The 71,048-nt window shown below is 42.7% G+C and overlaps 4 protein-coding genes and 1 pseudogene across 6 annotated transcripts; 2 read left to right on the forward strand and 3 right to left on the reverse strand.

Annotated features, from left to right (window-relative positions):
- Positions 1-1,661: 1,661 nt before the first annotated feature.
- LOC308622561 (large ribosomal subunit protein eL43-like) lies at positions 1,662-2,117 on the reverse strand (annotated as a pseudogene). The gene has a single exon. The product of its transcript is annotated as a large ribosomal subunit protein eL43-like (transcript).
- Positions 2,118-3,912: 1,795 nt separating this feature from the next.
- Positions 3,913-26,777, forward strand: GIMAP7 (GTPase, IMAP family member 7). 2 transcript variants are annotated; one of them, XM_081244065.1, is made up of 4 exons: positions 3,913-3,975; positions 10,498-11,372; positions 25,570-25,667; positions 26,749-26,777. In XM_081244065.1, the coding sequence occupies exons 2-3, from the start codon at positions 10,539-10,541 to the stop codon at positions 25,636-25,638; spliced, it is 903 nt and encodes a 300-aa protein (XP_081100191.1). In that variant the 5' UTR covers positions 3,913-3,975; positions 10,498-10,538; the 3' UTR covers positions 25,639-25,667; positions 26,749-26,777. The 2 variants fall into 2 exon arrangements, with proteins under 2 accessions (XP_081100191.1, XP_081100192.1); XM_081244066.1 differs by having other exon boundaries at positions 3,956-4,011.
- On the forward strand, positions 25,597-30,983 carry GIMAP4 (GTPase, IMAP family member 4). Its single transcript, XM_081244063.1, has 3 exons — positions 25,597-25,667; positions 26,749-26,802; positions 29,242-30,983. Exons 2-3 carry the CDS (start codon positions 26,763-26,765, stop codon positions 30,165-30,167), a joined length of 966 nt encoding a protein of 321 aa, XP_081100189.1. The 5' UTR covers positions 25,597-25,667; positions 26,749-26,762; the 3' UTR covers positions 30,168-30,983.
- An 11,178-nt stretch (positions 30,984-42,161) lies between these two features.
- Positions 42,162-49,018, reverse strand: GIMAP6 (GTPase, IMAP family member 6). The gene is made up of 3 exons (XM_081244062.1): positions 48,817-49,018; positions 46,854-46,926; positions 42,162-44,490 (listed from the first exon to the last, which is right to left on the reverse strand). Exons 1-3 carry the CDS (start codon positions 48,976-48,978, stop codon positions 43,697-43,699), a joined length of 1,029 nt encoding a protein of 342 aa, XP_081100188.1. The 5' UTR covers positions 48,979-49,018; the 3' UTR covers positions 42,162-43,696.
- Positions 49,019-67,726: 18,708 nt separating this feature from the next.
- LOC308622337 (glutaredoxin-related protein 5, mitochondrial-like) lies at positions 67,727-68,372 on the reverse strand (the record flags this gene model as incomplete). Its single annotated transcript, XM_081243685.1, has 1 exon — positions 67,727-68,372. The coding sequence occupies exon 1, from the start codon at positions 68,234-68,236 to the stop codon at positions 67,727-67,729; it is 510 nt and encodes a 169-aa protein (XP_081099811.1). The 5' UTR covers positions 68,237-68,372.
- Positions 68,373-71,048: the final 2,676 nt, after the last annotated feature.

The following is a 71,048-nucleotide window of genomic DNA, read 5'->3' on the forward strand; positions in this document are numbered from 1 at the left end:
ATTCCATTTCTATGGGATTAGGGACAAAGATTCATCTCCTATAACTTCATGCTGACATAGGGTGCCATCTTCTCAGAGTGGAAGATATTGACACGATGGGTCTGTAGCACCTCTTTGCTGACCATTTTAGTTGCCTGTTTACATATATGAGCAGAAAAGCTACAATTCTTTGGCTGCCCACAAAGACATAGATTATTCTGAGCAATAATGTTAATCCCATTCTCTTGAGGCCAGTTCCTGGAATTGTGCTGGCCCTCGATTCAGTACTGCTCAAGATGGAGCAGCTTATGTCATGGCTACAGTCTGGTTGGGGAGGGGGTCACTTCAGGGTTCTGCATTCTGCTCCGTTCCACTTGGTCCTAAGGATCAGTATCTTGCTGACCTTGAATATCTTGTGCTTTTATATATGGCTTTATTGTTAAGCAAGCCTGCTTTGTTTCATGATGTTCCAATAGCTTTCCTGAGTGATCGTTAACTTAGAGTGGTCTTGCAAAGTTCCCTAAAGTTCCCTCTCTATCTATCATCCCCCAGTGGGTTTTCTAAAACTACCTGTGTAACTATCCTACTCTATCCCTACCACTGGTATTTAAAAATGGGTAAGTAGGGGCTTCCCTGGTGGCGCAGTGGTTGAGAGTCCGCCTGCTGATGCAAGGGACATGGGTTCGTGCCCCGGTCCGGGAAGATCCCACATGCCGCAGAGTGGCTGGGCCCGTGAGCCATGGCCGCTGGGCCTGCGCATCTGGAGCCTGTGCTCCGCAACGGGAGAGGCCACGGCAGTGAGAGGCCCGCGTACCGCCAAAAAAAAAAAAAAGGGTAAGTAAAATGAATGTTAATAAGATTAAAGGAAAAGGTTTTGATAGAACATGACCTAAGGTTGGATGGTCCAAAAGGACCCCCCAACTTGTCCCCAACATTAAAAGGCCCCAATCAAGTCCACTCTATTTATCCCAGTTTAAAATAAATAAATATGTATATCTATAATAATCTATGTATATGAAGGGCAGAAGGAAAATTACACTGAGATACCTGAACAACGATTACCTGGGGCAGCAGCAGTTAGGCCAGTTAGTCAAGGTTAAAGATTGACAGCAGGGCCTGGGTCCCTCGGCTCAACTCCTCTCTGGGGACCCAGAGTCTTTTTTTTTTTTTTTTAAATTAATTTTTGGTTGTATTGGTTCTTCATTGCTGTGCACGGGCTTTCTCTAGTTGTGGTGAATGGGGGCTACTCTTCGTTGTGGTGCTCAGGCTTCTCATTGCGGTGGCTTCTTTTGTTGCAGAGTGTGGGCTCTAGGCACACGCGGTGCAGTAGTTATGGCGCACGGGCTTAGTTGCTCCGTGGCATGTGGGATCTCCCCGGACCGGGGCTCAAACCTGTGTCCCCTGAGTTGGCAGGCAGATTCTTAACCACTGCACCACCAGGGAAGTCCCTGGGAACCCAGAGTCTTTTATACCAAATAGATTAAATGGTTGGGGATAAAAAGAAAAAAAAAACTTCTAGGAGCCCTTGTAAGAACAAGCCTTGTTTTGTTTTGTTTTTTTCTGTACGCGGGCCTCTCACTGTCACGGCCTCTCCCGTTGCGGAGCACAGGCTCCGGACGCGCAGGCTCAGCGGCCATGGCTCACGGACCTAGCTGCTCCGCGGCATGTGGGATCTTCCCGGACCGGGGCACGAACCCGTGTCCCCTGCATCGGCAGGCGGACTTTCAACCACTGCGCCACCAGGGAAGCCCAAAGCCTTGTTTTTTGTTTTTGTTGTTGTTGTTACATAAATTAACCCATTTATTGTAGGCTAGCAATGTTTCAAATGGTGGCGCTTCTACTGGTCCTTCAATTCCTTCCGTCTTCTGCTGGCTGACCTTACTGTGACGGCAGAAGTGGTGTCGTAGGTCCAGGCACCACCAGCTACCGTTTTCATGCAGGAACCACAGTGCGAAATGCCCACAGCTCATCTCTTCATCTGGGTTTTGCCACAGAAGGAGCAAGTGCACTTGGCGTGCTGGCTGATTTCAATTGTCCTCACCATTTTCCGGAGGGAGGCACCATAATGGGTCCCGTATTTACCCACCATTCTGGCCTTCTTGGTGCATTTAGCCATGTTGCCACCATCTAGGTCTGAACCCAGACAGGAGAAGACCTGTTGATTGGTTCCTAATGGAAACTAAAGGTAAAGGTATAAAATCATAACATTGAGATGAAAGTTAATAAATATTGGTATATGTAAATAGGCTTTATATAAGATGGTTACATCTCTTTTGCTTAATTATATTGTAGGATAGACGTGTTTCACTGGGGATTACTTACCCTGTGTGGCATTATAAGACAGGACTTATAGACCTGCCCCTCAGGAAATATTTATTAAACAAACTAAAGGAAACTGATAGTGTCACCTGTACAATATAAAGGAAAACGAAGAACTAATATTCAGGGGCTAATAACAGTGACAATAGAGATTTGCTCTTGGTCTAACCTGTGCACTTAAAAGAGGGTCTTTACTGAGTACCTACCGTAGGCAAGCTTTTGAAGGCATGATAAATTAAACCCTAAAGTTCTAAAACACAGAACTCTTAAATTTCAGTTTTGTTGAAAATCTTCTCACTGATATAGAAAAGCAAATTAAAGAAAATACACTTAGGCAAATGCATTTTTAATAGCATTTACGTGACAGACGATTTCTATCACTGAAGCAAACTTGGGTCCACTCACCCGCAAGCAGCGAAGCCGATCTACTGACACTGGATTGTGGTGGAGAAAAGCACCATGTCGATTGTAAAGATGCCAGTACCAGGCTCCTCTCTTATGTCTTGGGAGTGGTCCTTCAGAGCTAGCTGAGAGGCTGCCTCCCGGGCCTCAAGTCCTCAGAGAGTCTGCTGAATAAAACAGAATTCTCAACTTTTCGGTTGTGCACTTTTTTCAGTTGACAGTGTTGTGTAAATTGTTGACAAAAGCTAGAGTCTCCAGAGAATTTCAAAGCTAAACTCCTGAGAAAGCTACAACTTCTCTCATCACTGAGACTTCCATGGTCCCTCTGGGCCAGATATGTGGGTAGGGAATGTGGAAGAGCACATTCTAGTAAACTGGCACCGCTCAGACCACGTACTGCGGGAGGGGAGTCTTTGGGTCGTTAGGAGGAACAGAAAGCAGGCAGGGGAAACGGTAGAGGAAAAGAGAAAGGTGATAGACTATATTCCTAGAGCTGCTTTAACAGATTATTACAAACTATGAAGCTTCAAAGCAGAGACATTTATTGCTGCATAGTTCTGGGAGTTCACACTGAAAATGTTGGCAAAGTCATGCTCTCTGAAGGCTCCAGGGGAGGATCCTCCCTTGTGTTTTCCCAGCTGCTGGTGGTTGCTGGCAATCCTCGGCATTCCTTGGCTTGTAGCTGCATCACTGCAGTCTCTTTCCTCTTGCATTTTACTATAAGCAGCAAGGAGAAACCAGGCTGCACCTTCCACACTGTACTTAGAAATCTCTTCAGCTAAATATTCAAGTTCATCACTTACAAGTTCTACTCTCCACCCAGCAATAGACTGGCGCTATCCCGAGGACACACCAAGCCACGTGTCTGACTTCTTTCTTCCCCAGAGAGCCCTGCAGTCTCCCACTGCACCCAAGAATGATGATCAGACACTGTGACTGGCTTTGTGGGCAAGATTTAGGTCATTTACTAAGGGCCTTTTGGATCCACCACAATAACCCCAGACGACAAGTATAACTTTGGAAATGTCGGTGTGATATAGCAGTCAGACGGAGAAAAAGCTTTCAACTTGTCAAAGCTGAAGCACCCACCAAGTTATGGGGCAATATTTCTGTCTCTTTAAAGGCAAACAGTTCCTTCACCGGCTCCACCCAATCTGCTTCCTGGCTCAGAGGTTTCAGAGGATGCAGACATTTCCCCCTCATAGTTAAAACAAAAGCACCAGCTCAAGCAGCTTCTTTGGAGAAGACGTGACAACTCATCAACTCCTTCAAAAGGTGAGCCTGGCTGAGAAGAGGCCCCAGAGGATAGAGGTGCGAGGGGCAGTAGGATACAGGGAGTCTGCGTGGGGGTGGGCTCTGGCCTGAGAAGGGACCAGGTGGTGTGCAAGCAACGCAGTAAGGAGGATGCTGCCAGAGTGCTGGTGGTGGAGGGGAGAGAGGGGAGGAAAGATGTTTATGAGCGTAATGTCCATACATCTCATATTTAACATGACAAACTTTTGCTGAATACTGCACCGTCTGTCTAGTTGCTGTTGTGATAGACACTGAGTACCACTTGATAACCCAGAGTTTTTCCTTAATAGGAAATGAGTGTCCCCAAGGCAGGTCTTTAGAGCTGGAGGGCAATTCAGAGGCCACCCAGCCTAAACCCCTGTTTCTTTTTTTTACATTTAATTTTTATTTTATATTGGAGTAGAATCGATTTACAGTGTTGTGTAACTTTCAGGTATACAGCTCAGTGATTCCGTTATACATATACGTATATCCATGCTTTTTCAGATTCGTTTCCCATAGAGGTTATTACAGAATATTGAGTAGAGTTCCCTGTGCTATACAGTAGGTCCTTGTTGATTTTACTGAAAAAGAATCAGAACCCCTGAGAGCATGGTGACTCTCCAGGGATTAGCCAGGTCGCGAATGACACAGGAAATCTAGAATTCACTTTGAATGCTTTCCGACACTTCACAGAGAGAAGCTGTGTCGCTAATAGGGTAACATATGAGTTGAGGAGCGGGTGCTAAGCAGAGAGGATTAGCTATGCTAAAAAAAACATGTATGTGAGACCCCCTCCCTGCCTTCCCTAATTATAGGCTTGCTAACCAGTTCACCATTCGGGAAAGAGTGTGGACTGTCTTCCCCTGATCTGCCTCTGACCTGATGTAGACTACAGAATGACGGGTCCGAGAAGGAACAGGAAGAGGCTATAGTGTGCAGTGCTTAAGAGTGAGCATGGTAGTCAGACAGACTTTGAATTGGACCCCTCTGTGCTCAACCTATTAGCACAATGACCTTGGGCAAATGTCTCAGAATTCTTGAGCCACATCAGTCTCCTCATTTAAAAAACTCAGGTAATAAAGTTAGCTTCCTTGCAGGTTATTTTTGCGAGTAAGTGAGACACAGTTGACCCTTGAACAACACAGATTTGAATTGTGTGGGTCCACTTATATGTGGATTTTTTTCAATAAATACACATTCAGCTCTCCATATCCCTGGTTTTACATTGGCAGATTCAACAAAACAGGATGGAAATTTCCATCCAAGTTAGGTGGAATCTGCCAATGTGAAAACCCTGATATGGAGGGCCAACTGTACTAGCCATTTTACATGAGATATTTGAGCATCTGCAGATTTTGGAACATGTCGGGGTCTTGGAATCAATCCTCCCTCCATATTGATATGGAGGGATGACTGTAATATACAAAACATACTTATTAGGGTGCTCGGTATACAGTATACATTCAGTAGTGGTTACACTACACCCAGGTTATTATTTTTATTGTGGAATTTGTTTTAACTTATTGAAAGATAGAGGGAATAATATAAGGAACTTCCGTGTACCTATACCAAGCCTCAACGATTATCCGTTTATGCCAGTCCTGTTTCATTTATATACTCACCACTCCCCAGCCACCCCAGATTACTTGGAAGCAAATGTCAGACCTTGTGTCACTTTATCAGTAAATATTTGAGTATGTATGTCTGAAAGATAAAGACCATTTAAAAAAATTACCAGAATCAGACTTCAAAAAGCAACGAGAATTTCTAGAAAATTACCGGTTATATTCACATTGCCCTGATTGTCTCATAATTTTAAAAATTGTTTGAAGTTGTTCCCAAATGAGGTCCATAAATTGCAATTCACTGATATCTCTTAAATTTAACTTAACACGTAGGTTTCTACCTTCCTTGTTTCTTGTTGTAAAATTTCTTTAAGAAAGGGGAAGTCTTTTGTCCAACAGAATTGGAAGTGTACACTTTGCTGATTACATCCCCAGAATGTCACTTGTCATGCTCTTCTAGTTCCAGTGTTTTGTGTGCATTCTCTTTAGGGAGAAGCTTGGTCAGATGAAAGTTTGGCTGGTGTTTTGGTGGGAGTACTTCACAGGTGCCGTTGTTAACGTCAATCAGAAGGCACATAATGTTTGGTTGTCTCAGATATTAATGATTACCTTGAGTATATGTTTCCTTAAGGGTCACAAATTATGATATTCTAATTCTATCATTCTTTCTTCATTTAATGGATGGAATAAACCTATAAAAAGAAACTTCCCCTCCACAATTCTTTCATTTCCATGAGGCACAGTTATATAAGAAAGACAAGATAAATGCTTTGTTCTTTCCCTTTGTCAAAACTCAGAATGACATACTCCTCGCATACTCCAAAGGGAACAACTGACTTCTAAGAAGATGGCATTGCTATGAACACATAGATTTTAACTTATTTGATATATTTCAATCCCTTGAAATTATTATTCTTATTGATGCTCAAACGGTCTCATCTTTGTCCCGTTGGGGATCGTCTTCAAGTTGGCTCTCAAGTCCTTTGGATGCGATCCTAGTAATTTTTTTCATAGCATCCTTGCTGTCTAGTATGACAAGATGGTCTATGCTCAACTCGTACATTGCCTGGCCCAGACCTGGAATCCATACTTTCTCCTAAAAGCCCTAAAGTTTTGGTAGGAAATGGCATTTGAAGATTATAATCTGGCACTAAGGGTGCCCATTGTTCCTGGGCTCATCATAGTTTTTATGCCTTTTCAATGGATTTCAAAACTATACAAACACACGCACATACACACAACTAAAATAGGATTCCCCAAAACAATTTTTTGCAGGTTTTTTTTGGGGGGGTTGCTTAACTATATCCTCCTGGGGATGGACAAAGAAACTACTGCATTGTCAAGTCTCTAGGACCAATTTTTTTGTGGTTCATCCACCACAAAAAATACAATCTGGCTAGTTTGTTTCATTTGCTTTGGATTTTTACTAGTATTTTGAAATATAATTTTTGCTGTATAATACATGCTTTCGAGATCAAATCTATGAAATCTAAGTATATCCGAAGTAGTCTAGTTCCCAGCCTCTATCCCCAGCTTCCCTCCACCCTGTTTCTTCCATCCCCATATAAGTAACTTTTTTGTCTGCTTACTTTTCAGATTATCCTGCCATTGCTTTTACATATGATTGAAAAAATATATATATTACATTTTATATATGTAGGCCCCGGTTCTCCTTGTTAGAGAAATGATAGTAAACTGTACATTATTTTTACCACTTGGCTTTTTTTGCTTAATGATATATCCTGGAGATGTCTCCATACCTGGGCATAAAGATATATCTCATTCCGTTTTACAGTTGGCTAGTACTGCACTGTGTGAATATACCTTAGTTTATTCAACCAGGCCCGTACTGATGGGCATTTGATAGGTTTTTGGTCTTTTGCTATTTCAAATAGTGGTGCAGTAAACAGCCTTCTGCATAATTATTTTCTGTATTTTTGTCAGTGTACCTTTGGGATAAATCCCAAAATTGAGGTTGATAATCAAAGGGTAAATGCACATGTACTTTTGCAAGATATTGCTAACTTCTCCTCTAGATGCTTTTAGACTGCTTCTCCATTCCCACTAGCCATGTGGGAGAGCACCTGTTTCCCCTATACCTTTTACCAATATATTATGCCAGCAAACTTTTGGATTTTTCCCAAACCTGTAGGTGAGAAATAGTATCTTAGTGTAATATTAAATAATTAATTTAATTTTCTATGTTTTGATATATTTTTCTCTATTACAAGTAAATTTAGTCTCTTTTTATATATTCAAAGGATATTTACATTTTTTTCTTTGAACTGTTTATTTGTATCTCTTTCTCCATTTTTTATCGAGTTGCTGGTCTTTTGTTTCTCTACTTTTAGATATTGTTTTTTTTCTTAAATTTTATAATTCAGGTATAGTTGATTTACAATACTGTGTTAGTTTTAGGTGTACAGCAAAGTAACTCAGTTATATATACATTTTTTCTGATTCTTTTGCATTATAGGTTATTACAAGATATTGAATATAGTTCCCTGTGCTATACAGTAAATCCTTGTTGCTTTTGTATTTTATATATAGTGGTGTGTCTCCATAAATCCCATACTCCTAATTTATCCCTCTTCCGCCACTTTCCCCTTTGGTAATCAGAAGTTTGTTTTCTATGTCTGTGAGTCTGTTTCTGTTTTGTAAATAAGTTTATTTGTATTTTTTTTAGATTCCACATGTAAGTGATATCATATAATATTTGTCTTTCTTTGTCTGACTTACTTCTCTCAGTATGATAATCTCTAGGCCCACCCATGTAGCTGCAAATGGCATTATTTCATTTTATTTATGGCTGAGTAATATTCCATTGTATATATGTATCACATCTTCTTTATCCATTCATCTGTCAGTGGACTTTTAGGTTGTTTCTATGTCTTGGCTATTGTAAATGGTGCTGCTAAGAACATAGGGGTGCGTGTATCTTTTCAAATTAGAGTTTTGTCCAGATATATGCCCAGGAGTGGGATTGCTAGATCATATGGTAACAATATTTTCAGTTTTTTGTGGATCTTCCATACTGTTCTCCGTACCAGCTGCACCAAATTACATTCCTACCAGCAGTGTAGGAACGTTCCCTTCTCTCCACATTTTCTCCAGCATTTATTATTTGTAGACTTTTTGATCACGGCCATTCTGACTGCTGTGAGGTGATACATCATTGTAGTTTTGATTTGCATTTCTTCAATAATTAGTGATGCTGAGCATCTTTTCATGTGGTTGTTGGCCATCTGTATAGATATTCTTGGTGTAAAAGGAAAATTGCCCCTTGCCCCTCTTTTATATAAGTTGGAAAAAAGAATTTTCTCCTAGTTTGACATTTGTGTTTTAATTTGTGTATGGAGGATTATTTACTTGTCTGTTTGCCTCACATTATCTCTTTGATTTTTATGTAATCAAATTTAGGAGTCTTTTTCCTCACTCTATTTCAAATCTTAGAAATATTTTCCCACCCCCAGGTTACAAAGATTTATCCATGTTTCTTCTATTATCATATGGATTTTTTTTTACATTTAAATTTCTAATCTATTTGGAATTTGAATGGCCTCAGGAAGTGGATGCAGTTTTATCTTTTTCTGAATTGTTATCTCAGTGTTGCTTATTAGTCCATCTTTTTTCCCATTGATGTGAGATGCTGCCTTATTGAACATAAATGTAATATAATATAACTGAATTGAATATAAATGAATATAGTGTGATCAGTTTGGTCTACTCCTGAATTTTCTGTTTTTGTTTCACTGTTCTCTCTACTCATGCACCAACATCATACTGCTTTAATTATAGAAACTATAATGTTCTACTATCTGGTAGAGCTAGTCTGCCCTCATTTTTCTTTTCTTGATTGCCAAGGCTAATTTTCTTTTGTCTTCATCCAAATGAACTTTATAATCAACTATTTTAGTTGCATGAAAAAAAAAGCGATGAAAAAAATTTTTATATTTATGTAAAATCATGTTAAAGAAGTATCTATTCAAAAAAAAAAGAAGTATCTATTCATTTAAATTTTATGATTTAAACATGAATCAATGTTGGGCTTCCCTGATGACTCAGTGGTTAAGAATCTGCCTACCAATGCAGGGAACACGGGTTCGAGCCCCGGTCTGGGAAGATCCTACATGCCGCGGAGCGGCTGGGCTCATGCACCACAACTACTGAGCCTGCGCTCTAGAGCCCGTGAGCCACAACTACTGAAGCCCGCTTGCCTAGGGCCCATGCTCTGCAACAAGAGAAGCAACTGCAATGAGAAGCCTGCACACCGCAACGAAGAATAGCCCCTGGTCACTGCAACTAGAGAACGCCCGTGTGCAGCAACAAAGACCCAATGCAGCCAAAAATAAATAAATACATAAATAAATTTATTTTTTTAAAAAGAACATGAATCAGTGTTGAATTTGGCCAAATGTCTTTTTTGCACCTAGTTCCTTTTCTTCTTAACCTATTAATGGGATGTGTTGCAACAAACAATTTCCTCATGTTGAACCACCCTAGTATTTCTGAAACAGTAATACTTAATCAAGGTGTATTGCTTTTTAGTGTCTAATAATTTATTTAGGATTTTTGAATCAATACTCACACATGAGACGTGTATCACTTTATTTGTTGGTGAAATCGTGGTTAGCTTTTGGGATCAACATTACACTTGCTTCATAGAAAGAGCTGAACGTTTTCCTTCCTTTTCATGTGATCAGGAATTGTTTAAGTAGCACTGAGATTATCAGATCTTTAAAGGTTTCAATTAATTCCATGTGAAACCATCTGGACGTGACTCTTTTGTGGGGATACTCTTTAAGTACTTTGTTATTTCTTCCACAGCAATTGAGCTGTTTATGCGTAATAGAATATTACACATTTTCAGGGAGGAAAAGAAAGAAAAAAAAGAGAGTTGGGAATGGTTCCCACTTGCCCAAATTGACCCTTTTTCCCTCTCCTTCCTTTTCTTAAGATCTTGTGGGTACCTAAGCCCCAAGGCCTCTTGATATAAACATGGCTGATGCCCAGGACAAAGCTCTGAGGATCGTGCTGGTCGGGAAGACTGGAAGTGGGAAAAGTGCCACAGGAAACACCATCCTCGGGAGAAACGCATTCGCCTCTATGTCTTCTGCCCAGGCTGTTACCAAAATCTGTCAGAAAGAATCCCGGAAATGGGAGGGGAGAGACCTTCTCGTTGTTGACACCCCAGGGCTCTTCGACACCAAGGAGAGCCTGCACACCACCTGCATGGAAATCAGCCGCTGTGTCCTCGCATCCTGCCCTGGACCTCACGCCATCGTCTTGGTCGTGCAGCTGGGCCGCTACACGGAGGAAGAGCAGAAAACCGTGGCGTTGATCAAGGCTGTGTTTGGGGAAGCAGCCATGAAGCACATGATCGTCTTGTTCACTCGCAAAGAGGACCTGGAGGACCACAGCCTAGGCGACTTTTTGCGGGGCGCGGATGTAAAGCTGCGAAGCATCCTCAAGGAGTGTGGAGACCGCTGCTGTACCTTCAGTAACAAGAGTACAGACCAGGCTGCGAAGGAAGCTCAGGTGCGGGAGCTGGTGGAGCTGATAGAGAAGATGGTGCAGAACAACCACGGGGCTTACTTTTCCGACGCCATATACAAGGACACAGAGGAAAAGCTGAGAAAGCAGGAGGAAGTCTTGAAGAAAATCTACACTGATCAGTTACAAAAGGAAATTAAACTAGTAGAAAAGGACTATGCCCATAAACCACAGGAAGAAAAGGAGGAACAAATAAAATTGCTAATGAAGAAGCATGAGGAACGAATGAAAAATATAAGGGAAGACGCCAAGGAGAATTTATTTCAAGTTGTTTTCAAGGTGATTATAACTGTGCTTTTTAAAGTGTGGCACACGTTTTGGAAGTAGTGTAAATTTTATTTTTACTTCTCAATTTACTATAACTTGTTAATATGGTAGTTTGCATTTTCCAAAGAGGGCTGAAACCATATCTTCTTTCTGACTTCTTCTTACAATCTGACCTTGTTACTCTTTCTATTGAGTTGTGGGTCTATGTCCCCTGCCTTGAAATTGGATGGACTTTGTGACTGCTTTGATAAATTCTGGGTGGTTGAAGCAACACCATGTGACTTCCAAGGTTAGAAAGGGAAAATGCCTCCTTGCTGTCTCGGGGTGCTTGCCCTTGGAATTTGGCCACCATGTTGTGAGGAAGCCCAAGTCACCCACATGAAGAGGACTTGAAGTCACTGGCCCACTCCCCTGGCTGATATTTCAGCTGCCAGCCAGAAGCAGCTTGCCAGTCATGCAAGCGAGGTGACACCAAAGTGCATTCTCCAGTTGCCAACTGATGAAGCTGCAAAGAGCAAAGATGAGCCATCCCCACGGGGTCCTGCCCAAATTGCAGATTCATGAGAAAAATAAATGATTGTTGTTGTTTTAAAGCACTACGTTTTGGGATGGTTTGCTACCCAGTGAGAACTAACCAGAATGAAATATCTTCCCAGCACATTCCCAACGACGCCCAGCTCGCAGCTGTCCTTCTACACAATGCCAGTGAATGTAAGAGGTTATGAAATTGACACAAGCAGGCAATGATCTATTTCAGAGAGTTCAAAGAGTCAATTTAGGAAAATTCATATAAGAAACCCTGCATATGTTAAGTGTCAGCACCACTGGTAATGTGTCTTATTTCAATCCACATCTATGAGTACTTTGTTAGTGAAGCATCAGGCTTCTCTGGCGCCATTACTCTGTGGTTCATGGAGATGTGGACGTTGATAAATCCTCTTATTGTTTTTTTCTCTCTGTCTCTTTTTTTTTAAGGTACCATCCTAACTTAAAATGTCCCTGCTGTACCTTAGAAATCTCTTCTGTGCCAAATATTTTTCTTGCCTCTGCAGATCCACAGTTCACCCTTCTTTCACTCTAGCTTTTGGCCTGGGAGGCTGATCTATATGGACTACATCAGTGGGATCTCTTGCTCTCTGACTTCTGCTTCGTTTCTGCCAATGGGAAATCCAAGCAGGAGAGCTCTTGACGGTAGAAAAGCAAGGTCAGGGTATCTGTTTTCCTGCCTCTCTCCCTGCAGGGGCATCTCCCACTAGCTGCAACCCTAAGCCAAAGCTCATAACTCCTCCCCTGGAGGCTCTCTACCCAGCTCTCCTTCTGGGTTCCAACTTTTGTTCACCCCTTAGGGTAAGGATGCAATTTCCTCACTGTTACTAGCCCTCTCCCTTGTCATTTCCAAACCCTGTATCCACAGCTTGTAGGAAGCCTCTTCACTAGGCTCTCCTCCAGCTACTTCATTATACTAAGCCATCTGTTTTTTGCTGGAATCCTGATTGATACATCTTATGATACCTACTTCTTTTTCTCTTTCAGAGCATTCCCTGACTTTTGTTGTTGTTGTTGTTGTTTTTCAATTCCCTCTAGTGTTTTCTGCCAGCAGAAAAATCTCTCCTGACTGTTGAAATCTCTGGGACAAGTTTACCCACATGGACTGTGACAGTGGCAGTGAGCAGATAAAAGGTTCAGTCTTGCTAAAATAATTGGAAAACTTCAAAGTTAGAGGGATAATTTTATATCATTTATAATGATGGCAGATAACCCAAACTCAAATTGTTGGAATTTTTACAGCTGTCCTTTGCTTTGCCTATGAATGTGACTGAGAGTATTTTACTGCACTGGTGAAATTTAGGGAGACAGGGATTCGAGATTAAGTCTGGATGAAGTAGGACCCCAAATACCTGCTCATTCTAAGGTTCATCACAAATATTATGAATGGAGTAAAGACAACATAGAAGAAAAGCCCATTGTGAGAAAACGTTCATAATACATGTTGTGACATAACACCGCTAGTCCAAACTGCTAGTCCCGATAACACAATTCTTATATTTAGAGGTAGTTCCTTGTGAGTGATTCATCAGTGCACTATTATCTCTAGAGAGTGAACTATTCATGCACTGTCCTGACATCTTTCATTTAAGAACCATTTAAATGATATTTTCTCTCAGTAACTTGCAGAAGCATTATTAATTCAATTAACTTGTGTGTATCTAGGCATATGTTAGGGCCTATGGAAGATGCAACTTATATTCCACTTTGGAAGGTAAGACATACCCAGAGGAGAAATGAGTAAATCAAATGAAAATCGACATTATCTTCTCCCGTGTCAAAGGAATTCTTGCCCGCTCGATTATCTTCCCAATCCTTACATCCCAGTTTTCTCTGAAGGTGGTTCTGAGTTCTGAGGTCTCTGGAAATTCCAGCATTTTTTGTGGGCATTATTCCTATTGTTGAAATATGTCAGAGCCATGACCCATAACTGGGGAATTAAAGTAGGATTCATAGGAGACTTGAGGAAGAATTCAGGGCTTGAAATCTCCTGTGAAGGATGTATGGATGTGTCCATGTGGGTGCCTGGAATGATTAATCCTGCTTCTCTTCGGAAACAGGAAAGTTAGGGTCTGCAGATAAGACCATCGGGGTAGACTCAGGAGTGACAGTCCTCAGTTAGGTTTGTGACAAGCTGAGTAGCAGACGTCAAAGGGCGGGTCCAATGTAAACGTCCTACATTGAAATTTTGGACTGAAGGTTATGTGAGAGGCCTGGGGTGAATGTGGCAGGATATTAACATGAATGTGAATTTCACCTGAGTCCTCAGTATTGCCAACACCCCCACATTCCAAACCCATACACTAGAAGATCTGGGCAGGACCTTCCAAGGAAGGAGCTAGAAACCAGTTAGGTGAGGTTTAGCTCTTCAACTAATTCAGTAGATATTTGAAGAGGTCAAGAGGAAAGGGCTTTTTAAAAGAGGACATTCTGATCATAAGGACAACAACCTTTAGGGCTGGTAAATTCTTGGGCTTCATCTCGAGAGTAATTGGCTCGCTGGTAAAGAGGGCGATCTATATGTAACCGTATGATTTAATAAGAGAGGCTCCATGGGGACTCCACTTGTGTGCCCCACCCAATAGGACGATGATTCCCTCTCACCTCCCAGCAAGTAAGGTGGCCCCTTGGGCTTGGATGCTGCCAGAGGACATGAGTGGTGTATGGTAAGAGATTCCGGGGAGGACATGCCCTGTGTCCTCTGGAGTTTAGCTTTGGAGCCGGGTGCTCCTGTGGGAAATATAATACGAAAGGACGTTACTATGTGCCAGAGGGTAAAGACCGAGGAGGCTGATTGGAAGCAACCATAACTTTCACTGACTGTGGGGCAAAAGTATGTGCCCCCCATAAGTCAAATGTGGGCCACACAGGAGGGAGCCTGCCAAAGGCAGCTTGAAGGGGACTTGCCCGGAAGTCCACCAGGGATCGCAACAGTGCCCAGAACTGGAGTCATTGTGAGAGCATCACCCCACGTAGAGGAGGAGAAGTGGACCTTGCATCTTAACCTTTCTGTCCTGTGAAGCAACCACAGCTATGTGTGACAGGTAAGACCAAAGGTGAACGTGATGAGGCAGGAAGGAGTTGTGGCCGAGGCAGCGAGGAAGTGCTGTGCACAGATGAATTTATAACAGCCATTCCTGTTATTGTGAGAAGATTCTGAGAAATGGGTGAACCACAGACTCCCCTGGGTTGTGCTGTGATGTGTGTGAAAATCATCCTCTGGTCTCTTTACCATAGAATTTCTAGTAAAGTGGTACAGATATTTTACATGCATAAGAAGGGAGTGCCTGGGTTGAAAAAGGGCGTCAAATTATGAAGCAAAATGAGGAAATGCATAAAAGAGCAGAAACTGTTGAAAATAAAACTGCAAAGCCTTTGAGGTTTTGAGCTTCAGGAGGTGCAAAAATAGGTTCCAACTTGCATGGGAAGAGAACCAAATTCATATTGTAAAAGGGCCTGGAGACAAGGTAGTGTGACAACTGGGGGCCAGTTTTACCATCAGTCGACCACAATTGACTCTCCTACTCGCATCCAATTGTACCTAAAGGGCAGGAGTTTTCAGCTTTATTGAATTTTAATTTGCATAAAATAAAATTCATGCATTTTTTTCAGTAGATTCAATAATCAATTAAACAATATTTCTAAGCTTGGTATTGACGTATATATGTGAGCTTATATATGAGCCTGTAATGAGCTTATATATGTGTATACACGTTGCAACGAGTATTCATTTTATTTACTTATTATTTACTTATTTCTTTATTTATTTTTACCTTTTGATCCCTTTCACCCATTTCTCCCACTTCCACCTTCAGTCCCCGCCTCTCTCAACCACCATGCTGTTCTCTGTATCTATGAGCCTGGCTTTTGTTTTGTCTAGATTCCACATATAAATGAGTTTGTACACTATTTGTCTTTCTGTCTGATTTATCTCACTTAGCATAATGCCCTGAGATCTATCCATGTTGTCACAATTGGCATGATTTCCTTCTTTCTTGTGGCTGAATACTATTTGTGTGTGTGTGTATCTCCTTTATCCTTCCATGCATCAGTGGACACCTAGGTTGTCTCCATATCTTGACTATTGTAAATAATGCTGCAGTGAACATCGGGGTGCAGATATCTCTACTAGTTAGTGTTTTCATTTTCTTTGGATAAATACCCAGACGTGAGATGGCAGGATCATATGAAGTTTTATTTTTAATTTTTTTGAGGAAACTCCATTCGGTTTTCCACAGTGGCTGCACCAATTTATATTCCTACCGACATGCATGAGGTTCCCTTTTCTCCACATCCTCACAACACTTGTTATTTCTTGGCTTTTTGATGCAGTCATCCTAACAGGTGTGAGCTCATATCTCATTGTGTTTTCTTTTAATTGAAGGATAGTTAGTGGACACTATTATATAAGTTACAGGTGTACAATATAGTGATTCACAATATGTAAAGGTTATACTCCATTTATAGTTATTATAAAATATTGGCTATAGTCCCTGTTTTGTACAATATATCCTTGTAGCTCATTTTATGCCTACTAGTTTGTACCTTTTAGTCCCCTACCTCAATATTGCCCCTCTCCCTTCCCTCTCCCCACTGGTAACCACTAGTTTGTTCTCTGTATCTGTGAGTCCTGCTTCTTTTTTGTTCTATTCACTAGTTTGTTGTATTTTTTAGAGTCCACATATAAGTGATATTACACAGTATTTGTCTTTCTCTCTCTGACTTATTTCACTTGCATAATACCCTCCAAGTCCATCTATGTTCTTGCAAATGGCAAATTTTCTTTCTTTTTATGGCTCAGTAGTATTGCATTGTGTCTATATATATACCACATTTTCTTAATCCATTCCTCTGTTGATGGACACCTAGGTAGGTTTCATATCTCGACAATTGTAGATAATGCTGCCATGAACATCGGGGTGCATGTATCTTTTCAAATTAGTGTTTTTGTTTTTGTTTTGTTTTTTCAGATATATACCCAGGAGTAGAATTGTGGGGTCACATGGTACTTCTATTTTTAGTGTTGAGGAGCCTCCATACAGTTCTCCACAATGGCTGCACCAAGTTACATTCCCACCAGCAGTACAGGAGGGGTCCCTTTTCTCCACATCTTCACCAACTTTTGTAATTTGTGTTCTTTTTGATGACAGCCATTCTGACAGATGTGAGGTGATATCTCATTGTGGTTTTGATTTGCATTTCCCTGATGATTAACGATGTTGAATATCTTCTCATGTGCCTGTTGGCTATCTGTTTGTCTGCTTTGGGAAACTGTGTATTCAGGTCTTCTGCCTATTTTAAATCAAGTTGTTTGTTTTTGATGTCGAGTTGTATGAGCTGCTTCTAAATTTTGAATATTAACCCCTTATGTGTCATATCATTTGCAAATATATTCTCCCATTCTCTAGGTTGTGTTTTTGTTTTGTTGATGGTTTCCTTTGCTGTGCAAAAGCTTTGAAGTTTAATTAGGTCCCATTTGCTTATTTTTGCTTTTATACTATTTCCTCTGCTTTAGGAGACAGATGCAAAAAAATATAGTTGCGATTTCTGTCAAGAGGGTTCTTCTTATGTCTTCCTCTAGGAGTTATATGGTATCCAGTCTTACATTTAGGTCTTTAACCCCATTTGAGTTTCTTTTTGGATATGGTGTTAGAAAATGTCCTAATGTCACTCTTTTACATGTAGCTGTTTAATTTTCCTAGCACCACTTATTGAAGAGAACGTCTTTTCCCCATTGTATATTCTTGCCTCCTTTGACCATATGTGCATGGGTTTATTTCTGGGCTCTCTGTTCTGTTTCATTAATCTATGTGTCTGTTTTTGTGCCAATACCATATTGTTTTCATTACTGTAGCTTTTTAAATAGTATAGTTTGAAGTCAGAGAGTGTAATTCCTCCAGAACTGCCTGTCTTTCTCAAAATTGTTTTGGCTGGACTTCCCTGGTGGCGCAGTGGTTAAGAATCCGCCTGCCAAGGCAGGGGACATGGGGTGTAGCCCCTACTCACTGCAACTAGAGAAAGTCTGCACGCAGCAACAAAGACCCAATGCAGCCAAAAAGAAATAAAGAGAAATAAATAAAGGAATTTTTAAAAAGGATTGTTTTCACTTTTCTGGGTCTTTTGTGTTTCCATACAAATTTTAAAATTATTTGTTCTAGTTCTGTAAAAAATGCCGTTGACATTTTGATAGGGATTGCATTGAATCTGTAGATTGCCTTGGGTAGTATGGTCATTTTAACAATCTTAATTCTTCCAATCCAAGAACACAGTATTATCTTCCATTCTGTTTGTGTCATCTTTAATTTCTTTCATTAGTGTCTTATAGTTTTCAGAGTACAGGTATTTTACCTCCTTAGGTAGGTTTATTCCTAGGTATTTCATTCTTTTTGATGCAATGGTAAATGGGATTGTGTTCTCAATTTCTCTTTTTGATAGTTCATTGTTAGTGTATAGAAATGCAACAAATTTCTGTGTATTAATTTTGTATCCTGCAATTTTACTGAATTCATTGATGAGCTCTAATAGTTTTCTGGTGGCGTCTTTAAGATTTTCTGTGTATGTTATCATGTCATCTTCAAACAGCGACAGTTTTACTTCTTCCTGTCTGATTTGGATTCCTTTTATTTCTTTTTCTTCTCTGATTCCTGTGGCTAGGACTTCCAAAATTATGTTGAATAAAAGTGGTGAAGGTGGACATCTTTGTCTTGTTCCTGATCATAGAGGAAATGCTTTCAGCTTTTCACTCTTGAGTATGATGTTAGCTGTGGATTTGTCATATACGGCCTTTATTATGTTGAAGTATGTTCCCTCTATGTCCACTTCCTGGAGACTTTTATTATGAATGGATGTTGAATTTTATCAAAAGCTTTTTCTGCATCTATTGAGATGATCATATGATTTGTATTCTTCAGTTTGTTAATGTGGTATATCACATTGATTTATTTGTGGATGTTGAAAAATCCTTGCATCCTGGGATAAATCCCACTTGATCATGGTGTATGATCCTTTTAATGCATTGTTAGATTTGGTTTGCTAATATTTTGTTGAGGATTTTTGCCTGTATTTTCACCAGTGCTATTGGCCTGTAGTTTTCTGTTTTGTGATATCTTTGTCTGGTTTTGGTATCAGGGCGATGGTGGCCTTGTAGAATGAGTTTGGGGGTGTTCTTCCCTCTGCAGTTTTTTGGAAGAGCTTGAGAAGCATAGGTGTTAGCTTTTCTCTAAATGTTTGATAGAGTTCACCTGTGAAGCCATCTGGTCCTGCACTTTTATTTGGTGGAAGATTTTAAATCACAGTTTCAATTTCATTACTTGTGATTGGTCTGTTCATATTTTCGATTTCTTCCTGGTTCAGTCTTGGAAGGTTCTACCTTTCTAAGAATTTGTCCATTTCTTCCAGGTTGTCCATTTTATTGGCATAGAGTTGCTTGTAGTAGTCTCTTAGGATGCTTTGTATTTCTGTGGTGTCTGTTTAACGTCTCCTTTTTCATTTCTAATTTTATTGATTTGAGTCCTCTCCCTCTTTTTCTTGATGAATCCAGCTAAAGGTTTATAAATTTTGTTTATCTTCTCAAAGACCAGGTTTTAGTTTCATTGATCTTTGCTACTGTTTTCTTTCTTTCTGTTTCATTTATTTCTGCTCTGATCTTTATGATTTCCTTCCTTCTACTAACGTTGGGTTTTGTTTGTCCTTCTTTCTGTAGTTCCTTTAGGTGTAAGGTTAGATTGTTTATTTGATATTTTTCTTGTTTCTTGAAGTAGAACTGTATTGCTAGAAACTTCCCTCTTAGAACTGCTTTTGCTGAATCCCATAGGTTTTGGATTGTCATGTTTGCATTTTCATTTGTCTCTAGGTATTTTTTCATTTCCTCTTTGTTTTCTTCAGTGATCTCTTGGTTATTTAGTAGCATACTGTTTAGTTTCCATGTGTTTGTGTTTTTTACGTTCCTTTTTTCCCCGTAATTTATTTCTAATTTCATAGTGTTGTGGTCGGAAAAGATGCTTGACACAATTTCAATTTTCTTAAATTTACTGAGACTTCACATGTGACCCAAGATGTGATCTATCCTGGAGAATGTTCCATGTGCACTTGAGAAGAAAGTGTAATCTGCTGTTTTCTGATGGAATGTCCTAGAAATGTCAATTAAATCTATCTGGTCTATTTTGTCATTTAAAGCTTGTATTTCCTTATTAATTTTCTGTTTGGGTGATCTGTCCATTGGTGTAAGTGGGGTGTTAAAGTCCCCCACTATTATTGTGTTACTGTCGATTTTCTCTTTTATAGCTGTTAGCATTTGCCTTATGTATTGAGGTGCTCCTATGTTGGGTGCATATATATTTATAATTGTTATATCTTCTTCTTGGATTGATTCTATGATCATTGTGTAGTGTCCTTCCTTGTCTCTTGTAACATTCTTTATTTCAAAGTCTATTTTATCTGATATGAGTATTGCTACTCCAGCTTTCTTCTGATTTCCATTCCCATGGAGTATCTTTTTCCATCCCCTCACTTTCAGTCTGTATGTGTCCCTAGGTCGGAAGTGGGTCTCTTGTAGACAGCATATATAGGGGTCTTGTTTTTGTATCCATTCATCCAGTCTGTGTCTTTTGGTTGGAGCATTTAATCCATTCACATTTAAGGTAATTATCAATATGTATGTTCCTATGACCATTTTCTTAATTGTTTTGGGTTTGTTTTTGTAGGTCCTTTCCTTCTCTTGTGTTTCCCACTTAAAGAGGTTCCTTTAGCATTTGCTGTAGAGCTGGTTTGGTGGTGCTGAATTCTCTTAGCTTTTGCTTGTCTGTAAGGCTTCTGATTTCTCCTTCAAATCTGAATGAGATCCTCACTGGGTAGAGTATTCTTGGTTGTAGTTTCTTCCCGTTCATCACTTTAAATATATCGTGCCACTCCATTCTGGCTTGCAGAGTTTCTGCTGAGAAATCAGCTGTTAACCTTATGGGAGTTCCCTTGTATGTTGTCATTTTTCCCTTGTTGCTTTTAATAATTTTTCTTTGTCTTTAATTTTTGTCAGTTTGGTGACTATGTGTCTCTGTGTGTTTCTCCTTGTGTTCATCCTGCCTGGGACTCTCTGTGCTTCCTGGACTTGGCTGGCTATTTCCTTTCCCATGTTAAGGAACTTTTCGATGATAATCTCTTCAAATATTTTCTCGGATCCTTTCTCTATGTCTTCTCCTTCCGGGACCCCTATAATGTGAATGTTGGCACATTTAATGTTGTCCCAGAGGTCTCTTAGGCCGTCTTCATTTCTTTTCATTCTTTTTTCTTTATTCTCTTCCGCGGCAGTGAATTCCACCATTCTGTCTTCCAGGTCACTTATCCGTTCTTCTGCCTCAGTTATTCTGCTCTTGATTCCTTCTAGTGTAGTTTTCATTTCAGTTATTGTATTGTTCATCTCTGTTTGTTTGTTCTTTAATTCTTCTAGGTCTTTGTTAAACATTTCTTGCATCTTCTCAATCCTTGGCTCCATTCTTTTTCTGAGGTCCTCGATCATTTTCACTATCATTATTCTGAATTATTTTACTGGAAGGTGGCCTATCTCCACTTCATTTAATTGTTTGTCTGGGGTTTTATCTTCTTCCTTCATCTGGGACATAGTCCTCTGCCTTTTCATTTTGTCCATCTTTCTGTGATTGTGGTTTTCATTCTGCAGGCTGCAGGATTATAGTTCTTCTTGCTTCTGTTGTCCGCCCTTTGGTGGATGAGTCTATCTAAGAGGCTTGTGCAAGGTTCCTGATGGGAGGGACTCCAACCCCTCACTTTCAGTTGGTGTGTGTCCTTAGATCTGACATGAGTCTCTTGTAGACAGTATATATACAGGTCTTGTTTTTGTATCCATTCAGCCACTCTGTGTCTTTTGATGGGAGCATTGAGTCCATTTACATTTAAGGTAATTATTGATATGTATGTTCTGACTGCCATTTTTTAAATTGTTTGTGGGTTGTTTTTGTAGGTGTCTTTATAAATTTCTTTTTCTTTTGTCTCTTCTCTTGTGATTTGATTACTATCTTTAGTGTTATGTTTGGATTCCTTTTTCTTTTTTCTCTTTTCCTTTTTCCTTGTGTGTGTGTGTGTGTGTGTGTGTGTTTGTGTGTGTATCTATAATAGATATTTGGTTTGTGGTTACCATGAGATGTATATATATATATATGATTGTTTTAAGTTGCTGATCTCTTAATTTCCAACGCATTTTTAAATCCCTGCTTTTGTACTCTCCTCCTATCATTGCTGTTTTTGATATCATATTTTACATCTAATTGCTTTGTGTGTCCCTTAAGTGCTTATTGTGGATATAAATTATTTTACTGCTCTTCTCTTTTAACCTTCCTACTAGCTTTGTGCGTAGATTATTTCCCACCTTTATGTTTGCCTTTACCAATGAGCATTTTCTGTTTTGTAATTTTCTGGTTTCCAGTGGTGGCTTTTTCTTTTTCTCCTAGAGAAGTTCCTTTAACATTTGTTATAAAGCTGGTTTGGTGGTGCTGAACTCTTTTACCTTTTACTTGTCTGTAAAGCTTTTGATCTCTCCATTAAATCTAAACAAGAACCTTGCTGTGTAGAGTATTCTTTGTAGGTTTTTCTGGCCCAGTTGGCTGCCAGGCCCTGGCTTGTGCTCTGGCTGCTGGCCTACTGCTGGGTGGGGCTGGGATTCAGTGCAGCTGGCTGTGGGACCTGTGGTGCTCCAGGGCTGGTGCTGGCCCACTGGTGGGTGGGTCCAAGTTTGGGGTGACTGCCTACAGGGTCCAGAGTGTGCAGGGCTGGTGCCAGTTTCCTGGTGAGTGGCATTGTGTCCTCTCATGGCCGGCTGTTTGGCTTGGGAGGCTTTGGGACTGGTGCCAATTGGCTGGTGGACAGGTAAGCCCCTGGCAGGAATAGGCTAGAGGGAAGACTCTAAGAATGGAGAAGACTCCATTCTATGACAGGTGTCCTTGTCATAGAGTGAACTCCCCAAAACAGCTGCAGCCAGAGTCTGTGTCACTAGGGGAGTCCTCCTTGCCTCCTGTCTCTCTGGGAGGCTCTCCAGGATCAGCCAGTGAGTCTGCCCCAGGCTCCTTTGAAATTACTGCTTCTATGCTGGGTCTCAGAGCATGGAGGTTTTGTCCGTGCCCTTTAAGGATGGAGTCTCTCTTTCCCACAGCCTTCTTGCTCTCCCATGTGCAAGCCCCTCTGGCTGTAAAAGTCAGATATTTTGGGGGCTCGTCATTCTGGTGCAGGATCCCCCAGGCTGGGGAGCCTGAAGTGGGGCCCAGACCCCTTGCTCCTTGGGGAGAACCTTTGTAATTGTAATTATCTTCCCATTTATGTGTCACTTACCTAGGTGTGTAGGCCTTGACTATACCCCTTCCTATCTGTCTTGTGGTTCCTTCTTTATATCTTTAGTTGTGAGAAATCTTTTCTACTAGTTTTCAGGTCATAATTGCTTTCTAAATAGCTGTAATTTTGGTGTGCCCATAGGAAGAGGTGAGCTCAGGGTTTTCCTACTCCACCATCTTGGCCACACTCTGAGTGGCAACTCTCTGGTTTTGACCCAGTAGTTTTTTCTCAAACTTCACGGCATGACCCATATTTCTTCCCTCCCTATAGAGTCTTTGCATGGTCTGATATGGTAGCAACTAGGCAGATGTGACTATTTAACTTTAAATTAATCAAAATGGAATAAAATTAAAAATTCAATTCTTCAGTCACACTCATCACATTTCAATAGCCCATGTGGCTCAGGGCTACCATACTGAACCACACAAAACAATCTCATCATTGCAGAAATTTCTGGTGCTGCTAGGTGATAAGGCGGGCAGGTCTCTTGCATGAGCAAGTTTGGACAGCTCCTCCCCTCACTTCCTCTCTCCTTTTCCTTCTTGATAGCTTAGTGTCACCTCCTGGTTTAGCATTGCTTTCAAAGTTAGAGAAGGGAGCAGGACCCAGAATTTTTTTAGGTAAGGGAATAGGGGTGTTTGTGGGGGTGGGAAGAGAGGGAGGGAAATGTGTGATTTGGTGGAGGGGGGACTTCTCTTCTGGATCTATATCTTAAAACTCCCTGCAAACTTGCTCTCAGAATATATTTCTCATTGGTTCCTGTCTCCTGTCTTTGCTGATTTTAGGCAGTAATCTGTTTTGAAGGCTGAGCCCTACAAATTGATAACTCTTTCAGCAGTCACTGCTCAGAGGATACTTGTATGAAAAAATGATTGTTTTCACCATTGATAGAATTTATAAGTAAAGTTGAAGCTTTCAGGCTTTGTGTTGGCTGAGCAGACAGAATTAGCTGTGTGGGGAGCTGGTGGTGAAAAGAGCACTAGGAGATGTAAGAGACGCAGGTCAGCAGCCCCGTGTCACAAGGCCAGCACACGGTCAGGATCAGAGACTCTCTTACCCAGTTAACGATCTGCTCAGAGCTGCCCCTTTGGACCTTCCTCCTCAGGAACAGTCCTGTCATGGGCTTCACCCAGAGTTGGGGAAGGGGAACTTTTAGGAGATAGGAGGAGGAATATGCCAACCCATGTTACTGTCTACAGTTCAGGAGAAGCTGGGGATCAATGGATGCTTCTTCCTTAGGCATCAGGAGGAGAATTCAGCCATCCAGTGTCAGGATGGAGAGAAGTTCAGACCTCTGGTTTTACATCAGAATTAGGAGAAAGAGAACAGCATTAAAGAATGCTGAAGAAAAAGTCCACAGACTGAATGGAAACACCATTCTTAATGGTGTTTAAGAAACACCCCAAACCTTTTGTTTTCCTAGTTCTGGTATCTTACTCCTTCTCCTAAAATCAATCTTACTCCTTCTCCTAAAATCAATCACCAACATCAACTTTGTGACCAAAGCTGATTTTTTTAAATTCTGTGATTTCTCCTCCCAGTTTACAAGAAGCTGTTTCCTACTCCTTATTCCTAATCCACTTTCAAAAGAAGTGCCTGTCTTTCTAACAGTGTTTGAAATTTGTATTTGTTGGCTTCCTATCAGACAGGCTTTCTTTAACAACTAGCATTTCAGCCTGTCCTGCTTAAAACCTGATCTGCTAAGAGTTCTTCAAATGGCTTTCTCCATTGCCCAACGTTAGTAGGTAGCAATGAAAGAGAACCTTTAAAATGTATTACTGTGTTTCAAGGACGCTAGGTGTTGCTAATAAGGAAAGGATAGGGGACTTCCCTGGCGGCACAGTGGTTAAGCATCTGCCTGCCAATGCAGGAGACACAGGTTCGATCATTGGTCCGGGAAGATCCCACATGCCACGGGGCAACTAAGCCTGTGTGTCACCACTACAAAGCCTGAGCTCTAGAGCCCCTGAGCCACAACTACTGAGCCCACGTGCCACATCTACCGCAGCACACGTGCCTAGAGCCTGTGCTCCGCAACAAGCGAAGCCCCTGCAATGAGAAGCCCACGCAGTGCAATGAAGAGTAGCCCCTGCTTGCCGCAACTAGAGAAAGCCCCCGCACAGCAATGAAGACCCAATGCAGACAAAAAATAAATAAATTAATTTTTTTTAAAATAAGGAAAGGATCATCTTTTTCACAAGCCGGATTAGGCTGGACATAAAGCTCAATCAGAGAGGAGGCAAGAATCAGGGGCATTTTAAAAAATTAATTCATTTATTTAACAAATACTTATTGAGATCCATGCTTTGTCCAACATTGTGCTTGTCCCTAGGGAATAACGGGGCAGATAAGACACAGACGGTTCACCATCACAAAGTTTACAGTCTACGAGGAGACGTAAAAAAATCAGACGAACAACTTCCTATTGTGGTACGTATTCTATAGAAACCCTTGGAGTGTGGCTAGCACAAACTCCACACCAGAGCTAACTTGTTGGTTGGTGATGGGGATGGAGAAACCCTCTCTGGAGAAATAACAGAACACTGAGGCCTCAGGGATGAGCAGAAATGATCTGGGCATTGGATGGGTGTGGGAGTGCTCCAGGGAGGGGGAAATATTCCCCAAGGGTCTAGGAGCTGGAGGGAGCTTAGAGGATTCGGGGGACATTGAGGAGGCCAGTATGGTTCAAGCCTTTTGAAAGAGAGAGAGAGAGTAATTGATCATGCAGGGCCTTTTGGACCATTCCGAGGGTTTTCAACGATTTGAACAATAAAAAAGCGAAAGGAATCCATTAGGGAATTTAAACAAGGGAAAAAAAATCAAATTTCAGTTTTAAAAAGCTGTCTGATTATTGAGTGGAGAAGGGATTGAAGATGCAATATCAGTTGGGAGCCTATTACATTACAATCAAATGACAGTGGGTTGGATTGACATGGAGATGGGGAGAAATGGAGAATTTTGCATCTTTTCGAAGTAAAATCAGTAGGATTTGGTGACAGACTGATGAGCAAGTGAGGAAAGAAGTGTTGTGGATGACCCCAAGATTCTGCATGAGCCACTTGGTGGTGCCATTTACTGAAATGGGGACCAGGCTGGGGATGGAGGTCAAGGGTTCCATTTTGTCTGAGTTCTGTGTGAGATGCCCATAAAATTGCCAACTGGAGAAGTTGAATGGGATTTGAAAGTTTGGAACTCTGAGAAGGGTCTAGGCTGCAGGCGACATATAAATGGCATTCAAAGCAATCATTCACTGAATAGAGTGGGCAAGGGCATCCAGAACCAGTGCCCAGGAAGACCCTGAAGCACTTACATTTGTGTAAAGAAAAATGAACCATCTGAAAGTGAGACTGAAAACAGAGAATGGAGAAGTATTGGGAAATAGAGGAAGAGAAACCTAGAAGCAAGCAAGTTTATGAAAAAAAAAAGAAACCGTTGGTTACATGAGGTTGACATTTCTAGTTTCCAGTTACTCTCCATTTCCCTGAAATTATTTTTCTTTATTTATTTCCAGGAGTTCAAACTACAATGGCGGCCCATTACCCCAGCAACTCCAGGACCAGCCACGGTGAGAGGCTGCTCAGGGCTAGGCAGGCCAGGCTTGGGGGAGGAGGGCTGGGTCTCTCCTGTCCTGTCAGTCAGTCCCCATCTGCACAAGAGCAAACCATTTTCAACCACATTTCTCATTTTCCCTTCATTTACTCTGCTCTCTCATTTCTCTCGACCCTCTAAGCCTTCTTCTTGTGATGTAGCTAAACAGCTAAGAGGAAGAGAGTTAGAATATCCGGATTGACCCAGGCTTGGTGAGGTTTCTTATGTGCTACTTCCTACAGCGTGGACACACCAGAACAGCGGGTTGTAGCCTCCCTGGTTGTTTCTCTGCCCCTCTCTTCAGCTCAAGAGAGGATTGGGAAGGAGGGACGTGGGCGTCATTCATTCCTCATTCAGGTCCCTAATTTCCCCGCTGCTGGTGGCCTCACTATGACCAACAAATTCAACAGACTGATCCCTCCACTCCTCACATAACCCGCCTCTATTCCCTTATCCATAGAAATTGATTATATCGTTTGAGCTTCTGCTGGGTTAGCAAACCACCCCACAGTTTAGGAGCCTAAAACATCAACTGTTTCGTTGGCTCTTGGTTTTTTGGGTCAGTTGGGCAGTCTTTGGATCTGGATCAACTTGGCTAATCTCAGCCAGACTCACTCATGCGTGTGTGGTAGGCTGGTGGTTCAGGATGCAACTGGATAATCTTGGGTAGCCTCATAGACATGTCTTGTAGTCAGCAAGCTCTTGGGCAGATCAGGGGGACAGGGATAACAGGCCCCTGTGTCCCTCATCTAGTACGCTAGTCCAGGGCAGTTGTAAGTTTCCGAAAAGCAGAAAGAGAAGGCAAATTACAATAAGTCAGCACTTTTGGAGTCTCTGCTTGATCCTGTTTTCACGATCTTACTGTCCAAAGCAAGTCACGTGGCCCAGTCAGATTCAAGGGTTGGAGAAACGGACTCAGCATCTTGATGAGAATAGCTGCAAATCCACATTCCCAAGAGGCATGAGTACAGAGAGGGAATACTTCATGGCTGTGTTTGCCATGTATCGTAGATTTCCATCCATTTGCTGTCAACATTGGCCAATTGTTGCAGTGTTGGCACTGGCCTTTGGTGCCTTTTTATCTCGCCAGCCATGATTTTCCTACTTCCTGTCTCTAAGGCCAACCAATGCCCTCAGGATATCCTTAGGTTGGAATCTTCCATTGTGATGCTAACTAAATAATAGTCTGAACTCCCATCCACATTTTTCCTTACGTAATCTTAGCCATCCTGTATCCAGAGTTCTCAGCTTTGGGAAATTTACTTCTTTCACCCCAGGATTCTGGTTATCAAATGTGAGAAACTCTGCCTTAGGGATCCAGGGATCAGCAAAAGCTTCACCATAAAGTGTGTGGGAGATGGGGGTGAACTACGGATTTTGTGGAAGCCAGAGTGGGAGGTTCTGCAATTTCCCTCTTCTGTTTGATTGATATTTTTAAAAGATTATTCCACTTTACAGAATAGACTGAAAAGGCCAAAGCGGAAGTAGAGAGACCAGTTAGGAGACTACTGAGGCATGGATAGGGATGTAACTTGGGCTAGTATGATGATCTTCAAAATAGAGAGAAGCGAACAGATTTGGAGCCAAGAGAACCCGGTGATGGGTTGGATATGGAAAGAAGGAGAAAGAGAGGAGTCAAGGGTGATGCCTAGATTTTTGGCCTGAGGAACTGGGTAACTGGGGATGATAGCTCTGCAAACTAATTGGAGTTTGTAACAGTGTCTATAAGGTTGTAAGCGGGATAATGTATGGATTGTCTCAAAGCAGAAATAGGTAGTTATAACACAGGATTCCTCATGCAGGAATCAGTCTTACATTCAAGGGCTGGCTGGCAGGGTCTGTCTTCTCGGGAAAACAGGCTCCCAAACGTGATTGGCGGTTGTCTTCCCGCTGCTCCCTGGTCTATGCCTAACAAATCGGGCAGACTTTGACTTTATAGACACATTAAAGAGATATGCAGAGACTTGCTAAATACAAATACAGAGAGAGCTATTAGATGATTTGGTATGTAACTTAAGGTTTCAGTTGTTGTGCTCTGCTGGTCTGATATTAACTTTGAACTTTCCTAGGAAGTAAAATATGCAACGTCAATTTTGTGTTACTTCCTATGTTATCTTAGGAAGAACAGCTACCAGTAGCAGCTCAGAGTTCTCTTCTTAACCATTTTGTTTCCTCCTCTGTGGGCTACTTACCTACACAAGGTCGCAGTAAGAAGCTCAAGGGGATGCTGAAAAGTACCTGGGCAGTCCCCAAATACTGCAAGAGGAACTCGAGCCCAGAGGGCTTTCTATAGACATCGCTTGAGTGCAGAGGACCCTAGCAAGCGACAGAGAAAGGCACCGGTGGGCAGGAGCCTTGCAGGGGAGACAGTTGAAGTTCCTTCTAACACTACGACTTTTGTTTCCTGTTGTGCCAGGGCTTGGAAACCAAGACCCCAGAGATTCACAACTGAGACTTATCTTAGTGGGTAAGACTGGGGCAGGAAAAAGTGCAACAGGAAACAGCATCCTCGGAAAGAAAGTGTTTCCTTCTGGCTTTTCTGCAGTATCCATCACCAGGTCCTGTAAGAAAGGACAGAGCACCTGGAAGGGGAGGGAAATTCTCGTTGTGGATACACCCGGCATCTTTGACACAGAGCTACAGGATGCCGACACTTGCAAGGAGATCGCCCGCTGCATGGCCCTGACCTCCCCAGGGCCTCATGCTATACTCCTTGTCACCCCACTGGGCCGGTACACACTGGAAGACCACAAAGCCACGGAAAAGGTCCTGAAAATGTTTGGAGAGAGAGCTAGGAGACACATGATTTTCTTATTCACCCGGAAAGATGACATGGAAGGCACCGATTTCCATGATTACTTAAAGGAAGCTCCGAAAATCATTCAAGAGCTGATGGACAAGTTCGGAGGTCGCTACTGTGTGTTCAACAACAGGGCGACGGGAGCTGAGCAGGAGAACCAGAGGGAGCAGCTGCTGGTTCTGGTCCAGCGCGTGGTCGCAGAGTGCAAAGGCAGATGCTTCACGAATGACATGTATCAAAAGGCCGAGGAGGAGATTCAGAAACAAATCCAAGTGATACAAGAAAATTACAGAGCAGAGCTAGAGAGACAGAAAGCGCAGATAAGACAGGAGTATGAAGAGAAAATCAGAATGCTGGAGGATGAGCTAGAACGGCAAAAACAAGTGATGCAAATGAGGAGGGAATTGACAGAAAGGGAGGCTCTCTGTGTTACAAGGCAGCAAAATGCCAGAAATGAAGTTGAGAATCAGAGCGGGATAATTGAAATCATCTTACGCCTGTTGGAGATTGTTTCCCTTATTTTCTCTCTGTTTCAGGATTAAACATTAAGATTAAACTTCATGAAAATGTGTCTATACTTGCTGCATAGTTTCAGCTGGCCCTGCCCCATATAAGTCAGAGCATTCTCGTTTTTTCTGTCTCTCAGACTCTCAAGACTAAGGAGAGTGAAGTTCACTGCCAGGAACTGGTATATGTTGATTGATTTAACAGGGGAGGGACAAACTCTCAATCTGGGAAACTCCAAAGCACAACGTATTGATGCTCCCTAATTGTGAATTCTTTCTCAGAGACACGAGAGAAGGAATGCAGGAGACCAAAGAAAATGACCCCAAGCTTTCTCTGTTTATCCCTAGTAAATGTTTCTCCTCTAAATTCTTTCTAGATTGGTAGGTAATCTCCCCCTGTGGTTTTGCCTCACTTATTTTACCCTCAGGATCACAGTGATCGTCTTAACCTTATAGTTTATGAGAAAGATCAATTCTTTGCATTAGTTAAGCTTATAGATGGAGATGTTTATAGAGTTCTTTGTAGATGAATGGAAATTTGTTTACTTACAATTTTACAGAAGGACTCAAATTGTTCCGTATCATCTGCCCATTGACGAACAAAGAGTTGTCTGGAAGATAGATCTTTCAGAACTCAACTATGTGAAATGCGAGAAAGAGTGAAAGATAGAGATTCAACAGATAAGAGAACAATGTTTGGTATATTCAGATGTATCTGTAGAAACTCTTTGACCAACACCAACCAATTTGCTGAATAACCAGTTCTCCTTTTCTTGGGAAACTAACTGCTGTCCCACCCAGCTGAATTGTTTGCTTATTGTTGTTATAATAAAACTTTTCTGTTCTCTCATACTTGTACAAAATGGAATCTTTTTTTTTTGGAAAATACTACCACTACTTCTTCTAAGAGCACAGGGATGAATTATAGTCTTTTGTAAAAGTTCAAGATGATTTTGGAAGTAGTCTTGGTCTACCCTCTAGACTTCTCCCCTTCTCCTTTTCCCTGGAAGGTTTGAGCCACATTCTCAACACCTCTGACAGTCAAAGACTACATTGCCCTTGGTTTCATTCATTATGTGTTGATAGAAATGACACGTGACCTACGTTTCTGAGACCTTTGTGGCTTTCCTGTTGCAACAATTCTTTTTAATATATGGATAAAAATAGCTATGTCCCTATCCCTTTTCTACTCTTCTACTGAGTACTCTTCACCTAATAATTTCTAGGCTTCCCCAAAGCACTTTTCCATGCTCTACCAACGTGTTCTGGTGGTCACACGTGACCTACGCCAACTCTGTCACCTTAAAATCGTCTTCTCCACGTCCTAACCCATTTTGCTCAAACTAGGGCATATGTCTCTCCATGATTTCCCCCAACACAAAGGAGTTTAGACTGTACACTTAATAAAAGTTAGCAAAGGCTCAAGCATATGAGAAGCACCATGCAAAGAAGCACATAACTCCTTTAGAGGCAGTCACTCTGAGTAGAGAGATTTGGTTTCACTCTGCAGAAGGTGGGTGATCTCTGTCTCTAGTGTTTTCATCATTGGCGTTTTAGTCAAAATTCTGAGATATGAATTTAATGTGCTATTGTATTACAACCTCCTATTAACAAATATTTAACCAAAGAACCACATACACCTCCCAAGAAAAGGTAAATACAGGCTTAATACGAAGAAAATTCTAACGTCAGTGGTTACTTTCTGTGTAAATGCATTCAATTATTCTTACCCTTGCCTCTGGGTTAATGCTGTAGATGAGACAAAGAAAAAGGTTTTGCTTTTGAGTAGCAGTTAGGAAATGAGAAGCCCATGTGACATATCCTGAGAGCAGTTTTGCCTGTTTGCCTCCCAGGGCAGAAGGCAGACAGATTGATGAAACTATGCATTGTGATTAACACAATAGAAGAATGAAGCATGTTCTCTTCTCTCAAGACTTTTGGGAGTTCATACCTATTCATCTATTTATTAACATTCATTGGTTGTTTGTACTTGGTGGTAGGTTTTATACGAGACACTGAGAATCTAGAGATAAGTAAAACAAAGTCCCTTTTGAGACTGGCTTCATTCACTTAGCATAATGATTCTGAGAATCCTTCAAGTTGTGTGTACCAAGAGCTTGTTCTTCTTTATTGCTGACTAGTATTCCATCTTATGGAATCACTTCTCCTTTACTTATTCTTATGCCCCTAATTGATTGCTCTTGTCAAATTGCATTTGCTAAAACCTCCATTATAATGTTGATTAGTAGTGGGTGGGTATGCTTGCTTTCTTCCTGGATATGCCTTCAGTGTTTCCCCATTAGGTAAGTGAGATAGCTGCTGAACTACAGTAGTACATGTATTTGTGTGTGTGTGTGCACACGCGTGTGGGTGTGTAATCATGTTAAGCAAGTATCCCCCAATCACTATTTTCTTGAGGGTTTTTATCATGAATGGCTGTTGAATTTCATTAAAGGCTTTAAAAAAATCCATGAGAATTATCATGGTGAATGATATGAATAGATTTCCCAATATTGAACCAATTTTTCATTTCTGTTTTCTATCCCTCTTGGTCATGAGGTATCACATTCTTAATGTGTTGGCACCTATTTGCTAATATTTTATTTAGTATTTTTGTGTTGATATTCACAAGAGATATCGCTCTATAGTTTTATCTTTTTGTACCATCATTATCAGACGCAGGTATCAATGTTATATTTGTTTTCAAAAAGCAATTAGGAAATTTCTCATCATTTTCGATGCTCTGCAACAATTTGAAGAGCACTGAAACTATCTGGACTTAAAAGGTTTGGAAGAATTTCCATGCATAACAGTCTGTTCCTGGTGCTTATTTTGTGGTGTGGTTCCTTAATAGCTTTCTCTAATTCTTCCATGTACACTGGTCTGTTTATTTTCTCTCTCTAGGGACTTCCCTTGCAGTCCAGTGGTTGAGACTTCACGTTCCAATGCAAAGGGTGCAGGTTTGATCCCTGGTTGGGGAGCTAAGATCCCACATGCATTGGGGCCAAAAAACCAAAACATAAAACAGAAGCAATATTGTAACAAATTTAGTAAAGACTTTTAAAATGGTCCACATCAAAAAAAAAACCTTTTAAAAATATTTTTAAAAATAAATTTTGTCTCTCTAATGGAGATAAGTTTAGTAATCTGCATTTCCCTAGGAAATTATCCATTTCTTTTAGGTTTTCAAATTTATTTGCAAAAAGGTTTTAAATTTTAAAATTGTCTTCAATTTCAATGGTTGCTCCTCTTGTCATTTTGGAAGTTTTATTTGTGCCCTTTTCTCTTTTTCTCCTGAACAAGTTAATGAGTAGTTTGTTAATTTTAAATTTTTTCAATAAACCAGGATTTTGATTTATTAATTAGGTGTATTTTTTTCTCCATTACATTAATTTTTGTCTTTCATACTTGTACTTTCTTTTGGTTTACCTTATTGTACTTTTTCTAGCTTTTTTGGAAGTGAGAATTTAATTCATTTCCTTCTTTTTCTTAGTTGAAGAAGTTTTTGGTGCAATGCTTTTTACTCTGATCACTTCTTTAAATGAAGCCTATAGCTTCTGACATTTAGTATTTTCATTAGTATGATCTGTAAGAAATTCTAAAGCCTCAGTTTGTATTTTTCTTTTCAACAAGAGTTGTTTAATACAAGGTGTTTTCATTTCTCGATGGAAGGACTTTTTTCCAAATGTAATTTCTGGTTTTATCTCATCATGATCAGAAAGTGTTGTTTTTATTATTTCTACTTCATGGAACTCACTGATGTTTGCTAACGTATATTAATATATGATCAATATTTGTGAATGTTCCATGTGCATTTGGAAAAGGGTGTATTCTCTGTTATTATGCAAAAAGAATGTATTTTCTATAAATCCAAGAGAGCTATTTTCTTCACTATGTTTATTCTTCTATCTCCTTACTTATTTTTTGTCTACTTGATTTGTCTTTTCTGACAAGTTTATACTAAAGTCATATTATTAGGGCCTGTTAATCCATATCTCCTTGCATTTTCTGTAGTTTTTGCTTCATATACACAATGGCTATGTTATGTAGTGCATACATTTTCTTAAGCATTATATCTCTGATATAGGATTTGTGAGAAAGGATAATGAGATATGGAAATTTTAACTCTATTTTTAATTCCTCTTGAGATAATAGTTGCGTTTGCAGAAAAAATGCTTTGAACAAGCTTGTGGAAACAAGTCCTCTGAGAATATAAGTCAGTCGCTTCTTGTGGAACAATTTGGAATTCACTGGAAACAGCCTACGAGGCAAAATTAAACATATACTACATTTAGGACACAAATAGAAAATGTCCATGTTTAATTTGTCTGTAATTTTATACTCTTTCCTAGATCCCATCCATTACTTCTAGGGAAAATATATAACTAAATGTTTACTTCTTGTTTAAAAACCAGTCCAATCGGATCTGATAAAGAGCCACTTTAGACGGTGTTCAGTCTCCATTTAGGTGACTTAGAGACTCCCTGCAACCATCGCATTTCTTTCCTTCAGTGGGGGATGGGTTTCTTCTGTGACATTGTGATCTGCGGAGAAAGGTGGGGTCTCCAAGCCTCAGTCCCTGTCTCCTCTACTTGTTGGGTGACATCCCATGTCTGTCAAGCCTCTGCAGCCCTGCTGGTCCCCAACAAGAAAGTCCACAAGCTGGTGTAAAGTCACCAAGTGAATTAATTTCTCACTCCAGGCAGTGCCCTTTGAGGGTCTCCTGGCTGACTTCACCACAGCTCCTGATGGTCTAAAATCTCTGTGGCTGGTCCAGCAGTGACGCTCATTCAGCCCTGGAATATAAGCTGGAGGCTATGTCTGGTTGCATGGAAAAGAACTTCACCAAAGTAGCTTAACAAAGGGTTCAACTGTGATACAACAAGGAGTTTACGGCTGGTAAGTCCAGAGCCCATGTAACTACCCAAAGAACCTGATTTTTTTCTCCACCATTACTTGCAAGTAACTTTTGTCCTCAAAGTGGTAAGAAGGCTGCTTCACCTTCAGCCTCATGTCTGAATTGCAGGTGGAAAGAACACAGACACAAGAAGGAAGACAGAATCGCACTTCTATTACAAAAGCAAAGGTAACCCAGAAATGTCCACAGGGCTTCTGCTACTACCTCTTGGTCATATGGTCACCCCAGCTGCAAGAAACACTGGGCAATTCAGTATTTCACACGGGTATGTTGCAGTTATAAGCAAAATTGTAGTTTTGTTAGTGAACAGGAGGGGTAAATGCTAGTAAGCAGATGAATAGCAGCACGTGCCGGCTGCAGCTGGGGCGAGTTTGCTCTACACCTGGCTCTAGAGTAACCTCACTCCCACCCCCATGGTGAATTCCTTTGCCAATTCCCAACCAGACTTTCCTATAATCCTAAACTCTTGTTCATTCTACACACAAACCAAGGAAAGGACAAGAAAATACAACCTCAGAACTTGAGTCTGGTTCCAAAAGGAGAGAGGCTTGTAACATACTAAATATCCTACAGATAAACTTTGGATAAACTACAAAGAATCAAATGCTAGAAAGTACCGGGGAGCAGCTAAACCACATAGAAATGGAAAGTGTTTCCATCCTTGAGACGAGGACCACATAGGGTGACATCCATGTTTAAAAGGTTTTTCTCAGAGGGTGCTCCCCAGATCCTAGCTCAAGAAGCGACCAGAACTTAACTATCTAATATACCTCTTGTTTCCTGAACTTGGAGAGACAAAATTTAGGACACATATCTGATTGCTTGATTCCTCTGCCTTCCTGTTTCCTTTCCCCTATAAGAAGAGGAGCTGTTCTCATCTCTTATTAGCTGGACTTCTACCGTGTAAAATGTTATTGCTTAGTGCCTAAACCTTTTTATGCAAATTGGAGAAGTGATAGAATATAGACCATCCATTCTAGAGGAAACATCCAGGTTGACAAGGCTGTCATCTTTCAACAAAATCCTATTAGTATTTTTAAAAATATTAAAATCTGGGCTTCCCTGGTGGCGCAGTGGTTGAGAGTCCGCCTGCTGATACAGGGGACACGGGTTCGTGCCCCGGTCCAGGAAGATCCCACATGCCGCGGAGCGGCTGGGCCCGTGAGCCATGGCCACTGAGCCTGCACGTCCGGAGCCTATGCTCCGCAACGGGAGAGGCCACAACGGTGAGAAGCCCGCGTACCGCAAAAAATAATAATAATAATAATGATAATAAAAATATTAAAATCTGATTATTCGGGTTTTTTTCTGTATTTTGTGGAGCATTAGCATGCATCAGAGTCGCCTGGAAGATTTAACGTACAAAGTTTCTGAGTCAGTAGACCTGAGAATCTGCATTCCTAACAAGTTCCCTGGCGTTGCCGATCTCGCTGGTCCAGGAATATACTTTGAGAGTGATTACACTGGAGAAAATATCCTGTGCTTGAAAAAAAGGGGAAAGTCACTTCAATAATTTTCAAGGCATTTCCCCTGCTCCAAATGTTACCAGCTAGAGCCAGGGAGCCAAAGTCCCTTCTCCCCTCCAGGATTCTGCAGGAAAACTATCCACACAAAGAACTGAATCAAATAAAGCTAAATACCATCTTGTTACCAGAATTCTAGGACTCCCTAGTAAAGATGAAGTGGAGACCAGAGCAGGGATGAAAAACCAAAGTTAGGAGTCTTCCTTCTTTTCCCTGAAATGGAAGAGAGCTAGTTTCACATAATGGGGCCACCTGACAGCCAAAGAGTCATAGTCTGAGAAAGTGAAACCCAAAAAGCAAGACTCCTCTGGACCATCAGAAAGAGGACTTTTTTGGTCTGCTTATAGGATGAAGCAAGGAACCAAAAATGTTGGTCATATCTGATCACAGCAGGTCAAAAGGTTGAGAGGGCCGTTTGTTTCCTGTTTTTGAAAAGTAAAACTCAGAGCAGGAAGTGGTCTAATGGGTCTAATGGCTCTCCTAACATTTCAACATCCCCGAACAGATCAATCCCTCTGCCTTTCGTGAGAGGGAGATCACTTATGAAGTGTCACTCCAGAGTTTCTCCCTCCTGGTTTCTGGAGGGCCTAGCACTTCCTCTTTCCAAGCTAGAGGGAGGGCAGTCGACTTGATGTAATAACGCACACTGCTGCCTGTGGGACCCTCCCCATGAGTTTCAAAATCTCTAGGAAAGATACCAAAGTGTACAAAATGCTTAGTATACATGGTTATTGTGGAAACCAGCTAAAGAAGTGAATTTTGAGTCTTCATGAAATTGGGTCAAATAGAGAACAGTAGTACACGATTGAGAAAGTAGAGGGAAGCATAAAGAAGTGAGCTCAGGAAGTTCCCAGAAAGAACAAGAAAGATTCTGGGCTCTCCATGCTGTGGAAATGTAGCTTGAGCCAAGTTTCACCAACTCTCCAAGGGGTAGGGTGAAAAAATATTTAGTGAGGGCCTCATGTATGCCAGCAAGTCGGTACACAGGAGTGAACAGGAAGAGTCAGCTGCCACCCACTACTGAGGTAGTACATGCTGAAATGAAAATTCAAGATAATATTTTAATACTGTGTCCCAGGCACACCCAGCATCAACTAGGTGTAACTCCTCTTTGATGTCGTAGATGAGGTAGGAAAGCTTTCCTTAAGGTCAGATATAAGCTGAATCCTTCCATCTGAATTATTCAGCTGTGCTGAATGCTGTAAACGTGGCACCATTGATTCTTCCTGGGTTCTCTGCATCTCAGGGAAGGAGCCTGGGCCAGCATTCCTTATCATCCCTTTCCCTACAGGTCCAGGTTAGAGTCTGCCAATGAGAAGCACTCCCACAAGATTTGGAACTTGCTGGAGAAGGAGCACCATGGCAACCATTGCAAACAGACTACGGGAGACAGCGGTGTGTTTCACAGCTCATGGCTGCTGAAAATCACCCAGTTCAGCACACCACCTCGCTCCCAGGCCTTGGCAAGCCTTTCATTCCTTGGATTAAAAGTTCATCCAACTTTTAGCATGGACATATATACACTACCAGATGTAAAATAGCTAGCTAGTGGGAAGCTGCTGCAGAGCACAGAGAGATCATCTCGATGCTTTGTGACCACCTAGAGGGGTGGGATAGGGAGGGTGGGAAGGAGATGCAAGAGGACGGGGATACGGGGATATATGTATACATGTAGCTGATTCACTTTGTTGTACAGCAGAAACTAACCCAACATTGTAAAACAGTTATACTCCAATAAAGATGAAAAAAAGAAAAGAAAAAGGAAGATATGGATGAAAGTCATACACTCACCAATCTAATGTATCTAAAGGCAACTTAAATTTTTTTTTTTTTACCATTTTAGAAGGAAAAACAAAAAGTTCATCCTACTTTTAATACCTAGATTGGCTGGCTTCAGTTTTCCTAATCGAATACTCTGTATAAGTGGAGAGAGATGAAATATTACTGGAAAGCGTCGAGGCAAAATAAGGGCAGGATCCAGAAGCGGAGAAGAGCATGGTCCAGGAATTCTGGGGTGCGGAGTACAAGTGTGAGACTGGAGATTATTGCATGTGCTTCCATCATGAGCAATTTGTGCCAAGTATCTATTAAAATTCTCCCCGGACAGGTTTGAAAGATGTAAAAATATCTATACCCCTAATTTGATTTTTTTTTCCCTGAGTTTACATCTTTTCCTAGACATAGGACGACTTTAAGACATACTCAAAGTATCATTCGGATCATGTCTTAAGTCACACTTTCATATAACTCTAAAGAAAGAGACTTGCAATTTTTCAAACCTTAAATCAATTCGTCTTTGATATTATTTTACAAGTCTTGCCTTCTCTGGGCAATTGTTTGGTGCCTTGATGGAAGGTCTTTTGTGTTTTGCATACTTTAGAATTTTTAGTCTTTTCTTTAAAAATTTGCAATAAAACTTACCATAACCAAAGTAATAAGTTTTTTTCACCATCTCTCCAACTAAAAGTGTTTTTCTTTCTCATGCAGTAATCCAAACTGTTTTATACCTGGCCCAAGTTACAAGCTCAGAGCCTATTAAAAGTTGTCTAGAGGTTTTTGTTGGACATTTAATTCTGGCCTCAGTTACTAGTTTTGTCAAGTCTGTTTTTAATGGTTGAGAGGAAACATTTTATCAAATCCTGTATGTGTTTGCTGAAAAGGTCTCTAACAGCTTTTTTTTTTTTTTTTTGGCTTTGCTACACTGCAGCAAATTGCAGTTGCCACTGTGAATGTTATAAACACATCTTCCAGTCCCTTTTTCTCTCTCCTGTTCCAGTTTTACTACCTGTTTAGTCGTCTCCATTCATTCTGCATCAATATCATGCCTTCATTTTAAAGTTTAAATATCGTCCATACTTATTTTTAAATCAAGATTTGACTTAACCCTATTATAAATAAAATAATAAACCGTATTTAAATTTAATGGTCATTATCTACTACAATGTAGACAGGTATCACTATAACTCATGCTGTCTACACAAAGTATTCAAATAAAAGTATTACATCACTGCATTAGGAAGATTATTCAAAGGATATCAATCCTCTGACATTGACTAGATCAATGATGTACATATGTTCTCATACTAGAAACAATAAATGTGGCCAAAATTTACATTGCAATACAGCAATAATATGTGATACAACAGTTAGAGTGAAGTGTATTTCTACCCAAACAACAAAGCTGTGCTTCATGGTAAAATATTTTACAGTGCTTCAGTGTTTGAATTTAAATTAAAACAAATTATCATGAAATAAAAGTTAAAATTCAATTTCTCAGGTACACCAGCTACATTTCAAGTGCTCAATAACCACATATGGCTGGTGGCTACCATATTGGATATTGCGATTTCTAGAAAATACTCAAATATTTGGAAATTAAACATATACTGCTAAATAATCCATGAGTGAAAAAAGAGATCACAAAGGATATGCAAAATATTATAAACTGAGTCATAGTGAAAACAGAATACACAAAAATTTGTGAGATGTAGATAAACGTGTAGAGGGAAATTTTATAGCTTTCTATCCTTATGTTAGAAAAGAAGAATTTTTAATAGTTTACAGGATATTGTCGATAGTATGTTGTAGGGACTCTGGATATTATTATGCTCTTCTGAAGAGTACTGTGTTTGCTCTAGCAGGCGCTTAAATTACCGGCAGAGCCCTTTGAACCTGGGAAAGCTTGGTTGTCGACGTCATTAGCAAGGAGCTATTCCAATTTTGCTCTTTTAGGGCACATCCCTTAGTCCTGATGTGATTTTACTCCCGTTGATATTTCAGTGGAATACTTGGTGGACCGGAATCTCAAATTTTGTCTTTGCTGATGAGGGCAACTGCTGAAATCTCTAACTAGCTCTTTCAGCCTTCCAAAAAAAGTTTCCCCTGGACCCTTTAGAGACTGCCGTTCATGGGTCAGCCAAAGACTTGAAGGGAGTTTATATGAAGAATTTCTAATGCTCCCACCCAACCCCCTGTGTGGCTCCTTTGGGAGTTCTCCATCAATTTCTACCCTCTCTGGCTGCCCCCAAACTCAATCCTCTTACTCTCAGGTCACTGTGAATTTCTGCTTGAGCGATATCCCTGGGTCAGCAGGATGGGGAAGTGCTCTCGGGGGAAAAGCCACATAAAAGTGGCAGCTCGGGCTTCCCTGGTGGCGCAGTGGTTGAGTCCGCCTGCCGATGCAGGGGACACGGGTTTGTGCCCCGGTCCGGGAAGATCCCATGTGCCGCAGAGCGGCTGGGCCCGTGAGCCACGGCCGCTGAGCCTGCGTGTCCGGAGCCTGTGCCCCCCAACGGGAGAGGCCACAGCAGTGAGAGGCCCACGTACCACAAAAAAAAGGGGGGGCAGCTGCATGGCCCCTTATGTTAAGTGTCAAGTTCCTTATAGTGGCTCCCTGTATTTAGTCACTTCTCAGTATCTTCTAACAGTTGTTTAGAAATTCTCATTATTTTGAATTTTCTACATAGTGTATGAATGTCATTACGGGAGGCTTGGGAGGGGAAACCTTCCCTGGGGTTTTTAGCCGCTGCTTTGACCCACCCAGGAGGAAGCAGCCCACGCGCTCACTGGGCACTTCGGGTTCTCCAGATCTGTGTTTTTCATGCTTTGCTCCAGTGTAGAGATATTTTTTGAGAATAATGAATTCCAAAGTTCACTATTGTCACAACCTTGGCCAAGACAACCCTCTCTCCTCCTCCTGCCCCCACCCTCACCCACACCACTTCTTTCCTATTGGGACAGAGACCATGGAGTTTCCAGAACCTACTGGCACATGCCTTCCCCGTTCTCTGATGCTGAGGGAGTGAAGGCATGAAGCAACATCTATCCCTCCTTCTGAAAAGTCGTGGGAGATATCTTCCCTGATTTTTAGTAATAAAGGAGAGAAAACCCCATATGATATAATTTTAAACAATTCCTTTAGAATTTTTAATGAATGACGCGTTTTGAGTGACGCGCCATTTAGAGTCACTGGATGGGTGTCATTTGGTCAAGTGCTTGTATTTTCCATTATGAAATCAGTCAAGCCAGCAGAGTTCAAACAAAAGTACCTAAATTAAAGAAATTTATCACCTTCTCCTAAAGGAAATGCAAATGATTTTAGCTTTTACTTCAATAGCTCTGAAGTCATGAGTCTATTCACTTAGAAACAAGATGGCCTTAATTCACTTATCCTGGAGGCATTTACCAATTCTCCCAATTTTTTTATGTTTTAGATTTTTAATGTAACTGAAAGATTTTCTTTTAACATTGTGTAAATTTAAGGTGTGCAGGGTGTATGGCTGCTGTTGTAACAATATTCATCACACCACATACCTAGAGTACAATGTTACTGTCTACATTCAATATACTGTACCTTAGATCTCTATGGCTTATTCAGTGCTTGTTACAAGTTTGTATCCTTAAATACCACCAGTCTTATCCCCTGTGCCCCCACCTCCTGGTAACCACCGTTCTGCTCTTTCTATAAACAGGTTTGACATTTTAGATTCCACATATAAGTGATATATATTACACAGTACTTGCCTTTCTCTGACTTATCTTACTTCCAATCCTCCTAAATTTAATACATAAATGTAAGACAATTCCAACTGGAATCCCAACAAGATTCTTTTATGAAAATTAAACAAAGCGATTTTAACTTTCACACAGAAGAATACATGCCTGAAAATAACAAAGGAAATACAAAAATGGAGACTGGGGAGGAAATCGGTGTGTCACATTATAATCAAAGCCACTCTAATCAAATCCATGTTTTATTCATGCAGGAGTAGAAAAGTCAGAAGACAAGAACAGAATCGAAAATCCTGACAGATATCTTAGGGAATATCTTAGGGAAAATCCTGACAGATATCTTAGGGAAATTAACATATGATAAATGTTGCGTTCCAGTTCAGCGGGACACGGATCACCTACTTAATAAACGGTCTGGCACAAAGGCTATCTTAAGCGTCACCAACATAAGTCTCTGTTCTGCCTCGAGACACTTGTCTGAATCTTTTAGCAAAAGAAACGCTTAAGCTTTCTTAGGAGTCCGCTGCATCTGGAGAAGATGACAGCCGCGTGTTGCGGGGCTCTCCCCATCAGCCCGGCAGGCTGCTCCCTGGGACGTCTTACATCATTCACCTTCTTCCTTTCTTTGCAGCTTCCCTTTCTTCTCTGTCTCCCCCCATTCTATGCACCAGAATACCTTGCTGGGGACCCACCTACACACCAAGACACACCCCACCCACACTTTCTCCCCACTCTCAAGGGAGAAGGGAAGTGGTTGCAGGTGAAGCAGAGGCGGGGCTGAACATCGCCTCTGTTCTCTACGGCCGGACGGCCGGAAGGCAGACACCACAAGGGGCAATAACAGGTGTGTGACCTCCCTAGTCCGAGTCTGCCTCAGGGAAGTGCTCCACTGTGCCCAAGCCCACTTCGCACCTCCGGGGGCCTCCATGCCCTGCAGCCAGGTCTAGGCTCCATTTCTTGACCAGACCTGGCCCCCTGGATACCCCTGCCCCGCTCTGCTCATCATCCCACCAAGAGGTTCCCACAGGGCTCCTTTGCTGCAGTTGGGTGGCCTCTTTCAAGAGTGAATAAAAGGGCTGCGCCTTCGACCCCTCCCGTTTCTACTTGCTTTCTCCTCCCCAGCCCAGTGCCTGTCCTGCCCCACATGGCGCAGGGCCTTAAAAGTCATCATGCCTGCCCCCTTAGCGGGCAAGGACACAGCCCAAGAGATGCAGAGGCACCCGGTCGACATCCCACACTGATTTGCTACATCGACGTTTAAGCGGTGACTCCAGTGGCCAGGATGCTGTGGTAGTTACATGGACGAACGAGGCACGCGCCTGCCCGCAGGAAGCTGTGGTCCTATCGGTGTTCTATTGCAGACTCGGAATGCCAAGGAGACGTGAGGATGGAGGGGCACAGGGGAGGGAGGGCCCGCGTGTCCTGGAAGGTGTGATGAAGGACCTGGGAACTCAGGAGCCCGCACACCGCTCGCCACCCCAGACCCTGCCCTGGACACTGGGAGGGTCAGTGACCTGTGGGATGGAGTGAGCAAGTGAGGGGCTGGAAGCCAGACTCCGAGGCCGAGGGAGGCTGGCCGGAAGCAGCTGTGGCTGCGTGAAATCCAGCGCGTCTCAGATGGGCGGCCTCCCCAGGAGCTGTGTGCCAGTGTGCCCAGATTCCTTCCGGATGCGACACAGTCCCTGCCACCAGGACTCCTCACTGAGCCCTTCCTCGGAGCCCTGGCCCTGGGGGACCCGCCCCGCCGGCTTTCCCTGGAGCAGGACGTCGCGCTGGGACTGACGGTAAGCCTGGTGGCTGTAATAACGGCCTTCGTGTTCCCACAGGACGCCTTCGATGTGTTCCATGAGCTCCTTCAGCTGGGCCTCCTGCTCCGCCCCCTGCGCCCTGTTGTTGAAGCCACAGTGTCGCCGCTCACAGACAACGTCCAGCCTGGCGAGCTCCCGGTTGTCGGTCTCTCGCAGGTACTCCTCCAGGGAGCCGCCGTCCAGGTCTTCCTTCCGCGTGAACACCAGAATGGTGCGGGCCAGGATGCCCGCCCCGAAGAGCTCCTGGAGGCGCCTGACCCCCTCTTGATCTTCCTCGGTGAAGCGGCCCAGCTGCGTCACCAGGAGCACCGCGTGGGGCCCCGGCGAGGAGAAGGCCAAGGCTTCGCAGGCGCCCCGAGCGGTCCCTTGCGGCGCCGCCCCCAGGGACAGGATGTCGGGGGTGTCGATGACCTCGAGCTCCTTCCCCGCCCACGCTCGGCGCCCCCGCTGGAAGGCCTTGGTCACGGGCCGAGCGCTGACCTTGGACTCGAACACTCTCCGGCCGAGGATGCTGTTTCCTGTTGCGCTTTTCCCGCTTCCGGGTTTTCCCACCAGGATGAGCCTCAGCCTCTGCGGGGTCCCTTCATCCTCCCTCAGCCCTGGAAGCATCAAGAGAAGGTGGGAGACCGGGGTTAGAGCCCATCCACCCACTTTAGCCTCACCAGGGGCAGAATGTCCAGGGTGGGGGTGGGGCAGGAGAAGGGAAGACCGGCATCAGCATCTGAGACACGCCCTAGGCTCACGTTCTTACTTCCCTCTCTCTTTTTGTAACTGTTAGAAAAAAATTATGGGAGAATATACATAACATGAAATTTACCATTTTTAGGTGTAGCATTAAGTAGCTTCATATTGTTGTGCAATCATCACCACTGTGCAGCTCAAGAATTTTCCATCTTCCCAAACTGAAACCCTGTCCCTGTTGAACGCTAACGCCCCATTCCTCCCTCCCCCTAACGCCTGATAACCCTATTCTTTCTGTCTCTATGTGTTTGACTATTCTAGGGACCTCATATAAGTGGAATCAGGCAATATTTTTTGCCCTATTGTGTCTGACTTATTTCACTTAGCATAATGTTTTCAAGGTTCATCGACATTGTAGCATGTGTCAGAATTTCCCTTCTTTTTAAGGCTGAATAATATTCCACTGTAGATGTAGACCACATTGTGTTTATTCATATCTATATATATATATCTATATATATATCTATATTTATATATCTATATCTATATCTATATCTATATATATATACTTTGGTGTTGTTTCCACCTTTTTGCTATTGTGAATAATGCTGCTATGAGCCTTAGTGCACATATGTTCAATATCTGTTTCAATTCTTTGGGCTATATTCCCAGAAGAGGAATTGCTGGATCATATGGTAGAAAGCTACATTTTATGTTTAGGTTTTGAAACTTCTTCTCAGGGTCACCTATGTGGGAATCTCCCCATCATGAACTGGGACCCTGAGCTTCCTCGAGTACCTCTGATTGGAGACCCTTCTCAGGAAGAGTGGTGAAATTGAAAGCACGCAGCCTCTGTGTCGGTCCTCTCCCTGACGTCATCGACCACGTCACGTTACCTTTAGTTTACCCAGCAAGGAGTGTTGTGAGGGTGGGTACTTTTCAGCCCGACCCCCAGCTCCACAGCACACTGGGGTCACATTCTTAAGCTACATCCTTGGAGCTGGGGCTGGACATTCTCACCCAGCAGAACGTCAGAGCCATCAGCTGAGAGAAGCTTTGTCATGCCAATCTAACACTTAGAAACCCAATGTCCAGATTTTTTAGAAATGACCGGAGCTGGAGGGCAGGAAGGGAATTCCCTTCTCGTGGCCTGGCAGGTCCCAGGAGCCAGAGCACATAGAGAAGAGCCAAACCCCAGCCGGCTTCCAAGTCTGTTCCACATTGAAGACATTGATGTGTCTCAGTGACAGAGCCCCGGCCTCCTGAAAATAGGATTGGCACCGCCTCCTTCCAAATCTCCCAGCAACGTGTTTCTGCTGCCTTTCTCCCTTGGCTGGCTGACCCACCGACCAGTTTTGACTGGATGATATTGGCTCCCTCCAGCTTCCCTCAGGTGGCTTGAAAGGAATTTGAGTGAATGGGTGGGAGTTCCACAGAAGCAGGGAAGGTGCAGTGTTCATCTCCACCCTCCAATGCGAAGCTGGAGGGAGACAGGGGTCTCCTGTCTGGGCAAGCCTGGAGGTGCCCACATCATTGGACTTTAAAGCCAGATTTTTAAAGTAACGCTTAATCTCGATTGCTGCAAAAAAGGGGGAAATCAGGTGTCAGCACTTGTATTGTAATTTTCCTATGCAGCTTATTAATATGGCTTTCTCTCAATGGCTCAGGTCACTGAAGTTCATATAGTAAAAAAAAATCCGTCGTGTTGAAATGCATGATGAATCACAAATCAATTCTTCTGGCCAGGAAAGTGGATAGATTGCCGGCATCCCTATATTCCTAAATTCTGTTTCCTCAGGCTAGATGGTGAAGTTGAGCCCATGAAAGTTAAGCCCCTGACCCTGATGCAACAGCTTTTGTGGGGAGGGAGCCCGGTCCTGGGGGCACCTGAGTGCATCCTGCTTGTTCGCTAGTGCTTTGCAGCCCTTGTGACCCTGAGAGCTCTCACACTTGAGCCAGCAAGATGCCCACGTGGAGGCCTGGGGCGAGTCATTTTTCACACCCACTCAGCACATCCCTCCTGAGCCTCAGTGAAGGGGCCATTGGTGCTGTCCCTCACCCCTTCGGCGCACTGCGCCCATCAGGGGCCTTTCCCTCCTATCTGGCCGTGTTGAAGAGAGGCCCAGCCCAAACGCCCTTCCATGGCCGCCAGGTGGGCAAATCTCTGACAGGAGGAACTCCTGCTGCCTTTCCCAGCGTGCCCCCTGCACCTCACAGTTTCCCCGGCCACGCCTCTCTCAAGTTCATGTCTGCTGGAAAGATGTTCTACCTCCTGACCCACCTTGCATAGGATCCTGAGACAGCCCTTCCTCGCGATTCTCCGGGAGAATGAGTTCATCGTATTCTTCTTCCTCCTAAAAAAATAATCATAGGTCTTACTGATTTTGCCACCGAGTTTTAAGAGGCACCTGACTTTTGCCTTTCTCTTGCCAAAAGGAAGTTGTTTGCATTGGTTTGGGGGGGACAGACGGAGTGAGGGGGGGTGCTAAGACACCCTCTACATCCTGTAGGGACTCTGTTTCCTCCTTTCTCCCCCTGCACTGTGGTCCCCATTTGGGGTGATTCTGTGATGGAGAGAAAGGATCAGGGATGCATCCTGACAGATACTGTCCTGGGAGCAGTGGCCAGCGTGCTTGGGGGACGTGAGCAGGAAGTTGCTGGAGGGGCTGGTGAGGGGCTCTTGGGGCTAGAATGATCTGTGGGGAGAGCCTGGCAGCAAGGGCCACAGAGGCCAAGAGCTGGGTGGTGAGGAGGACGGCAGGCTCGGACAGGCTCCCTCTCCACGTGGGGCCCAGTCCCGGTCCTGCTGGGGGCCTGGGGGACTCGGCGCTCCTCCCCAGGCCAGCTACTAGGTGGTCGCACTGCCTGGGCCTCAGTGTCCCTGGAGGTGTGAATGCTGGGCCACAACTACACGTTCGTGACATCTCTTCCCTGTAGGAGATTCCAACACATTTTTTGACCTTCTGTAGAGCGATTCTTAGTCCTCTTTGCGAAGGAGGGCCGTGTCACCCACCCAGGAGCTCGCATCGTTCTGAGGAGTGAGCAGCATATCCTGCCTTCAATCCGTGCCACCCCGCAGACCAACACGGTTCCCTGTTTCAGGAGCCCATCATGTTGTATCTGCTTGGTATTCTCTGTGGGATGGGGAGGGAACCATGTGGCCCCATGACTGCTTTTCTGGAATGTGTAGGACACTCAGAGACAGTCACAGTCAGATGACATTCTCCAGATGGAGGCTGAGTTGAAGGGGATGGTAACTCCGGGGGAGCGTCCATAGACATAGCTTTACCCGTCGCCACAGCATCCCTGGGGGGCTAAGGCTCTCTGCTCACCTGGCCCAACACCTCAGGCCTCGCCAGATCCCAGGGGCTGGCCGGGGACCTGCGGGGCTGTGGCCGCAGGACTGGGGGTTCAGTGATGTCCGCTCTAACATGCCAGCTGAGAGTGGACCCAGCCCAGGAGGTTTGGTGACTTTCCAGGGACAGTGACCAGGCCAGGTGATGGAAACGGAGGTAGCCCTTCACCCAGGAAACCTCCTTCCTCCTCTAGAGAGAAGGGTGGTGAGAAGAAGATACAGGCCAGACCGGGACTAGGGCAGGTGGGTGAGGCAGACCCTGCGCTCCACCCTCGCGCCCAGACAGCACGTCTGCCCGGCCCCTGGCCGCCTCGGCCTACACCCTGCCCGACAGGGCATCACACGTGTGCCACGTGCCACAGTGTTTGTCTCCAACACGGAGCAGATACGTCACCTTTGTGAGGTTTCTCAGGAAAGCAGTGAAACTCACAGAAGCGTCTTGCCCAGGAGTAAGCAGTGAATTCCAGGCAGAGCACAAAGGGTACAAGTTTCTCCCGACTTCTTAGCCCTGGCCCCTCTTATTGTACCTCAGACACACGTGCACGCACACACACACACACACACACACACTACTTACACATATACACTCACAAAAGTACGAACGCACACATACCTACACAACACACATGAACATATATATTCACAAACAACACACAAACACGAACATAAGACACACACACCACTCACACACATATACTCACAAACGTATAAACATACCTACAACACACACAGAAAACACGCATACACTCACCTACACACAGAGATATACACAACACGCACATACACACAAACACACTACCCACACCATCCCCACTACACACTCTCAAACACGACACACACACAAATACACATCACACACAGAACACAGTCCCCACACACTCGGACTTACCGCCCCGCTGCCCGCTGGGCAGGAGGAATGGCCATGTCCTGTGTCCTCGGGGGTCGCGGGCACTCGTGACTTCTTTGTTTCCCTTTTTAGAGCTGCCACATTGCGGGCTGAATGGAGAAGGTAGAAGAAAGCGTCCCAGGCGTATGAATACATAGAGGACATAGCTTATAGGTTTTCAGCAAAATGTGATCTGAAAACTCAGCTCAAGAACCGCCCTTGAAAGCGCAGCCGTGAGCTGTGAGATGAGGGAAGAGGAAGTGGTGGGAACACCCAGGCCGGGCCCTCACGACTCAGAAAGCTCTGCCAGCTGCATTTCCTCTGCAGCCGTGATAACAGCCATAGGAAAAGCAAGAACACGCGTATTGTTATTATTTTTATTCCGAACTATAGCACAGCTAGAACTCAGAGGCTTAAAGCAAAGCAGCAGATCTCTCAGAAAATGTTGCACCGGGGGAATGATGTTTTACTGACTTCCTCCCTTTTTTTGGTTTTTGTTTTTGTTTGCGATACGCGGGCCTCTCCCGTTGCGGAGCACAGGCTCCGGACGCGCAGGCTCAGCGGCCATGGCTCACGGGCCCAGCTGCTCCACGGCATGTGGGATCCTCCCGGACCGGGGCACGAACCCGCGTCCCCTGCATCGGCAGGCGGACTCTCAACCACTGCGCCACCAGGGAAGCCCCTCCTCCCTTTTTTGAGAATTACCCACTTCCTGCAGACATCCTCTGCCTTCCTGGTCATGACAGATATTCATTGTCTCCCTTCCTCCCCCAGGCTCCTCTTCAGCCACTCCACTGGGTGTCCAGGGTCTCCAGCTTGCTGACCCTACCCCTTGGGACTCATCAGCTCCATAATCCCATGGACCAGGAGCCACGCAAGCCAATTCTTTATAAGTCTCTCTACATGCGTGTGTGTATACTTACACACACACACACACACACACACACACACACATATTCTGTGTCTGAAAATTCCAAAATCTGTGTCACATCTGAGTCTGGTTCTAATGTTTGCTTTGTGTGTTTTCTCCTGCCTTTCAGCACTCCCTGTAATGTTGTTGAAAGCCAGACATGATATGTCAGGTATTAGGAATGGAGGTGAATAGGCCTATGGTGTGAGATTTGATGTTGATCTGGCTACGAGCTGTGTTTAATGTTTGCTGTAGCTGTAGGTGCTAGAGGCTTCAGTTTCCTCTAGTGCCTTGTTTTGTCTCCCCCATTGTCTGTGGGTTTCCCTAAAACCCCTTCTTAAATAGAGCTCGTGCCTTGCTGTTCTCTCAGCTTTGATTCACTGTTTTCATACTGGATGCCTGCTGATGTGGGGTAGGGAGTGAAGGAGGGGAAGCATCATGTTGGGATTGAATCTCACTCTTACAGTGGGTCTGTGTTCCTGGGCTGTGAGCATCACAATTTTTTTTTTAAGCTTTACCTCCTCTCCTCCCCCTTTAGGTGATTCAGGCCAAGTATGGTCACTTCCCACATTTCCCACCTCATTTTATCACAGGATCTTTCTTTCCTTCTATGCTCTGGCCTTGAAGAACTTTTTCTAGTTACTTGAATACTTCATTCCCACCTTTCTTTCCTGGAACTACTGTAAAGAGCTGGAACCAAACGATTTCTCAGGGAGTGTATTCTATTGACAAAAAGATTTTGATAAAGATTTTGGAGGTTTAATGGTGGTTTGGAGGATTAGAATGTTCACTAACACTATTTTAAACATTTTTCTAGTGGAAATATATACTGAAACCATAAAAGACAAAGAAGCTGTATGTATAAAAAATGTAAAAGTGAGGGCTCCCCTGGTGGCGCAGTGGTTGGGAGTCCGCCTGCCGATGCAGGGGACGCGGGTTCGTGCCCCGGTCCAGGAAGATCCCACATGCCGTGGAGCGGCTGGGCCCGTGAGCCATGGCCGCTGAGCCTGCGCGTCTGGAGCCTGTGCTCCGCAATGGGAGAGGCCACGGCGGCGAGAGGCCCGCGTACCACACACACACAAAAAAAGTAAAGATGGATGTGAAATAATCATTATTTTTGTAGATGCTATGATTATATATCTGGGAAGAATCAAGAGAACAAACTGATAAACTACTATAAACAATAGGAGAATTTAGTAAATTGATAGATGCAAAATTAAATAAAAACCATAAAAACTGTCTAACATACAAAACAATAGCCAATTAGGTATAACTTATGACTTTGAAAACAACAACAAAAAAATTAAAAACCTGAGAATAAACTTTAAAATTGTGTAAACAAAATCTAATAAAGAAAACTTTGAGAAACTTCTGAGGGTATGAAGCAAACAGAAATCTCCCACGTTTAGTGAAAATGTATATTAGTAGAACCACTTTGGAAAACTCTTTGGAGTATCTCGGAAACCTGAATATCACATACACATAGTCAACCTTCACCAATCTACCCCAGGGTGCATATCCAACAGTAATGTGTGTGTGTGTCAACAAAAGGTAATGTCTACAATATTTATAGCAGGATACACAGAATAGCAAAAACTGGAAACAGTGTAAATGCCCTCAACACAAAAAAGAAAGAAAGAAAGGAATATGGTAACTACGTGGGGTGGTGGATATGTTAATTAGTTTGATTGTGGTGACTGTTTCACAATGTATATATCAAATCATCAAGTTGTATACCTTCAGTACATATAATTTGTCGATTATAGTCCAATAAAGCCTGGAAAATAAAATAGCTAAAAAAATGGTTTTAAAATGAAAAAGCAAAAACAGTATGGTCCAAATTAATGGGGTTAATTATATCTTCATATTATAAATCATATATATTGGGTTATATTCATGCAATGGAATAGTATATAGGAACGAAAATGCACAATTTATTGATACAGGTAACAATATAGATACATCTCAAAACATAATGGTAAGCAAAAAAAAGCCAGATACAAAATAATACATAGTGCATGATTTCATTGATAAAAAGTACAAGAGCAGCTAAAAGTAATCTAAGCTATTACAAGTTCAGCCAGAGATCACCCCTACAGGGCATAAGGGGGCCTTTGGGACAACGGTCCCCAACCTTTTTGGCAACAGGGACCGGTGTCCTGGAAGACAATTTTTGCACGGACAGGGAGGGGTGGGGTGATGGTTCAGGCAGTAATGCCATTGGATGGGGGGATGGTTCAGGCGGTAATGCAAGCGATGGGGAGCAGCAGGTGAAGCTTCGCTCGCTCGCCCGCTGCTCACCTCCTGCTGTGCCACCCGGTTTCTAACAGGCTGTGGACTGGTACCCGTCCACTGCCCAGGGGTTGAGGACCCCTGCTTTGGGGTGCCAACAACATTCTGTGTCTTTAGCTGAGTGCCTGTTACTTGGATGTGTTCAGTTTGTGACAACTGGCAATTTAGTGAACTGTAAACATATATGAGCCCTTTCCTCTATTAATACTATACTGCGGGGACTTTCCTGGTGGTCCAGTGGTAAAGAATCCACTTTCCAATGCAGGGGACGCGGGTTCCATCTCTGGTCGGGGAACTAAGATCCCACATGCTGTGGGACAACTAAGCCGGTGCACCACAACTACTGAGCTCGCGCACCACACGAGAGAAACTGCATGCCGCAAACTACAGGGCCCGTGCGCCCTGGAGCCCGCGCGCTACAACTAGAGAGAGAAAACCCACACACCACAACTAGAGAGAAGCCCGCACTGCAACTAGAGAGAAACCCAAGCAGATTGCTCACTGTAATGAAAAGATCTCGCATGCCACAATAAAGATCCTGAGTGCTGCAACCAAGACCTGATGCAGCAGCCCCCCACCAAAAAAATAAGGAAAATAAATAAATAAATATTTTAAAAATATACTATACTGCACAAAAACTTAAAATTGAAAACAAAAAGAAGAAAGTGACTAATGAACACACACGAGATCATAGACCAGAAAATGCAAGTGTATGCAACATGCCAGGAAAGAACACTATCATGAAAATGTCAGTACATTCTTCCTGGGTGTACTGATGCATTTAATTCAATGCCGATTTTTTTAAAGGTCCTTGTAATTTTCTTTTTTTATACTGGTTAGGGAAGTTGGTTCTAAAGTACAGATGAAAATACACTTGTAAGTATAGCCAGCTTCCAGAAGGACTAAAACAATCTCATACGATGGAGTCACCGGGAAATGCCCCGAGCCCTACGTTCCACAAGCTGGGTGCCCCCGATGCTAAGCCAGGACCCCTTCTCCCCAGTTCTTCCCCGCTTCCCACCCAACTCAGAGAGGAAGATTCCACTGTGTGCTTCGATGGGCATCACTGGCTGAGTTGACCAGGAGCAGATTCTGAGATGAAAATGTGCAGGCGTGAAATTCATTCAGGGGTGCTCTTGGGATCCAAACCTGCGGGAGAGTGAAGGAAGCAGGACTGGGCAGAAGGAGACACTGGGCTGCAATGAGTCACGGCAGAGGCCTCGGTCAGCCTTACCAGGACTGGAGCTACGATGGCGGCACAGAGCTGTCCCAAACTGGGGCCTTTATACCTCTACAACGACCAGTCAGAAGAGGTGACTGCTCTGGGATGGGGGGACGATCTTGGAGGAGCTGAATCTCTTCAGCTGACAGTAATCCTGAGGGGGTGCCTCAAGGTTATGGAGAGGGGGTCAACTGTGAGTTACCCACCATCAACACTCCATCAGCTGGGAGGCTGGGGGCTCCAGTCCTGAAATGGCGGTGGGGGTGGACCTCAGTAGCAGACCAGAGCATATACTATGCTGAGGAGAAAAATTTGGGCCATCTCACCATCACCAAAATGTCTACAAGTAACAAATGTTGGAGAGGATGTGGAGAAAAGGGAACCCTCCTACAGTGTTCATGGTAACCTAAATTGGTGCAGCCACTATGGAAAACAGTATGGAATTTCCATAAAAAACTAAAAATGGGGTTATCATATGATTCTGCAATCCCACTCCTGGGCATATATCTGGAAAAGACAAAAACTCTAATTTGAAAAGATTCATGCAACCCAATGTTTATAACAGCACTATTTACAATAACCAAGACATGGAAGCAACCTAAATGTTCACCAACAGATGAATGGATAAAGACGATGTGGTGTATATATATATATATATATATATACATACATACATACATACATACAGTGGAATGTTACTCAACCATAAAAAAGAATGAAATAATGCCATTTGCAGCAGCGTGGTTGGACCTAGAGATTATCATATTAAGTGAAGTAAGTCACAGAAAGACGAATATATGATACCAATTATATGTGGAATCTAAAATACAATTGAACTTATTTACAAAATGGATATAGACTCACAGGCAAAGAAAACAGAGTTACCAGAGTGGGTGGAGGGAGGGATTAATTAGGAGTTTGGGATTAGCAGGTGTGAACTATTACATATAAAATAGATAAACAACAAGGACCTACTGTATAGCACAGGGAACTCTATTCAGTATCTTATAACAACCTATAATGGAAAAGAATCTGAAAATCTGATATATACATCAATTTAGTACACACCTGAAACTAACACAACATTGTAAATCAGCTGTAGTTGTGTTTTTAAAAATTGGGGCCATTTCACAGGGTTTTCTGGAGCCAACACTAAAATCCAAAGCAATGACTAAGATTTTGGGAATCTCAGTAGTACAGCAGGTGCATGGAGGTAAAGGTTTCAGCTAGGCAATCCTGAAGCACCAATCAAATTACCAGGCAACACTTTCTTTTTCTGCTTAAATACAAAATGTTGTCTTCATGGGCTGCACCCAATCCAAGCTTCTGTGGTCAGAGATTTCAGAAGGAGCAAACACACTTTTCTTTAAATGAAAGCAAATACCAGTTCAGATAGTTTTCTTGGAGAGTACTTGAGATCTCATCAATTTTGCAAGAGAATGTGACTGGCCAAGAAGAGGGCCAATGGAACTTGTGAGTGGGCTGCGGGGAGAGAGGGGCGAGAAGATAGAGCAATAGCTAGGGGGCCTGGGTGAGAGTGGAAAGGTTGTAGGAGGAGAAGCTCAGAGATTTATTTGTGTGATGTCCATACATCAATTCAATAGGACAGACCTTTTTTTTTTCTATGCTTACAAAAGTTTTAATTGCTATAAGAATTCTTTATGATATAACGTTAGGTATAAAAATCAGGATATAAAATCATTAATATATTACTGTTGAAAAAACAAGGCACACAAAAATAAGGTAAGATGTTCATATTAAATAGCCTCTAATTTGGGAGTGGAACTATATATAATTTTTATTCTCTTCTCAAACTGCTCTCTATTTTACTGAGTTTTCAACAATATGCCCCTATTTTAATGACAAATATTTATTGCAAAATGTAGACAAGTGGTTAGTGTTTTTATAAAATTTAACACTTAAAAGTATTTTTCTGGCATGATATATGGAAAATTCTGACTCTGGAGCAAAGGTGCCCAAACTACCCTCCAAGGGCTATATAGAGCCTGCTGCCTCTTTGTAAATAAAGATTCAGTGTAACATAGCTACCTCACCCATCTACTAGTTTACTATGATCTGGGGCTGCTTTTGTGTTCCAACACGAGAGCTGAGTGATAGTGACTGCAAAGTCTAAAATATTTACTGCTGGTAAAAATATTTACATATTCCCACTTCACATGGTAATATATATATATATATAATATATATATAATATATATAATATATATATAATATATATATGTCAATGCTACTCTCTCAATTCGTCCCACCCTCCCATTCCCCCACTCTGTCCACAGGTCCACTCTCTACTTCTGTGTCTCTTTTCCTGCCCTGCAAATATGTTCATTAGTACCATTTTTCTAGATTCCATATATATGCATTAATATATATTTGTTTTTCTCTTTCTGACTTACTTCACTCTGTATGACAGACTCTAGGTTCATCCACATCACTACAAATGACCCAATTTTGTTCCTTTTTATGGCTGAGTAACATTCCATTGTACATATATGTACCACATCTTTTATATCCATTCATCTGCCAATGGACGTTTAGGTTGCTTCCATGTCCTGGCTATTGTAAACAGTGCTGCAGTGAATATTGGGGTACATGTATCTTTTTGAATTATGGCTTTCTCTGGGTATATGCCCAGCAGTGGGATTGCTGGGTCATAGGGTAGTTCTATTTTTAGTTTTTTAAGGAACCTCCATACTGTTCTCCATAGTGGCTGTACCAGTTTACATTCCCACCAACAGTGCAAGAGGGTTCCCTTTTCTCCACATCCTCTCCAGCATTTATTGTTTGTAGATTTTTTGATGATGGCCATTCTGACCAGTGCAAGGTGATACCTCATTGTGGTTTTGATTTGCATTTCTCTAATAATTAGTGATGTTGAGCATCTTTTCATGTGTTTGTTGGCCATCTGTATGTCTTCTTTGGAGAAATGCTTATTTAGTTCTTCCACCCATTTTTTGATTGGGTTGCTTGTTATTTTTGATATTGAGCTGCATGAGCTGCTTGTATATTTTGGAGATTAATCCTTTGTCAGTTGCTTTGTTTGCAAATATTTTCTCCCATTCTGAGGGTTGTCTTTTCGTCTTATTTATGGTTTACTTTGCTGGGCAAAAGCTTTTAATTAGGGCCCATTTATTTATTTTTGTTTTTATTTTCTTTACTCTAGGAGCTGGGTCAAAAATGATCTTGCTGCGATTTATGTCAAAGAGTGTCCTATGTTTTCTTCTAAGAGTTTTATAGTGTCTGGCCTTACATGTAGGTCTTTAAGCCATTTTGAGTTTATTTTTGTGTATGGTGTTAGGGAGTGTTCTAATTTCATTCTTTTACATGTAGCTGTCCAGTTTTCCCAGCACCACTTATTGAAGAGGTTGTCTTTTCTCCAGCATATATTCTTGCCTCCTTTGTCAAAGATAAGGTGACCATAGGTGCATGGGTTTATCTCTGGGCTTTCTATCCTGTTTCATTGACCTATATTTCTGTTTCTGTGCCAGTACCATACTGTCTTGATTACTGTAGCTTTGTAGTATTGTCTGAAGTCAGGGAGCCTGATTCCTCCAGCTCCGTTTTTCTTTCTCAAGGTTGCTTTGGCTATTCAGGGTCTTTTGTGTTTCCATACAAATTGTAACTTTTTTGTTCTAGTTCTTTGGAAAATGCCATTGGTAATTTGATAGGGACTTCATTGAATCTGTAGATTGTGTTGGGTAGTATAGTTGTTTTCAAAATGTTGATTCTTCCAATCCAAGAACATGGGATATCTCTCCATCTGTTTGTGTCGTCTTTGATTTCTTTCATCAGTGTCTTATAGTTTTCTGCATACGTGTCTTTTGCCTTCTTAGGTATTTTTTTCTTTTTGTTGCAGTGGTAAATGGGATTATTTCCTTGATTTCTCTTTCTGTTTTTTCATTGTTAGTGTACAGGAATCTTTGTTCTACCATCTTCTCTTGGGAGTTTGTTTTTGTTTTTGAGTTTGTGTTCTTATGATAGTGTTTCATAGTGTAAAGCACTTGTGGGAATGTTCTCTACTTTGGGTTACATTCTACTGTGATTGGATTCCATTTTATGTGTCATATACATGTATGCATGTGTACATGTGTATAGATGCACACACACATTTTGACTAACTTCTTCCTTTTTCATTTTTTCAGTGGTATTTGCCCAGTTGATGCATTGGGTTTTTTGGGGTTTTTTTTTTCATCTTGATAACTTTCTCTTCTCTCTTATATAGTATTGTGATCTGTTGGCCTCTTGGTCCTATGGTTCTATAGCCATTGCTATAACTACTACATCATGGTTTTAGATTTTTTTAATTTTATTTTTTTATGATAAGAACATTTAAGGTGACATCTAACCATATAAAGGTCTAGAGGTGTCTCAAAAAGTTAAACATAAACATACTATATGATCCAACAATTCTACTTCTGAGCATTGATCCAAAAGGTTGAAATCAGGATCTTGAAGCAATATTAGCACTTCCATGTTTATTGCAGCACTCTTTCCAATAGCCAAGATGTGGAAACAACCTGAATTCCCATCAACAGATGAGTGCATAAAAAAATGTGGTACCTACATACAGTGGAATATTATTCAGCCTTAGAAAAGAGGGAAATCATATGCCATATGAGACAATATAGATGAAATGTGAGGACATTATGCTAAGTGGAGTGAGCCAGTCACAGAAAGGCAAATACTGTATGATTCCATGTATATACAAAATAGTCAAAGTCATAGACTCAGTGAGTGGAATGGTGGTTGCCAGAGGCTGGGGGATGGGTAATGTATTGTACACTTACAATTTTGTTAGGATGGGCTGACCTTGTCTTAATAGTGCACTTTTTCAGACTCACAGATTTTGAGAACAAACTTATGGTTACTGGGGGGAAGCGTGGGGGAAAGGGATATTCAGGGAGTTTGGGATCAACATGTCCACACTGCTATATTTAAAATGGATAACCAACAAGGACCTACTGTATACCACAGGGAACTCTGCTCAGTGTTCTGTGGCAGCCTGGATGGGAGGGAAGTTTGGGGGAGAATGGATACATATATATAGATGGCTGAGTCCCTTTGCTGTGCAGCTGAAACTATCACAACATTGTTAATCGGCTATACTCCACTATAAAATAAAAAGTTAAAAAAAATAGTGCACTTTTTAATCGGTGGCTGTTGTGATAGTTTTACCTGGAAACCTGTTGTTTTCCTTTAATAGGTAGTTAGTGTCCCCAAGGCAGACCTTCAGACCTGGAAGGCAATTTAGAGACCATTCCATTAAATCCACTCTAACTCCCTTTACTCCCTGAAAAAGAATCAAATTCCAGAGTACTGGTGACTCTCCAAAAGATTCAAATTCCAGAGAACTGGTGGCTCTCCAAGGCTCGTAGAGGTGGACAAGGAAAGATTAGAACCTTGCCCACTGAATCCTCATCTGGATTCATCCAACACTTCACAAGAAGGAGGCTGTGTCCCTCTAGGTGCAAGGTATGGGGTGCAGGAGGGGGTGCTACAGGGAGAGGATTAGCTACTCTGAAGAAAGAATATAACCTGTAAATCCAACTGAATCTCTAAGTTGCAGTGTGTCTCTCAGTCACTCAGTTATGTTTCTTTCCCGGGTTTTCCTATATTTCAATGCACTTTGTAGCGCTACCTTTTTATTGAGTGGCTGCCACGCTCTAGGCAACGTAAGAGATCTTTATAGAGATTTCTATCCTACGAAAGCCTCATGGCAACCCTGCAAGATTGGTTTTATTGTCCCTTTTCATAGCAGAGGGAACTGAACCTCAGGGAGCTGAAGGAATGTTCTAGAAGTGGTGGATCTGGACTCACAGTGTAAGTTGGTTCTTTTCTGAAACACATGCCTTTTTCACTTTGCAGCCTTTCTTTCACCTGGGGGTCCTCTAGATCTTCCAAGAACCACTGGAGAAACATTTTTAAATGTTTTTCCCCCCCGACTATGACTCCCACCTTTGGCTTCCCAAGATGGAAGAAAGAGAAAAACGATCTGTGAAATGTGAACCCTCCTCCTTGCCTTCCCTAATGACAGGCTTGCTAACAGTTTACCATTTGGGAAAGACTGTGGACTATTTTCCCCTGATCCGCCTCTGACCTGATATAAAGTGTAGAATGATGGGTCCAAGAAGGAAGAAGAGGCCGTAGTGTGCAGTGCTTAAGAGTGAGCATGGTAGTCAGACAGCCTTTGACTCAAATCCCTGTTCAGCCCAATACCTTTTAGCACCATGACCTTGGGCAAGTTTCTCAGTACTTTTGAACCACAGTTTCCCTACCTATAACATTAGAATAATAATACTACCTTCACCCTAGAGTATTTATAAGGAGTAAATATTCCTATGAAACATGCATATCAGAGTGTGTGGAATATAGTATATACTCAGTAGTGGTTGCAAAGGCATACATACATCTTAAACCTTTTGCTGTAGAACATTTCAGACATTTACAGAAGAATAGTATAATAAACACCCATATATCCATCACCAAGCTTTGACAAATATCAACCCTTGACCATTCATGTTTCCTGTATATCCCAACCTACTTCCCATCCCAACCGTGGATTATTTTGAAGCAAATACTAGACATTGTATCATTTTACCTGTAAATATTTTAGTATGCATATCTAAAACAGAAAGATGATTTTTAAAAAACATAACCACAGTATCAAATGTACTATAAATCTTAAATTTTATCAAATATCCTCTCATTAGAGTTTAGATTTCAAGGATTATCTCATAATTTATTTACAGTTTAGTTTGTTTGAATCAGGATGGGGAAAAAAAAAAAAAAAAGGTCCTATAAGATGTTCTCAGGTCATTTCATGCCTTTCCTGCCTCAGACTTTGAATCAGTCATTTCTCCAAGAATCCCTGGTTTCTTTGAGTAGAAACTGGTCCTGAAGACTATAATCTGGTTGGTCTAATTGGCCCATCACAGGCATTCTTCATTTCTGTTAGATCGCTTTTGATCTCAAGCATTTACTTTTGGTTCTTTCTTAGGATTTCCATGTCTCTGCTTACATGGCTCATCTGTTCTTACATTAGAGTCCGCACATATTCATCTTAGTTGTTTTAAATTCCTGGCTTAATAATACCAAGATTCCTGTCTTGCCTGCCATTTCTATAAACATGAATGTTGCCCATCAAGACATCAGCATTGCAGCCCCCGGACAGTGGGCCCTGAGGGGAATTCAGAACAGAGGAAAGCAGGATCCTGGCCCTAGATAGCTAAGATGCATATCAAAGGAATGGTTTCAGTGAGCCCAGACTCTTGCATCTTCCCAGACATAGAATAGCACTACATCACTAACTTGAGATGTCTGGTTTTTGTGTGACTAGCAGTAACCTTTTGGTGTTTGACTACATATTTGTTTTGTTTTGTTTTCAACAAAAACTCCTATATCTCCAGGCTCCTCCACTGCGTCTTTGGAGCAGTTCCTCAGAACTATCTGAGAGGCTGTCTCCCCAGCTATAGTCCTCAGTACTTCCTCAAACGAAACAGAATTCTCAACTTTTAGACTGTGCATTTTTGTTCGGTCGACACCTACCATGTGTGGTTCTGTGCTTTCTCTGTCTCTTCAAATTATGTGTTTTGCTCTTTAGTACGCCTCGTAATTTTTCTTGTTAGCTGGACAGGAACAAGAACTGCTGTAAAGAAGCCTTTAGTAATGGGGTGATGGGGTGGGGGAGGAGACGTATTCTGTAGTCCTGTGATTATATCTCAGTTCTAGCGAGCCTTTGCCTCTGGACTGTGAACCTCACAAGTGTTTTTCAGTTTTTTTCTCCCCACTTAGGTGGGACAGTAAGGTTCCAGTGGTCTGGAGGTGGGTATTTCCCTTTTCCTACATGAAAGGCTTAGCGCTGACTGTAGTTGTAGATTTTTCTTCCTCCAGATTAGTTAGGCTCTGATAAAACCCCTGCAGGTTAGTCTCTGGTTCACTGGCTTCCCCTGAGGGCGGGCCTTGTTGAGAAGAACAAGATGCTGTGCTCTATTTCCAAATGGTTCCTTTGCCTCTCCCCCTGCAGGAAGCAACAGGGGATTTTTTTTCCTCAATATTTACTGTGAGAACCTGGTGGAGCTCTTAGAAGTGAAACTCGCAAAAGTGTGGTGACACCCCCCATGACTGGGTCCCCCTGGAGTTTTAACTTCAGGCTGGCCATTGAGCAATTCATCAATCACAGTTCAGGGCTTCCTGCCCAGCACTGCTGCCCATGGTGAGTCTCTGCTCTGCAAAGCCAGGACTCCCTGCATTTGCCGGTCTGTTCTCCAGTCTTGGGGGCAGCAGTTTGCCCTGTGTCCTCAAAGGATCTCTTAAGGATTTAAGAAGAGTTGTTTTTTCAGTCTGTTCAGTTTTCCACTTATTCTTAGGATGGAGTAATGACTTCTAAGCTCCTGACATGTAACTGGAATCTGGAAGTCAAATTTATCAATTGGATTCCATATTGCATCTGTATTTTGTTGTTGTTGTTGTTTAAAACTACAAAGAATTGGGGCTTCCCTGGTGGCGCAGTGGTTAAGAATCCACCTGCCAATACAGGAGACACAGGTTCGAGCCTTGGTCTGGGAAGATCCCACATGCCGCGGAGCAACTAAGCCCATGAGCCACAATTACTGAAGCCCGTCCACCCTAGAGCCCATGCTCCACAACAGGAGAGGCCGCCACGATGAGAGGCCTGTGCACCACAGCGAAGAGTAGCCCCCGCTCGCCGCAACTAGAGAAAGCCCACACACAGCAACGAAGACCCAACGCAGACAAAAATAAATTAAAAAAAAAAAACCTACAAAGAATTAACTTATTTTCCTGGTAATTGTGAAATCGCTGAGTAATGAAAACATAATAAGGAACCACATATATTAGTCCAGTGACAAAGCTTGAAGTGAAAAGAGAAAATTGTTACAAATTAACCTGTACTTGGAGTCCTAAGGCCTTATTACTCCCTTCTAATGCAATACATTAAAAATAATTCTAAGTTGCACTCAATATATTGGATATGCAGGTACAATTCTTATCATTTTTGATAATGATTTAATTTGCCTTAGTTAATTATTTCTAGCTGATAAATATGAGCAGAGGCAAAATTCTTTATACTGATCTGTTTAGAATATTTTATTATTACACTGATCATTGAAAAAAACTGATTGCTATGAACGTGTTTACAGAGCAGATATGCATCTGTATTTTGAGTTCAATTTAGAAAAGTTTTCCTCACTCTCAGGTTTTGAAAGAATTTTTCTGTTTTCTTCTAATAGTTCATAGTTTAATATTTTAACAAATATCTGATGCATTTGGAACACTTCTTGGTTTGGTATGAGGAATGAATCCAATTTTAACACTTTTTCAAATGATTATTCAGTTATTTCAATACTTCTCATTATAATGTCCATCTGCTCTCCCCTGATATGGGATGTTGCCTTTATTATATACTAAATTTCCCTATGCAAATGAGTGTTTCTCTAGATTTTCTGATTTTTCCCACTGGTCTTTCTATTCATGCACCAATACTCTAAGGGGCTTTACAATATTGTGTACTGTCTGGCCTTCCCTGTTGTTCTTTTTCTAATTCTCATTCCTATAATTACTTCTTCTCTTTGCATTGACTGATTTCTCAAATACCATGGGAAAGCGAGTTGAAGATGGTTTTAGTTTTAGTGAGAAAGTATTTCCCCATTGTAAGTTGCTGGCTTTCAGGATGAGTAGAGAAATCGATAAGAAAGTATGTGTCAATTCATATTTTACAGAATGTTTTTACTGAGAATGGCTATCGGTGAGTTATGTTCATAATTCTCCTCTTAATGAACATCCCCCCTCTCTCTAGTTTTCTAGAGTAAATCCCACTTGGTTATACTGTAACCCTTTTAAAAATGTTTCAGATTCTGTTTTTGCTAATATTTTATTAGGATTTTATATTGATATTCATAAATGTGATTCATCTGTAGTTTTGGGTTTTTGTGTGTGTGTGTGTGGTACACAGGCCTCTCACTGTTGTGGCCTCTTCCGTTGCGGAGCACAGGCTCCGGATGCGCAGGCTCAGTGGCCATGGCTCACGGGCCCAGCCGCTCTGCGGCATGTGGGATCTTCCCAGACTGGGGCACGAACCCGTGTCCCTTGCATCAGCAGGCAGACTCTCAACCACTGCGACACCAGGGAAGCCCCATCTGTAGTTTTTTGGTAGAACCTTTGTCAGATTTGCAGCTCAAAGTTACATTTACTTAGAAAGAATTTGAAGGTTTACCTTATTTCCCTATATTCTGGGATAATTTAAGTAAAATTGGGATTCTCTGATCGCTGCAGGTTTAATAGAATTCTCCTGTGAAGCCATCTGGGACTTGATGTGGGGAGCACTTCAACTGCTTTCTCTGTCCATTCTTCCATGATCACTGGTCTACTTCAACTTTATGTCTCTAATGGAGTCAATATTTATAAGCTCTATTTACCTACAATAGATGTACGTAATTTAAAATTTAGACATTAGCCAATCCATTTTCTCAGCCGATGCAGGATTATCATCTAAAATATCAAGCCAGATAACCATCAACCCACTTGAAACACTTTATGTTACTATAGATCATAAGGGACCCATTATTGTTTCTAAATATTATAGTATTTTTAGAATAAGAACATCAAATTTATCTTCCTTTCTCTGTGCAGTGTAAGAAAATCAGATTAATTTAGCTCTGTGTGGCATACACAAATTTCAGGACAGTTTTCACATGTCTCACCAAACAGTTGTTTTCCTTCAGTGTTGAGAGTCCCTGTAGTGGGACTGTTTTGCTGGCTCCTCCATCCACACTTTCTTTCTGTTTGTGTCCAGATTATTAGTGCTTTTTTTAAAAAAAAATATTTATTTATTTATTTGTTTTATTTTTGGCTGCGTCAGGCCTTCGTTGTGGCACAAGGGATCTTTGCTGCTTCGTGCGGGCTTCTCTCTAGTTGTGGAGAGCACATGGGATCAGTAGTTGTGGCACGCGGTCTTAGTTGCCCCTTGGCATGTGGGATCTTAGTTCCCAGACCAGGGATCGAACCTGTGTCCCCTGCATTGGAAGGCGGATTCTTAACAACTGGACAACCAGGGAAGTCTCTGTTAGTGCTTTTTAATGAGCATTCTTGCATAGGATAGGATGCTAACTGCTTCTGAACTGCTTTCAGAAGTCCAGATCCGACAGGAAATAATACTGCCAACGGTTTGAGTTGAGCTGACGACACACAGGAACACATCGCCAATTCAGGGACTAGATCTTGGATGGTATTGACAATTTGGAGTATTCAGGGGAGTGTAGCAAAGAATATTTTTAAAGTGTATAAAATAACTATACAGAAAATAATGAAGGAACTGAATAAGAGTTTCAAGAAGAAGATACTTGGCAAGCAGGCAGATCTGAAGAAATGTGCTGGCTGTTGATGTGTAAAGCAGAAAACAGACAAAAGGGCTCATATTTCAGGATTTCTCCACCAAAAGGAGAATCTAAATAAGGTGTTCAAAAATGGAAGAGGGTACCATCAGCAGGAGAAGGTTACAGTTGAACAGAGACCTTGTAAAGTCTGATGATTTTAACCATGTGTAAAACGAGGTTAGGTCTTGCATAAGAGAGTAATGTAAATGAATGCTAATGTTTCTCAGTTTAGAGTTGATAATTCTGATTTCAGTCTAACAATAAGTCATCTATAGCATTAAGACAATATAGGATTAATGCAGGATTTGAGAGCCAAACTTTTTTTTTTAAATAAAAGAAGCATTTATTTATTCATTAAAACACGCAATGAAAGCTTGCTTTGCATAAGCATCACACACAGTGCTCAGGGAGTCGCAGAAGACATGTTCCCTGCTCTTGGGAGGGCAAAATGCCATATATAGACATGGGTGATCTCAACTCTGTTAAAAAAGAAAAAAAAAAACTGTTAGAAACTAGATCCAAATGTTAATAATAATGGTTTATGGTTTATACGGAATTACAGGGGATTTTCATTTTCTTTAGATTTTCAGTGTTTTCCACATTTCTCCCATGAGCACATGTTACTTTCGCAACTGAAAGTAAAGATTAGTCTTTGTTAAGACAAAGAGCAGGATATGGTGACATCCATCCACCGTGACCCTATCCGTTTGTGGCCGTCTTGTGGGTGCTCCAGATTTTTAGAAAGGAACAAACCTTGAGGAAGGCCAAAACGCAAAGCTGCCTCAGTCACCTTGGTTCTTTGGGTCTCAGGCCTCAGGCTGACACCTCTGTGCATCCTACTCCCTGGACCCAGTGCCCAGAACTAGGAGACAGTGTCTGAGGGTCTTCCTCCGACTTGGGTCCTTTCTAAAACTCAGCCTTCTCTGGCACAAGAAAACAGGAAAGGCCAATTTTGCAGAAGCCCCTATCCTGTTACTAGAAGTGACCTTGGGTCTGGGAAAAGTTCACAGACATATCTTCAGTTGGCAAAAGCAAGCATCAGACAGCCTGTCAGCCTCTCTTGGTAAACCTGAAGGTGTGGAGAGCAAAAAGATGAAGAATCTTCATGTTTTAAAGCCTCACCCTGGCTAAATTAATCCCCACTCTAATAATGTGCTTACACCACCCTGCCCTAGTCTAGAGGTTAATACTTACCCTAAGGTTTACTTTTCTAGGCAAGGAAAGACGTGTTAGGTTCAATATGTATGCAACACATTCACTAACTACAAGTAATGGTCTGATGAAGCTCAATGGTCAAGAAATTTAAGGGTTAAATTCCTGTTGCTATTGTTTGAACACTTAAGTACAGAAGACTGGAAGTCAGATACGTAAGTGCTCTCGGCAAACATTCTTATTCCTGCTGTTACTTTCGGTTTACTGGCCATCTTCCAGTATAGCCCACCTCTGGTTTTATTTCAAAAAAATGTTTTAATTCAAGTATAGTTGATGTACAATGTTTCAGGTGTACAGCAAAGTGATTCAGTTATACCATCTCTGGTTATATTAAACAGGAGAACAGAAATTCATAAACCAAACACTCTCACAACTTTAAGCTACGCAAGGTATCAACAACACAATGTTTTACTAAGGACCGCAGTGGCAATTTGCAAGCGGCCGGAGGCAAGGTCCCAGCAGAAAGATTACAGAGTGGTTTCTTCTATCTTATCTTTTAGGCAGAGACGCCACTGCTGCTGCATGAAGACTGCAGATCGCCCTGTATGTGAAAAAAGCCAGCAATTGGTAGCATTCCAGCAGTCCAGGAAGGGAGAAGGATCATGGGCGTAGCACATGGTAATGTTACATATGCCTCCTGGTAACTCTAAGCTGCCTTCACGCGTTTCCATCCACCAAAACCGAGAGTTCTATAAGGATTAGATTCCATGGGAAAAAATACTTTTAAAACCATAAAGTGCTAATAATAAAAGAGTTACCATTTAATGGATGCCTTCTGAGTGCGAGGTAAGAGGACAAGGCACTTTCTAAAAGTTTTATTTTCCCTTTTTTGCTCACAAAACCTTTGCCAAGTGTGGTTTCATTATCCTCATGTTATCGAAAAGGAAAATGCAGTCATGGGACTTGCCTCGCGTTGCACAGCTGATCGGCCAAAGGAGTCTAACCCAAAGCCTTACCCTGGCACCAGCCTATCCCATCTCTGTTGGAATGCCTATGATTGACAACTTCAAATGCAGAAGAGCAAAATACAGAATTCTGAATGGAGACTACCATAGAACTGGAGGCCCTAAAACACTTTTTAGAACACTGTCACTAAGCAACAGCAGGAAACTCAGGGAGAACTCAGTCACTGAAAGTCTCACTGGAATGCCACCCTTCAGGGGGTACAGGCACGGTCCCCCCATGCCTCCACCAACCCCACCCACCCCAGCCAAGGAGCAGACCCGGGTGTTCTGGCCTCTCTCTCCTCCCCCACTAAGATAAAATAGAAGAATGCAGGTAAGGTTCTCAGCAAGGTGCTCATTAGAAAAGATGCTAGTTAACTGTCAGGGCCCTCCATCCTCCCCTCTGGGCCACTGAAAAGTCACAGACACTACTGGGTCTGCCCCAGACCCTGACTGGCTCCTGGAGCTCCAAGCTTGAGTGAGCTAGGGCCTCGTCCCTCTCCCCACAAGCCTCTCCAATCCCTCACCACAACAAATCTCCCCCATCCTTGAGTATCTAAAAATAAATTTCACGTCTTTTTCTCCCACACCAGATCCCAACTAAGACCTGTCCAAAAGCTGTGTCAACCGCTCCTGTAGCAGCAACAGAGAACGGTCCCTGACACCCCGAGCCTCAAGGCACGATGGGCCAGCCTCTGAGCCCCTAGCCTCAGACAAGGGCAACCTCGACCCTCACCCCCGCCATCAACAGCACCTCTCCTTATCCACGAGACAGCCCCTCCAAGTGTCCCCAAAGTGCCTACCTCTTAATGGCTCTTCCTGTATCCCTCTCTAGCCACTTCCCCAGCCCTGCAGAGCAGGGAGTCAGGCTGCTGACCACGCTCCTTGGATTCAGCCGAAGGGCACTGGCCCCGAAATGCCTTTTTCAGCTCAGAATGAGGACCGGGGAACAGCTGGGACTTACTCCATTGCCCAAGTTGGCCCAGAGGTCCAGATCCTCGAGATCCAGTTCGAGTCGATCAGGCCCCCACCCCAGACCCGTGTGGAAGCTTGTGTCTGAACTCCCCTCGAGCCCCGGACGGACCTTGCCCGACAGACCCTCGACCCCACAGAATGGCCTCGGCCGGTCGCCCCCCAGCCCCGCCCCCGCCCCCGCCCCCAGCCGGCTCTGACCTTGCCGGAGCTGGGGGCCGTCCAGCACGTTGTAGGCCGCGTAGTCGCGGACGCCGTGCAGCCGCAGGATCTGCACCACGGCGTTGCTGAAGCCGCACTGGGGCTGCTCCGGAGTCCCCTTTAGGACCAGCGCGGCCAGGTGCCCCGACGAGCCGCTGCCGCCCGAGCTCGCCGCCCGAACGCCCGGGCCCCGCAGGCCGCCGCCCGCGCCGCGCCCCCAGCGGAGCAGAACCGCAGCCGCCCGGCCCAGGGACCCGCTCATCCCCGCACGCTGGCCAGAGCTCTCGACGGCCAAGTCGAGAGCCAAACCTTTTGATCTGCCCCCTTCACCCTCAAAAGTAACTCTTCTGCAAATATGCTCCAGTGCTTACATTTTTAACTCTTAGGAATCACTTGCTTAGGGTTTTATTAATTATGACTCCACAAACCCCTGGTTTAGCACATGTGAAATATTTACTAATACAAGATACATGGTTGTAGGGAACGGAGCACGGGGTGTCAGGGGGAGAAAGGAACGGTTCTGAGAGAAATGAATGCACACGAGGAGGTCAGGTTCGGATCTCTGTTCCGAGTGATAGGAGAGCCGTCTCACTCACGTGACCCTCAGGAGACCTTATGAAGGCATTGCCCCCTCCAGTCAAGCTTGACATGCAGGCTTGAAGGGTGAGTGGTGAGGTGCTGAATGGGGAAAATTGCACCCCATAGCCCCACCTGGCTATGAAGGATTCTGCTGTCTGGTCTTCCGGTGATATTTACCCGTTTTTCCACTGTGTTTTTTCATGAGGCTCAAGTGAGAAATGAAAAGGACCGTTAACATTTTTAAATGGTTAAACAAGAACAAGAATAAAAACAAACACATACCAAAGGAACGGTTATTGCCCCAAGTGCCAGTAGTCAATATCACCCAGAAACGTGGCTGACAGATTCCTTCACCTACTCCTAGAATGAACAACTGATGGTGAACATGTACTAAACTGTGCCCCCCTGTTCAGGGATCGCTTGTCTCTGAACCAGCCCTGCAGAGTGACAACTGCATTCCAACCGGCTCTCTGAGGATCGAGTCAGCTTTGATGGGTTTGTGAGCTGGGGACCGTGCTCCTGGGTGAGCGGGGCTGTCAGGCTCACTGGATATGGTCAGAAGTGTTGGGGAGCTTTAATGGCACAGTAGGAAGAGGCCTTAGATCACTGGCCACAACCCTAATTTTAACCATAAACAAATGATGCTCAGAGGCCTTATGAGTCTTGCCCATAGACCACAGTGGCAGCCTGATGCCCACAGTCTTCATCTTCTGACCTCAACCCATGTTCTTTTCACTCTACTTGTGTATTAACAGGAGGCACAAGTCCTGAGGTGAAAATGGGAAAGTCCAACACTGAGGGGGCTCACGGGGAAAAGCAGCAACGCTGAGCTGACAGAAAAGGCCTAAAGCCACTCACAGGTGTAATGAGTACTGTGGTGACACTCAGAGAGGGAAGATCTAAAGTATTAGTAGGAAGAGGCGGAGACGGTTTTAGGGAAAGGCTAGAAAAAAAGCCCTTATATCTCTTAATGCAGTAGAGCAAGGGCTTTTGGAGTTAATATACTCCCCTTTGCTAACCCCAGTCGAGTTCTCCAGGTAGGAATTCAAGTTCCTGTCATTGTGTGAGTGTGTCTCACTGCCAGCAGGTCACATTTATAGGAAAGGGGGCCTTGCAACCATCTCTAACCACACTAGCTAAACAGTCTGCCTGCTCCCTGAAATGTCCTCCCTCGCTAGGAAAAGGAAATCATGGCCCGGTGTCCAGAATACATTAACCTCTGAAGCAAATTCCTCCACAGAAGTGCTAATCCTCAGAAAGGGTAAGAGCTGACATCAGAAGAGGCTGGGAACAGGCTGGGGGCTGAGCACCACAGTAGGGGTGTGTGTGTGTGTGTGTGTACTTCGGTTGCAGCACTCTCTAAGGAGCAGCCTGGGCAGAGTCTAGAATGGTCTTTCCAGAAAAGCTAGTGCATCCGCTCTACTCTTTGTGACCCTCAGACTCATCAATTCTGGAATCTGTCAAGACTGGAGACCAGGATTGAAGGGAAGTGTGTTCTCCTAAGACTGGGTACTTCAGACTCCCTGATGTAGTGGGGTAAGGAACTGCGGTCAGGAGTGTTAAAAAAGCCATTGTGAACCTAAATGTCCATCAACAGATGAATGGATAAAGAAGATGTGGTACATATATACAATGGAATTCCATGTAGCCATAAAATAAAGAATGAAATAATGCCATTTGCAGCAACATGGATTATCATACTAAGTGAGGTAAACAAGACAGAGAAAGACAAATATCATACGATATTATGTATATGTAGAATCTAAAACAAAATACAAATAAGCTTATTTACAAAACAGATACAGACTCACAGACATGGAAAACAAACATGGGTACCAAAGGGGAAAGGGGGAAGGGATAAATTGGGAATTTGGGATGAACAGATAGACACTACTATATATAAAATAGATAACCAACAAGGACCTACTGTATAGCACCGGAGACTATATTCAGGAGCTTGTAATAACCTATAACGGAAAAGAATCTGAAAAGGAATATATGTGTATGTGTAACTGGATCACTTTGCTGTACACCTGAAACTAAGACAACATTGTAAATCAACTATACTTCAGTTAAAAAAAAAAAAGACATTGTGAAAGAAGGAAGGAGAGGAAGTGAAAGAGACTGATACTGGGTAACACAGGATTGGGTGGAGTAAGAAAAAAAGAGGGAGGGAGAGGAAAATGGGAGTTCGCGTAGATAGATGGTAACTTCCCTCTTGTCCCACTTTCACTTCCTTAAATTGATCTCCATGTGCCAAATCAAGATTATGCAACTCAGCTTTCTCATGTGTCTGTTGCTCAAGAGACCCCTCACTATAGGTCACAGTTCATACTTCTTGGCTGGGAATTTACATCAGGCTGTAAACTTTCTTCGCAGCCCCATCTCCTTCTATTTTGCTACCTTATAAAGGACACAGCCATAGGCTTGGGGTCCCGAAAGTTCCCTTCCCCGCTCTGGCCCCAAACTCATTCTCTAAGTAACGCTGTTCAAGC

Source organism: Mesoplodon bidens (assembly GCF_964165515.1).
Source record: "Mesoplodon bidens genome assembly, chromosome: 9".
In the NCBI taxonomy this organism is placed as follows: domain Eukaryota; kingdom Metazoa; phylum Chordata; class Mammalia; order Artiodactyla; family Ziphiidae; genus Mesoplodon; species Mesoplodon bidens.

Bases quoted from the DNA above. Each gene is read 5' to 3' on its own strand.
- GIMAP7 (XM_081244065.1), top strand. From the start codon at position 10,539: ATGGCTGATGCCCAGGACAAAGCTCTGAGGATCGTGCTGGTCGGGAAG. The intron at 11,373-25,569 runs GTGATTATAACT...GCTTGTCCCTAG, and splicing joins TATTTCAAGTTGTTTTCAAG to GGAATAACGGGGCAGATAAG.
- GIMAP4 (XM_081244063.1), top strand. From the start codon at position 26,763: ATGGCGGCCCATTACCCCAGCAACTCCAGGACCAGCCACG. The intron at 26,803-29,241 runs GTGAGAGGCTGC...CTGTTGTGCCAG, and splicing joins CAACTCCAGGACCAGCCACG to GGCTTGGAAACCAAGACCCC.
- GIMAP6 (XM_081244062.1), bottom strand. From the start codon at position 48,978: ATGTCCTCTATGTATTCATACGCCTGGGACGCTTTCTTCTACCTTCTC. The intron at 46,927-48,816 runs GTAAGTCCGAGT...TTATTTTTTTAG, and splicing joins GCCCAGCGGGCAGCGGGGCG to GAGGAAGAAGAATACGATGA. The intron at 44,491-46,853 runs GTGGGTCAGGAG...TGATGCTTCCAG, and splicing joins GTCTCAGGATCCTATGCAAG to GGCTGAGGGAGGATGAAGGG.